Source organism: Eretmochelys imbricata, chromosome 3 (genome assembly GCF_965152235.1).
Source record: "Eretmochelys imbricata isolate rEreImb1 chromosome 3, rEreImb1.hap1, whole genome shotgun sequence".
Taxonomy (NCBI): Eukaryota; Metazoa; Chordata; order Testudines; family Cheloniidae; genus Eretmochelys; species Eretmochelys imbricata.
The window spans coordinates 129,882,914-129,948,857 of NC_135574.1; the positions used below are offsets into that span (position 1 = coordinate 129,882,914).

Below are 65,944 nucleotides of genomic sequence, written 5' to 3' on the forward strand. Positions count from 1 at the left end.
ACATGGCTGTCTTTGTGTCCATCAGTTGTCTCTTGTCTGATACTTAGTCCCTGCCCCCCAAAGTGCTTACAGTCTGTCTTTTTATTCTGTGTTTGTACAGTGCCTACCATAATGGGATCCTGGTCCTTAGTAAGGGCTACTAGGTGCTATGATGATGATAAAGTCAAAGGAAAAAGTTTTTTGAGGTGGGAGGGGGCAGGAACATTTCCCTGGCCTCCTCCACAAACAAATCCTTGCTGTAGGTATTTTTATCTACCATTCTTTCTTCCACTCTTCTGAGTTTATGCGCATCTACCCTTTCTTTCAAAATAAAGACATCTCAAAGAAAAATATTAATTGAAAATGAATAGACAGGTGTGGTTGGTGTGTGACAACTTGTTTCTCTGGATGTGATATACAGAGGCGGATTACTGAAGAGTGAGCTTGAGTCAGCTGCTTCTAAACTAGTTTAACAAATACAATGGGTGGACTAATGGAAGATGAATGGGAGAAGCCTATTGTATGGTAAGAAGTTAACCTTCATCCTTTCCCCCATCAGTCCAGACATGGTGGGTTTTGCGGCAATACCCTTTTCAGCTCCGAGATGGGTACATTTGGATATGACAGCCCACACCCAGGCAGCATCAGAGACTCCTCAGCCTGTAATCTTCAACCATAGGCATGAACCCATATGGATACTGGTTAGAATTCATGTGTTGACCTTGCAATCAGTACCTATAGCAGATAGAGCTCTAGTCATCTGTGCTTCTATCCTGGCAGCTCGTACCTCTCTTATTTTTAATGAAATAGAATTCTTCTTCTGCACTTCTTTTAACCCTTAGGACTTTGTGCTATTGGAAACATTCCTCCTGTACCACACCAACCAGAGCAAAAGTTTTATTTATTGTATTTGTTTATAGAAAAATCAATCGTTTATTCATTGTTCTGGGTACTTTCACCTTAATAGAAATACTACCCAATACTTCTATATATTTATGCAATAAAATGTAATTATTCTAACAGGCTGCCCAGTTACAGTCAAGCTACTGAACTTCCACTTATCTTAAAAAAAAATCCAACCACTACTACTGAGCCTGTTTTAATATGTTGAGGGAACCAACTCCACACAGCATAATTTAGCTAGTAAGAGCTTGCTAAATATCTCTACTGTTGGGGGGACAAAGTGAGAAGGGTAAATTGATTAGGAGTCAGAAAATGTAGATTCTATTTCTTGCTCTGTCACTGACCTGCTGGGTGACCTTAGGCAAGAAATTGCCCCATGCCTCAATTTCCCCATCAGTAATTACCTCCTTTGGAAAGCACTGGGTATTATTAATAATTACTGTGGAAAAAGCAGCAGCAGCAAGACTATCCGATTCAGGATGATACCTCCCTTATGAGTCATGGGGTTTCCTCCAATATGTTTATTACACTGAATAAAATACTGAAATAGAAAGAATCAGGAAAATCACCAAGCCAGCAGTACATACGAGACATGCTCAGAAGTGCCTGACTAAAACCACGCCAAACAAGTCACTGTGGATGAGATAAAGAAGTTAGCTAGCCACATAACCCCCTGAACACGCTGCCAAAATGAAATGTGGAAAACTAATGTAAAGTCCCACTAAATAGAGAAGTAGAGACCATAAATATAAGGGTAAATTCTAAGGGTGGGGGGTGACCAGTGTGACAGAGAAGTCAAAAAAGAAAGACAGTGTATACTCCAAAATTCAAAGGACGTGCAAGAAACATTTCCCCAGATGATCAGAAATGGTCACATTTACTAGTAACAATTTATGAGTGAAAAACTGCATAAAAGAAAGGAAAGAGACCTGCCACTGAACCAACACAAGGGCAATGATGGCAAAGATGAATAGGGGCTCACACCCACACAGGCTGGGAAGCCCTGGGGTAGGGCTCGATGCAACCATGCTCTGCCAGAGAGATGAGACCAGAGATTTCTGCGTTTTATTTTTGCAGGGCTTGTCATGCCGACACAAACCACTTTGCCTTGGCGGCGGCAGCACCAGCAGCTAGGAGGTGAGTGAAGGGAGGAGAAAGGAGGGGTGAGAGAAAGGGGGAGTGTCCGGAGACGGGAGGGTGCGGGGGAAAGGGGGAGTGTTGAGGGAGGAGTGCGGGACGAAGCAGGGGGGAAAGGGCAGCAGAGGGTGTTGAGCAGGAGGAGGGCGCTGCTGGGGCCGGAGGAGGCGGTTCTTCCCGGCGTCGCTCCGGTCTCAGCGTCGTGTGCGGGGCAGGGGCACGATGGCCTCCATGGCTGCGGCGATCGCCGCCTCCCGCACCGCGGTGCTGAACGGGAACCGGCCGCTGGACGAGCGGGAGCGCAAGCGCTTCAGCTACTTCTCCTCGCTGAGCCCGATGGCGCGCAAGATCATGGCGGAGAAGGAGCGGATCCGCGAGCGCTACGGGCCCGACTGGGAGCGGCTGCCGCCCCGCCAGCAGGACGAGATCATCGACAAGTGCCTGGTGGAGCCGCACATCCAGGCCCGCTACGCGGCGCATCGCGGGGCCGCCCGCGCCGCGCCCCCCGCCTGCTACCCCGGCCTGCGCCTCAACACCGGCCAGAAGGTGGTGCGCTTCGGGGACGAGGTAACGGCGTCGGCCCGGGGAGAGCCTGCGGGCGGGATGGCAGCCTGCGGGGGAGGAGTGGGGGTGGTGGCTGGGGGGAGAGGGGCAGGGTGGGGGGCCTGGGGGTGAAGGGTGGGGGGCGGTGGCTGGGGGGAGAGGGGCAGGGAAGGGGGCCTGGGGGTGAAAGGTGAGGGGCAGGGCCTGGGGGGCATGGGGGTGAGGGGCAGGGTCTGGGGGGAGAAGGGCAGGGCCTGGGGGGCTTGGGGGTGAGGAGTGAGGGGCAGGGTGGGGGGCTTGTGGGGAGAAGGGCAGGGTGGGAGCATTGAGAGAATGGGGCAAAGAATGAGGAGCAGGGGCATTACGGGGAGAATGGTGGTATGGAGGGCAAAGAGTGTGGTGAGGTGAGGTATGGTAGAACAGTGGTGTTGGGGGAATGGGGGCAAAGAGTGAGGGCATTGTGGGGGGGAGGGATGGTGTGCAGGTATTGGGAGGTACAGTGGGAGACAAGGTTGGGGACATTGGAAGCTATGGGGGTTGTGGAAAGGGGACTCTAGGGGGAGGGAGCCTAGTGGAGATTATTAATAAAGCAATGTCAGCAGGTAGTGGCCAAAGCTGTGGTGTTGTCAATTTTCAGCATAGTTGTGAGATGGTCTTTCAACACTTCATGCTGTTGCCAAAGCTGAAGACTGTGCTAAATGCAGTTATGAGTGCTCTCCCTATACTTCGGGGACCTTTGGCCTTGTCTGCTCTAAGAGAATGGAGACCTGTGACTCTCCGCTGATGGCAGCAATGGTAGAAGTTGTGGAACTAGCCAGGGCACAGGTGTTCTTACCAATGTGTTCTGCAACACTGCACTGAATAGGGTTAGCCAACATAGTCTTGACAAATTCCTGATCCTTGTCAACACAATGGCTACCATCAGCGGAGCTGCGCTGGTGGTGAGTTATGGATCCCAGTTTCCTAGTGTAGATGCAGAATGGAGGAATGTCAGTTTGTGAATGAATGACAAAATATGTGACCGCAATTAGTAATAACTGGAAAAGTGGAAAAGTTCATCTTTGCAAGTAGCGTGGATTACAAAGAGGATTTTGTGGACACTAATTTTTAAAATAATTGAATGGTAGTGGAGAAATAATCACCAAAAGTAGAATTGAGGCAGTGTTTACATTGCATCAAATCTTTTCCTTTTTCTGCTCATAAGAACAATATTGAAAATATTCCCCAGTTCTGGTCCTTTTTTTAGATACCTTTTTAAAAATTCTTGTTCACTCTTTTCCACACCTAATACGGTGCCAGGAAAAAACAAGGATGTGGAAAGTTAGACAGTTGAAAATATAGGTATTGAAGCTTTTGATGTTCTTGCCTTTAACACTAAAATGTGTTTGGAGAGAATCATAGGTACTTGGATAGTAGAGTATGGAGTATGTGCCTTTCAAATTAAAGTCCCGTAAACAAATATGTGTAAACCTCTGAAGCTCTCCTTTATTTGACTACATTCTTTATCTCTCCTTGCATATGAGGGTCTACTCTATTTAGTTTTTAAATGAATGCAAAAAACCACAGCCATACAATTTTTTAAAAAAGTCTCAGGCTATGAAAGCACACACAATGCACAACATCAATATAATTTGTTATCCTGATTTAAATTCTTAAGGCAAACTACTGTCAAATTATTTTTTTGGTTCTCTAGACACATGACAAATTAATCTGCTTCTGAACTTGTAACCACCAATTTAATTTGAAGTGGCTAGGGCTTGTGTTAACCCCTACTAATATCCATACATAGGATTTGTAAGCACTGCTTGCAGACTTAGATAATCACCATAGTGTTTCAGAGCTGGCTGTATTATAGAAGACCCTCATTCTGCATCTGCTGTGTAAGGGAAATGTCTGGTTAAGCAGCATACATGTTTCATACCTGGAGTTTGATGCAGAAACATAGGGTCAACTTGACTCTTAGACAGTGCTGATGGAAATCCTGAACATTTAGTCTTCATCAGTAAACAGACCATCAGTTTTTGGGGGGCGGTGGAGATGGTTGAAATTGAAATTGAAAACTGTTTATCTTGGGCATTTTAGTCTTCCCCATTCTTAGACTACATGTTTTACTTTCACTGTTTTGAGATTGTGAGGGCTTGCTGTTTTGAATTGTCTTGGGGCCAGAAGAAAAGTGCCAGGGGTTGTTCTGTTGCAGCATATGGACAAAATCTTTTCCCACTTCACAAAGTGACAGGCAAAATGCCTCTGAGGTTTGGCAAATTCGTTCCCTCATTTGGCAAAAAAAGCATCAAATAGGAATGGTACTGTTTTTATCCCTTGTGTATTCTTTAACTGAGGATAAACGCAGTTAATCAAATGACTTGGTATAGAGAGTTAAATTTAGGTTATAAAGCATATGCATCAACTGACTTCCTTTTTCACTTTCCAGCCAAGGTTTATATAAACTATCTTCCTGAAAAAGAGGTCGTGCTCTCTTCTGGCATTCTCCTGTTCCATTTTAGTCTTCCAACTGCACTACCAAGCCTTAGGGGCCTTTCCTGGCTCATCGTTCCTTGGCTCTCTCTCTCTCAGCCTCCCTTTCTGGTGCCAAAGCTGAGTCCTGGACATCTTCCATGGCTCCCTAATTTCTCTTTCTTCTCCTGTTACCACAGAGCCACTTTGTTCTGCTTGGGACAGTCTGTTGCTGTTGCAGTTCAACTTTCTAGGTCTGTGAAAGCCTCACCTACTGGGCTTTCGTGTTATCTCTTGACCTGACACTTGCTCAGCTGTACTACTGCAACTCCGCATTGACAGCACAACAGATCCCTAAGATGCTCCACACCTGGCACCTCTCTTTCCCTTCGTCTCTCTCACTCCCAACAGGCACAAAATGAAGGGATTTTTCCCTTCCATTTGCCAGCTAACATGCATCTGCGAACGCTTGAAAACTGTCATGGAGTGCAGAGAGAATGAACAGTGTGAATTTGCATAGCAGAATTTTTCTAATAAGCCTCTTTTAAAGAAAAGAAAAATGAAACAGGGCTATTGTTTTAATGAGTGCAGCATTCAGTTCTGTTTCTTCCACAGTAGATAGGAAGATTTAATGCAATAATTTGGTCTTGGTGCGGAAGATTTTAATAGTGTACTTATGTGAAAATTATGCTGTCTAGGTAACTGGAAAAAAACAAACCCCATCCTTCTTACCACGTCTAAATTCACTGTCTCCCTTTTAGCTCTAGTACCAGGGTTCCATCTCTATCTATCTACCCAAGCTATCCCTTGTCTGTAGGAAAATAATAGGATAGTGAAATTTTCCTCTCTAGCATTTCATTTGAAGTTTTAATTTTAAATGAAACACAAAACAATTACTTTAGCTGTTTTCATAGTAGTCCTGCAAAAAGACATTGTGCAATTCTACGGGTGAGGAATTCTTTAGAGATTTATAGTGGCCTCAAAGATTTTCAGTGTTTACATTCATTCTGAAACTTGCCCAAGAGTTAAATCATTAGCATTAAATCTCAATTGAACTGCAGAAGTGTTTCTCCAATTATGGAAACTTTCTATTTAAACAGGGCTAATATATTGCAGTAGGTTTTTGTTTAAAAAAGCAAATTGTCCCTAAAAGGAGGCATTTTGTATGAAGAATCTAGTCTTCATCATTCCAGTTCCTTTTGCCTACCATTCACTCCTGCCTCATATAAAACAAATGAAACATATTTTTCCTTTACAAATGCACAGTGGCTCTATATGACCCTTTGTTTTATGCAAATAAAATGAGCTTTTGAATCTGGAACTGGAAATTCTGTAGCATTTTGGGATGCAATTGACATTACAAGGATAAAACATTTCAAAGGGTTACTCCAGGATTTTAGGGAAGGTTGGGGATAAACCAAAAAGTGAAGCAAACAAAGACTGTTTTTGTTGCACAAATTGGGAGTTAGATTCTCTGATTTCTATTCCCTGCATTACCATAAAGTTGCTGTATGATGTAGAACAGCGATCATCAATAGGTGGACTGCGGGCTAAATCCATACTGTCAGACACCTTTGAACAGACCCTGAAATCTTGTTGTTTACTTATTGTCGTTTTTTATTATTTTTCTCTGGAGTCTGGACCTTGAGTATACCTTGACCAAGAAATTTGGACCTTAACGAAAAATAATTGACTTCCCCTGAGAATGTCACTTGTATTCTTTGTGGTTCAGTATCTCCATCTGTAAAATGGGAATAAATAATACCTCTAAGACTGAATTAAGTGAAGCTTAATTCATTAGTCTGGGATTTTCAAAAGAGCCTATCAGTGGAGTTAGATTTCCAAATCACTTAGAATTTTCACAGAAGCTTTAACGTGGATAACACCTTTGTGCTCTTCAAATGGAAATCACTATAGAAGGATATGTTAAACTAGCTCACATTGTACAATATATCACCAAAGAGAAAGTAATTTGGAATTGAAAGTAATGCATCTTGCATTGGTTATTTTGGAATGAATTTAGATCAAATTAAAGGAGAGCTGGTTTTCAGGAACGGCAGTGTGTGGTGGTACTAGCATCCTTTAGGGAAGTCTTGATTTCTGCTAGGGTCATCTTGCACTCTGCCAAATGTTTAGGGCCTGCTCCGACTCCTGTGACATTAGTGGAGTCTTTCCATTTACTTCAATGGGAGTTGGTTCAGGCCTTTTATTATTATGTTTTAGGTGAAAACTTAACTTTTTTTTTTTTAAAAGCTAACAAAAACGTGACTCACATAAGACATGATTTTAAAAGGGGTTGGGCAGCTCCTGGGAACTGAGCACGTTGCTGGATTGGACTCATAATAACCAAACGTATGTTTCAGATATATCATCATCATGTAACTTGGAAAATGTTAAATTGGGGTTAAGGGGAACAGCTGAGATGTCCAGTTGGCTTGGTGATATGATGAGCATTTAACATGCAAGTCTAATTTTTCCAAAGATGCCTGCAATATTTTCTGTTTTGTATCCGCTTCAGCTTGGTGATGTGAAGCAATTGAACACCTGATCCTTTTCTTTTTCACTTACAAGTAACTATTGTAATAAACATTTTCTGCTTTAAAAGCTTTTTAAGTTGAACTGCTATAGATTTCTGTTATCAGGAGCACTGAAAATGCACTGCAGATTTTCACCAGAGTTAACCCCTTCCCGCTGACTCCAACCCTTTCCCCTCAATAATACTTATAAAAGATGTAGTGTTGCTGTTCATTTTTGCTGCAGTAAGATATTCAGTTACCAGCACAGGAGCCCTTTTGTTGTGCGTTTGTGACTGAACAGTTGCTATCAGATGCTCTGAACAATGTTTATATCATGTACAGAGAACAAGGAGCACAGAAGAAAGATACTAGTATGTCTTCCATTTTGAACAGCAGATGCCATTTTGCAACAAGCTGCCTGAATGTAGCAACTTTGTTGCATGCTTCTCTTTTGTCTTTGATATTTTGCAGCTGGCTGCTGAAGACAACTATGTGACTGAGTTCTTGTTTATTTTTAATATTTTTTGTCTTGGGCTGAGAATTTCCACAAGCCAGAGTATTCATCTCTTACATCAGTTATCTAGTAGGAGGAACAAAAGGCTATTTACCTCTTTTTGGGAGAGAGCTCCATTTGTTACCTGTTGAAAACACAAGTTGATCAAATGTGGATCGATGCTAATTGACGTTGATGATGAATAACCTTGAAGCTTTTGTTCTCCTTTAATATTCTTTAAAGCAGTATTATGAGCATAATTTTATTCCCCTTTCCTTTTCCCTTACCGGTGACAGGCATACAAGAATGTAGTGATCATATAGGAAAGACAAGGTTACTTAACTGGGGTATTTCCAGTATAGTAAGTAGCTTGGGGGCTGAGGACATATTTCAGAAAAATAGTTTCAGTTCTGAGATCGTCACAGAGCTTTGAGTTTACCAGTTAGCTTCTAAGCTTTCTTCATTTTAAACCTCTGTTGTGGCTCTTGGCCAAAAATTATGTTGGCCTAGGGTGGGGTGAAAAGGGGATTATGAGAAGAACATAGTGCGGTGAGTTTATAGCATAAAAGTATCTGCCAAACAGGAGAGTTTCCCAGACTTAAAAAGCACAAAATGTGAGGAGCATTATTTGTCTAGTACAAAAGCCATTCACTTTAATGTATTTAATATAAAATGGGACTGATCAGTTGCTAGCACCACATATGCCCAACATAAGCCTTATTTGTCATTAATTCATTATTTGTAAATATTGTTTATTTTCCAAAACATCAAAATGAATGAACAAATTTGGAAAATATTTTGTTTATGGTATAGGAAAAACATACTTTCTCATTTTGCACCTCCTGTCTTGGTGTGTGGTACATGTTTGTGCCAGGTATGCTAGCAATTGCATGTACAAATGTAGATTACGCAGGTAGCAACCCTATTAAAGTGGAGTTATACTCAAAACAGTAATTGTTTAAAAATGGCACGTTACTCAGGAGAGTGTTTCATGTAGCTCACGAAAGCTTATGCTCAAATAAATTGGTTAGTCTCTAAGGTGCCACAAGTACTCCTTTCCTTTTTGCGAATACAGACTAACACGGCTGCTACTCTGAAACCTGTGTTTTGAGTGATCTCAGCTTTCTTTAAATAAATATAAATCTGTCAATATATATAGTGGCAAAGAGTATTCACCCACGAAAGCTTATGCTCCAGTACGTCTGTTAGTCTATAAGGAGCCACAGGACACTCTGCCGCTTTTATAGATCCAGACTAACATGGCTACCCCTCTGATACTTGACTACATATATATAAATATTCCTGTTAGCACTGAAGAGCCACCACAAGTATAGGAAAGGAAGACAGATTCTGCTGCATCAACATCAGAATTAGGGTGACCAGATGTTCCGATTTTATAGGGACAGTTCCTATTTTTGGGTCTTTTTCTTATATAGGCTCCTATTACTCCCCTCCCCTCCCCCCCCCCCCCCCCCAACCCCTGTCCCGATTTTTCACATTTGCTGTTTGGTCACCCTAATCAGAATTGATAACTAACTTCCAAATGGAAAATATTTGTTCTTGTTCATGGAATGTGAGCTGGAAAGAGCCTAGTTTGACTGTCAGACCCCAGGTTGAGTCTGCAGGACTTACAGTTGAAAAAACATTTTTATTTCTAAACTGAGCAAATTAAAAATGGAGTTCCTAAGTAGCAATAACTGTGGAACTCCCCTTGCAGTTTTTGGTGTAATTTTTCAGAATATAATCGCCATTTAACTTTTGACATAATGTGGTTCCCTTACACTGCATAGGATATTGATCTCGGTTTGATCATCATTAAAGTAGATATAAATATTTGGTTATTGTGTCTCAAATAACGTAATTGGTGAAGATCAGACATACAGTACATTTTTAATATTCTTCTTTGTATAGCAATGGCATATAGAGGTCTAGACCAGGTTAATACCCCCATGTTGCTGGGCAGTGTACAAAAATAGAATAAATGACAGTCCTTGTCCCTAAGAATTTACACTCTAAAAGAGAGCTTTCATTCACTCAGTGAGTGCTACTGTTTGTCTCTCTCTCTCTCTCATTCTTTGTCTGGTTCTAATTTAATTTTGTTACTATTTTACTATTTTGTTACACTTCAAGTGATGCAATATAAGTGTACCTCTTTGATATTTTTATTAAATAAGAATGTTTTTTTGATTTTTAGAGAGATTCTTGAATTTCATTTCAGGACATAACTTGGCAAGATGAACACTCGGCCCCTTTCTCTTGGGAAACCAAGGTAAGTTTGCTACTTTTTTATTTAATGTCAGTTTCCCTTGGAGTTGATCCTGCTCCATTTGAGAATTGATACATTAAGGTAAGCAGTGTAAAGTGACCCATAGAATAAATAAAAATTAGACTAAGTATGTTTTCGTTGACTTAAATAGAAGCAGGATCAGGTGCTTCGTTAGCTAATACTTAGTTTCCAAATGTAAGTGTAAAACTGTTGTTATGCAATCAGATTTTCATAGTTTAGAAAATTACTAATCAAATCTGGACAGCAAATCAAATTTCCCTGTTTAGTGAAGAAAAGAAACGAAAGGATTAAATAATTATGAATTACCTACCTCACAGGTAAAGAGGTGGGTCCTATTTAAAATATGTTTCTATGACAAATGTAAGTGGTTTGGGGTGAGGAGAGAAGCATGCAAGTAGTTGGTAACCCAAGTTAATTTTATAAAGCCTGTTTTAGACTTCATCTGGTGTCCTGTGCACCAGGCTGTGGTGAAACCTGTTGAACTTGCTGCTTCTGTGTGAAGCCCAGGTTGTTTCCCTTCTTCCCAAAAAGGAGGAGTGCATAGATAAGTATCTTACACTCTGTTGGATTTGTTCTGCTTATTGAAGATGTCAAAATTGTGGCAAAAGTACTAGCTACAGTGCGTTTCCCACAATACTAAAATAAAGCTAGTGATCAACTTCTCTGTGTAACTGCAGAGTGAGGACACAATTCAGAAATATCATGTTTGTCAGGGTTTTTTGGTTGTAGTTTCTGATGGTGAACTCTTAACAGCAAGCTATTTTAATTTCTCATAATGGAAAATGCAAGTACAAACACATCGACTGTGTATCTCTTTCGTGTTTTTAAAAAAAAAAGTAAAGTTAGTCACAGATTCAGACTTCTGTCCTCTGGCTGCTGGTAGATTGCGGGGGGGTCCACATTTCACAAATGCTGGGGGCCCTGGAGCTACCCAGAGGGAAGACATCATGATAAGCTTAAAATGCAATATTGATCAAGTACTGCAGGAGTTATATGGGGATGGCAGGGAACAGTTGCCTCAGATTAACTTACTCTAGTTGGCCCACTCTAGGAAGAAACCACTAACTTTAGTTTGGATGGGCCTAGATCAGGGGTAGCCAACCTGAGCCTGAGAAGGAGCCAGAATTTACTAATGTACATTGCTAAAGAGCCACAGTAATACATCACCAGCACCCCCCGCTGCCACCTTCAGCGCCTCCTGCCCGCCTGCAGTCCTGCTGATCAGCACCTCCCGCTCCCTCCCCATGCCTCCTGCCCACTGCGATCAGCTGTTTTGCAGTATACAGGAAGCTCTGGGATGGAGGGGGGAGGAGCAAGGGTGCAGCAGGCTCAGGGGAGGGGGCAGGAAGGGGCGGGGGCCTAGGGGTAAGGGATGGAGTGGGGGCAGGGCTTGGGGTTGAGCCGTGGAAAGTTGGCACCTGTAGCTCCAGCCCCGGAGTCAGCACCTATGCAAGGAGCCGCATATTAACTTCTGAAGAGCCGCATGCGGCTCCGGAGCCACAGGTTGGCCGCCCCTGGCCTAGATGGTGGGCATTATGCATAAATTGGGGTGTGGTTGTCAAGAAAAGAGTAGCAGTGATACAGAGAATGCTGAACTCTTCTCCTTACTGATAATCAGTAATAAATTGTACTGCCATTGGCCTTTACCTTTGGTGGTACAATCACAAACAGCAGAAATAAGGAGTGAATGTGGTCTTCATGGAGTTACGTTACATTTACAGTTTCGTAAGATAATGTTTGTAGGTTCTATCTTGATACCTCTTAGTATATCCTTTATATCTATGACCAACCTCCTGGAAAATATTACATCTCGTGGTAGCTGGTCTGCTTTTAAAGTCAAGATAATTAATAAACCATGATGGTTGCACAGTACATCTAGGGAAGAGAATCTCAGTTTAAAAGTTTTTGTTTTGTTCTGACTGTTCCTGTATAGCTAGTGATTAAAGTTTACTCCAGCCCAATCGATTATCCACTGATGAAACTACTAAAATGTCGGGAGGTTGGCAACAATAAACTAGTGAGGCTGCGTGAGTGTGTCAACTTAACTAAAATAAAGTGTTTATCTAAGTTACTGTATCTATTTACAGTGTTGCCTGTTGGCATCCTTCATCTTTTTCTTTAAGAAACTTCTGTCTCTGGCAAAAGGAAGATCCGAGAATGAAGTGAAAATCCCTATTTCTGCGGGATAGGAGTAAGAGAGGAGAGGTTGTCATCTACCAAACTTTAAGGAATATTAGTTTGCTTCAGCTAACCAGAGTGATGGCACATTGGGTGGCCTTTCTTGCAGATTTATATGCAGCAGGTTAAAATGTTAGAATACAGTGTAGATTGTAAGCTCCTTGGGGAAGAGACCATCTTTTTGGTTTGTGTTTATATAGCACCTAGCACAATAGGGCTTGGTCCATGACTAGGGGTCCTAAGCACTATGATAATACAAGTAAAGCAATTACTGGGCTACAAGTTGCTTTGAAAAAATTAATCTGAACTGAATCAAAACTTTCCCCCCACTTTGTAACAGCAGCTCCTAAACTGTTTTTGCTAGCCTGTTTTTTGAGTTTTGTCAAGATTTAGTTAAATTGTTATCAAACAGAGCTGGTTTAGGGAAAAAAAAGAGCAGGGGAAATTCTTTTCATGAAAATTTTCAAGAAAAACTTGTTCTCTCTCTGCCCCACCCCCATCAACATTTTTCTAAATTTAAGATTTTTCGACCTGCTCTATAGCTGATCAAAAATGGATGAATTTTACACAGAAATTTCAAAATCATCACACTTCAAAAAAATCTTTTTATCCACTATATTATCAAATACTACATTTTTATTTTTTAGTTTATGAGGAAAGCAGATTGCTCTTAAGTGAAAAATTGAATGAAGCATCAAATCAGAGTCCCTTTCTTCCAACTCTGGGATTTTTTGTTTTCCCCTCTTATGCTACATTTTCCCCACACGTTGCATTTTGTCAGGTTCCTTCCTTCGGCTGACTCATTAGACTTTTTTGAGTTTCGGCCATTCTGAGGAATATACCATATTTAGTGTTTAGTCTTTCATCTGCAAATAGTTTATATTTAAAAACGGACATAAAAGGGTATTTTTAATTCTGTCAGAAGGATTTACATATAAAATTAAATGAGGACATAGGGATACAGCGATATTCCTATGTACATCTAGAATCAGACACTATATAAAAACAGTATTCTTGTTCCACTAGGAGTAATATATGCAGGAAAATCCAATTAAAATCCACACAAGACTATCTGGCTCCTTCTTAGCCTGTAATATAATATGAAAGATACATATTTCCTTGCCTTTGAATTTTAGGAGGCATGTTGGGGAACCAGCACTCCTACCATGTGTGATGGGTGAAATTCTCCATTATTACCAAATCCTAGTTAAATTCTCCCCCCACGCCCTAGAGTTTCAATTGTATGGAGTCATTTTATTGCCCCTCTAACCAATTCCGTCATTAGTTATTACTGAGATGCAGTTTTCCATTTTACTGTAACTGAAGACGCTGTAAGTGTGTTGCTTATCTGTGCAATAGTGGAAGGTTTATACCTGGAGAGCAGAGTAACAGTGTGAGTTCCACTTCATATATATTTGAATCTAGCTTCTTGTGACTCAGTCCTGCTTTCTTAGCTGGTTTAAACTGTGACTTATTTATGTGATTAGTTCTCTCTCAGTCTGAGTTGCTTGTGTTTAAAAAAAAAAAAATCCATATTTCATCTTGCATTCCTCATTTCTATTCAGTCTTCCCCCTGCCTGCTCATTCCTGTAGCAGTTATTTTTATAGCTTTGTGGTGAATGGTATTCTTAAATCTTTTCTCCTTTATGTGAGTGGGCCTTGGTTTACGTGAGGAGAAAAATGTGATAAACTTAAAGATTGACATTTAAATGTAAGGGGGGAAAGTACTGATCTTTCTTTTAAGCATATACTATAAAAATCATACAAACCATGAGAGAAATTATAAAGTAGCCTTATCAACAGTCATCCATAACCTTTATTAATAAACTTGGAAGGATTAGTTTTTTATCTGTAAATGTTGATAAACTTTGAGTTTGTACACACACAAACTGATGGGAAAAGTACTTCCATCGATGATGATAGAAATTTACAGATTGGTAAAGTAAGAAAAATGCTGCCTGAGAATTTATTAGAGTTAAGGATATTTATTTTGTATATTTTGATATGTGATGTAGACAGTTTGTGTTGTAACAGTTATAAAGCTTTAGCTCTTTAATCTCAACATCTCCTGTCATCAAATAATTAACTGACCCTCACATAATTTCCTGCAACAGTAAAAATTTAAGACCATAAAAAAATTATTAATTGAAATAATATTTTAAAAATGATTTTTTTGAAGCTTGTTTATTATGAAAGATACTAAGAGAGTAGGGAGAAAGTTGGAAAGAATTGCTTTATCTCACAGGGAGTTGGAGTAAATGGTGATTTCCCTCAGGCCTTAGGTTACAGCATGATGTTTCCAAGTGTGAAACATGGTTGAAGGCAAGCAAATACCATAATAGTTCATTTAACTTTGAGGCCAGTGTATATAACGATTTGGAAACTTTTAAAGACCCTTTCTATTTCTAGATCTCTCTATCTAACTGTACCTAGTAATTTAGCAATCATTTTATAGGCTTAGTCCAGGAGGCTATGAGGATACTGTAGGTAGCGTATGGTGGAACAAAAGCTTACCCAGTATCCACGGAAATTTCATTGCTAGCTACGCCCTTGTTTGTGAGGACAGAAAGCTTTTTTCCCTGTCAGTTCTGTGGTCTGAACACAGGCTTGGGAAGTAGAAATTCAACAGATTAAATCCAGGCTCTGACATAGGCTTCCTTTTGTGGTTTTGGGAAAGTCACTAAGCCAGTATTTTCAAGCGTGGGTGCTAAACCAGGTATTTGAATCCATATTTAGGCACTTAAATATGTAGCTTGATTATTTTTTTTCCACGGGCATATGGCACAGCCAGCTGAAGTGCACAAATATGGAGTTGGGTGCCTGTCTTTAGGAATTAACATTTGAAAATCTTGTCCTTCTGTTTTCTCAAAGGTTTTTGTGAGGCTTGACTAACATTTGTAAAGTACTTTGAAAACAAACAAACCCTTCTTAGAGCATGATGATTATTATCAAGGCATTGGAAATGGTGAGGAAGTTTTTAATCATATAATCATCCTTTCCTGTCACTTATATTTTGCCTTTACATGATTTTTCTGGTTTTATTTAATTGTCTTTCAAAACTTCAGTAGAGGGTACCAAAATCGATTAAAAGTTCTCAGCATTTCAGATATGGAAACTTGTGCTCCAAATCAAAGATTTAAACCAGTGAGGACTGGAACACAAGTTTAGTAGGGACTAGGTGGACACCATTTCTGAAGTTATGTAATGTGCATCTCATGTATTTTATTTTGGACATGGACTCAAAGTATTTTTAGTCTTGAATGGCTGGTTGCTTGGTTGTTTTGTTTTTTTCTGTGGAGTCTTTTTAAAACCTGTTGATGGTTCTTTGTTGGTTTAGAGGTTTTAATCCTTATCCTTGTTATATCACTGTTCTTGTGCATGGCTGTGCTATTTTGGAATGTATGTTTGTTCTGTTTCTTTGTTCAGCAAGTTGAGGTCCTTATTTTAATTAATTTTAATATTTTTGTCCTTTGAGTAAACTGGGCTTTATTTTGTTGCTTAATACACTAGGCACTGCTTAAAATGAGCTTTCTTTGACAGTGTTTCTGAAGCCTTTGTCTCAACAACTTAGATATCTTGAGACTGCCAAGCCAAACAGTTTATTTTGGCTGTGTGCGCTCATCTGTTCAGTAAAATCCTATACATTCCTGGTAAGTGAATAAGATGTAAAAAATAGCTCTTAGGTGTCTTTTAGTCTTTCTGTTTTTAGTATAGACTTTATGAACCAAGACCTAGTTTTATACAGTAAGATTATCTCAGGCTCTGAGGGTATGGTGCACTCTTAACATGCACACTATGTGCCTGATAATCTCACCACCAAATCTGGTGTTTATCACCTTGTGCTTATGGCTGCGTTGTGCTTATGTGGATTCTCGCCTTCCTTCCTTCCTTCTTTCCAAAACTCTAACTTAAAATCCATGCATTTTGTACTAATACTGAGCACTTTTATTGCCTTTCATGCAAGGATTAAAAAATGTTTTACAAGTATTAATCTTTGCCATACTCTTGGGAAATAAAAGATGGAATTCAGTTATACCAAGAAAATGAGACCTGGATAGGTTGACTGGTATTAAGTCACATAGTGATTTGGCAGTGGAAATAGGAATAAAGTGAAGGAATCTTGACTTCCAGTCTCCTGCCCTAGCTGCTGTAAAGCCACTGCTTCCCATATGTGGCCATATTTTTTACTTTCCTTTTAATACGAATTAATTGTAACATCTTTGCTTCAGTCCTTTTTCTTTTATTCTTACACTTGTTGACATTAAGCTTTCCATTGTCACATCTATGCATGCATAAGATTATTTATTATTATTATTTGAATGATGATAGCATCCAGAGTCTCCAACTTGAGATTGGGATGCCATTGTGTTAGGCATTGTACAAACAGGTAGCAAGAGACAGTCCCCAGACAGAGGAGCTTACAAAAATAAGCAAAACGGACAAAGGATGGGAGAAAGGAAGGATTTTTTCCATTTTACTGATGAGGAACTGAGACTGACTTGCTCAAGGTCACACAGAATCTGTGGCAGAGCTGGGGAATGAATCCAGGCTTCCTGAGATCTAGTCCTGTGCCTTAAGCATAACACTTTCTTCTCTGAAGCCAGATCTCCTAATATCCTGCATTGTTTACTAGAAGAAAGAAAGATGGCCATTAGCATAATGACTTTACTTATGCCAGTCCTTCATTGTAAAAACATCTTGTTGAGAATAGCTTGGCCTCCAAAGTGTTTAACACAAACCTAAATGCACAGTAGGTCTGTCTTGCAAAACTAAGAAAGGCTTACATACAGTGTCCCCTTTTACAGATTACCTCAATCAAGTTTCCTGTAGTAGATAGGTAAGAGCTATCTGTCATGATTAAGGCTGTGATTCTTTCATGGAGGTTGTGGAAGTCATGGATTCTGTGACTTCCACAACCTCCGTGACTTCGGTAGCAGCTGGTGCGGCTGACTTCAGGACCCCCGGAGCAAATGGCCCTAGGGCCAGCTGTTCGGGTGCCCCACAGCCAGCCACACCGGCCGCTGCTGGAGCAACCCAGGGCCAGCCGCACCAGCTGCTGCTCAGGAGGCCACAGGCAGCTGGCTCTGGGGACTGCCCTAGCAGTGGCTGGTCCTGCGGACTGCCCAAGCAGTGGTCCTGGGGGCGGCTCCGGGGAGCATCTGAGCAGCGGCCCCAGGGCCAGCCACAACAGCCACTGCTGGGTGGCCCCAAGCAGCTGGCTCTGGGGCGCCCAGCTCTGGGGACTGCCCAAGCAGCGGTGTTCCCTGGGGACCACCTGGAGGCTGTCCGGAGAGCGGTCCCTGGGGCAGTCAACCCCCAGCACTGGAGAAGGGCCCCCCCAGTAGGGGTCCCCCTGAGCAGCGGGACCCCAGAGATAGAGTTTTATTCACTGGTGTTTTTGGTAAAAGTCATGGGCAGGTCATGGGCTGTGAATTTTTATTTATTGCCCGTGACCTGTCCATGACTTTTACCAAAAAAACCAATCACTAAATATTAGCCTTAGTCATGATTAGAGCCCTACCAGATTCACAGCTGTGAAGAATGCGTCATGGACCGTAAAAATCTGATCTCCCCCAAGACCAGATTTTACAGAGTTGGGCAGCTTGAGAGCAGTGGCTGCTGGTGAGAAGTCCAGCCCTGAAGGCAGCATTGCTGCCAGGAGCAGCACAGAAGTGAGGGTGGCATGGGATGGGGGGAGGGCAGGGATGGCCTGGCAAGTGGGCGACTGCCAGTGCCCCATGGTCAGTGTGATGCTGTGGTCAATCTCTCTCTCTCTCTCTCTCTCTCATACTCACACTCACACACACAGCCCAAGTCCCCTTTAATTACCAAGCGCTGGGTCTGGAGCCGAGGAGGGGCAGGGCTAAGGGCGCCCCAGCTGGTGGCTCCTACTGCGTGCCGGGCTCCAGCTGCTAGTCCCAGATGGGATGGGGAGGGACAGGACTTCCTCTTCCTCTGCACGGGCTGCTCCCGAGGCTGGTTCAGACCCATTTCTGGGAACCTCCTCGACTGCTAGCTGGGAGCCCAGCTCTGAAGGCAGCTCTGCCACCAGCAGCAGCACAGAAGGAAGGGTGGCAGTACCACAGCCCCTTTACAATAGCCTTGTGACCCCCGCCCAACCCCACTTTGGGTCAGGACCCCCATGGTTACAGTACTATGGAATTTAAGATTTAAATATCTGAAACAGTGAAATTTATTAGTTTTTAAAATCCCATGACCATGAAATTGACCAAAATGGACCCTGAATTTGGTAGGGCCCTAGTCATGATGTTTGCATTACAGGATTGGCAGGGCTAGATTATACTGGCCACCAGTTTAGTTGATGCCTCTGACTCAGTGTTCAGAGATGGCTAAATTGCAAAATGCATAGTTGGAAAATAGTCTTGTTTTTTGTTTTTTTTATCCTTCTATAACCTTTGTTCTGGTTTTCAAAGTGATGGGTTTTGAACCAGAAACCTGATCTCCTGAAACTTGAAAGAAGAAGAGTGTGACAGTTCTTGGGGTATGCAGGACTGTGTGTCATGTTATTACTTCCTGCCTCCAGCATGAGGGGGTCTTGCCTGTGAATCAGCTCCCTAACACCACCATCCTTATAGCCATTCAAGTGCTCTCCTCTGGGCTATGCCAGCCCTGTCTTCACCTTGCAGCTTTACAATAGGTGCAACCCGGTCCCTGAGTCTCATTGAATTGGTCCCCTGTGATATCCAACTCCTGACACAGGTTACTCACTGAAATTGCAGATCCTCTGCCCTCAGTGCAGTGTACCTCAGTTTACTAGTTTTACCTTAAATCACCACTCCTGTAAAGTCTCACAGCACTTGTGAGTACTTATGGCAAAACAAAAGTAGGTTTAATTAAGAAAGAATGGAGAGCTAACTAGAAACAAGAGTATGTGGTGGAAACAAATTATTACTATACAAAACAAAATCATAAAGCATGAACCTGGGATTCAGGATTGTAAAATCTCTCCAGGACAGTATTCCTAAGTGTCTTTGTAGTGGCACACAAGGTGAATATCCTCAGTGCTATAGCAGTAACAATCTGCTTCTGCAGCTTTTACCTTTACTAGTAATGGAGGGAAATCTTTTACTAATAACACACTGATGTGCCTTTTAAAAACACACACACACAAACTTTTGAAGCATTGTAAGTTTTATTTTTTGTTCTTTTGCTTTTTTATTGAAATATTTGTTCAAGTGGCATGATTAGAGCAGTTTATGTCCTTTCACTCTCTCTCACCCATGGTGACTGTTTTATAATTAGTCCCATGTTGGTTGTGTTCTGCATCATTTGATAACACAGATCACTCCATACATTAATCGTGGAACTACAAGACTCAGGCTATCAGTTACGTGTTGCTCTCCTGCATATAAATTATGTAGGATGTGTAAAGCCACTGAATTAATCCAATTCTCTGGAGAGTTCAGATGCTAATCCATGAATCAGTTGTGTAGCAGACTGGTGACCAGTGCAAGGCAAAATGTGCATTATGACAATTAGCTCCAAAGTTAAGATTCACACTTCTAATTTTACGTATATCTGAAAAATGGGAGTTGGGTGTGCAAGAAATGCAAGATCAAGTCTCTCTTGGAACTCCAGGAAAGTTTTGTGTGTACAAGGAGTGCAAAATTGGGTCCCAACACATTTCCAGTGAAAATGAGATCTTATGGGATTATATTTGTGCCTGAGGACACCATCTCATGTATTTAAAAAGATGGACTGACAAGTAAAGTGAAATGGGAATAATGTTAATGCATATAATCTTTAGTGAGCTTTAACTATTTTTAGTTAAATTTAATTGAAATAGCTGCTCAGTGCTGTGGTACACCAAACCTTTAGGTCAGGAGTGGGCAAACTTTTTGGCCTGAGGGCCACATCAGGGTTCCGAAACTGTATGGAGGGCTGGGTAGGGAAGGCTGTGCGTCCCCAAACAGCCTGGCCACTGCCTCCTATCCGGCCACTGCCACTTCCCACCTCCTGACTGCCCCCCTCAGAACCCCCTCAACTCCCCCTTCTCCTTGTCCCCTAACCGACCCCCCCCAGAACCCTCCCCATCCAACCCCCCCTATTGCCTGTCCCCTGACTGCTCTGATCCCTATCCACACCCCTGCCCCCTAGGACTCCCTTCCCCTTATCCAACCCCCCCACTCCCAACGCTGCCAGGCAGTCTCGAGCACCTGGGCAGGCCGGCGGCTCTCACAGCCATGCTGCCTGGCAGGAGCTTGCAGCCAGCCACCCAGAGCGCTGACGGTACGGTGAGCTGAGGCTGCAGGGGAAGGGCTGGGAGCTCAGGGGCCAGGCAGGATGATCCCGTGAGCCAGGTATGGCCCACAGGCCATAGTTTGCCCATCTCTGCTTTAGGTTATCAGTAGTGTGCCAGGTGTAAAGGGCTGAAGGCACTTCAGCTGCTACTCTTGTACCTTGTAGGCACTAGCCCTGATGGATCGCAGTAAGCACTGCAGTTAGTATATCACTCATGCATGTGTATTCTTGGCAGGCTGTGTGGGTGCTGTGTGTATTCACCGGCAGTGCTTGTGTTGATGCACAGTGCGATGTACCATCAGTGTGCAACTCGCCATCATCAAGCACACTGTATTTTGGGAAATGTTGGCAATGTGTGGTGGGGCAGAAACGAGTCATGCAGGTATGACTGGGAGCAAGGGGACAACTTCCTAGCACGTAATAGTTTCCACCCCGTAAGTTTTGTCTTTTTTTAAAATCCCACAAACCTGCATGGCACTGTTTCCTGTCTGCCATCTCTGACAGAAGCATTGAGCCCGCACAACTCTGCACTGTTGTCATGAGTGTTGCAAACACAGGACACACAATCCTCCAGTGTTTGCAAAGCCATAGGAAGAGCCACAGGACAATTTTGTGGAGGACATATTGCTGTGGAACATAGTGAGAACCAGTTCGAGGTGGTTGTCAGTGTTCACAGAGCAGCTGCAGATGATGGAGCATCACTTCTGGGCCTAAGAAAGAAGCACTGACTGGTGGGATCGACTGTAATGCATGGTTGAGATGAAGAGCAGCAGCTCTAGAGCTTTTGGATGCGCAAGGCCACGTTCCTGGATCTGTGCGCTTAGCTCACCCCAGCTGCCCAGGGCAGGGAAAACGAGAATGAGAGCTGCACGGAGGGTTGAAGAGTGGGGGGTGATTACTTTGGGGAACTTGCAGTGTTGGATTGCTACCTGTCAGTGGGAAATCATTTTGGAGTTGGAAAATCCATTGTGTAGTCCATTGTCATGCAATTGTGCAGAGCCTTAACTGTCTCCTGCTATGCAGGACTGTGACTCTCAGCAATGTGCAGGACATGCTGGATGGATTTTCAGCAACTGCAGTGGAGCAGTAGATGCCTTATTACTTGAAACCACTTGAATCCTACTTCTTACACTTAATAAAACCACTTTTGTTTATTAATGAACCCAGAATAAATGATTAATACCTGGGGAGCAAACAGCTGTGCATATCTCTCTCTCAGTGTTATAGAGGGTGGATAATTTATGAGTTTACCCTGTATAAGCATTAGACGGAGTAAAACGGATTTATTTGGGGTTTGGATCCCATTGAGAGCTGGGTTTCTGGGTGCTGGAGTCAGGTCACCTGCAGAGCTGTTTTTATTTAAAGCCTGCAGCTTTGGGGGTGTGGCCCAGACCCTGGGTCTGTATTGCAGCAGGCTAGCGTGTCTGGCTCAACAAGGCAGGGTTCTGGAAGTCCCAAGCTGGCAGGGAAAACGGACTTGGGGGTAATTTCAGCATGCCAGGTGACAGTCTCAAGAGGATCTCTGTGACTGAACCTGTCAGTTACAAATATTCTTATTTTGACACCAGCCCACCTTGCCACAGTACATCAACAAAAAGGGCTACTTTTCTGTGGTTATGCAAGTGTGGCTCACTGGGGACACTTCACCAGCATCAGTGTTGGCTGTGGACACTCACATCTTTAAGAACACAGGACTGTTTAGAAAGCTGCAAGCAGTGACTTACTTTCCCAACTGGTGGATTACTGTTGGGGATGTTGAAATGCCAGTAATGATCCTGGGGCACCTAGGATACCCCTTGCTCACCTGGCTCATGAAGCTGTATGCTTGCCACTTTGACAGCACCAAGGAAAGATTCAACTACCAGCTCACCAGCTGCAGAATAACAGTTGAATACACTTTTGGTAGATTAGATTGAAGGGAAGCTGGTGTTGTTTACTTACAAGATTGGATCTCAGTGAGAAAAATACCCCAGTGGTTATAGCTGCCTGCTGTATCCTACATCAAAGGAGGAAAAGCTGCTGTCAGAGTGTAAGGCAGAGGTCAAATGGCTGTCTGAGTTCAAAAAGCCAGACACAAGGGCGATTAGAAGGGCTCAACATGGAGGTATGTGGCTGAGGGAGGCCTTAAAAGAGAACTTTAACAATCAGAAACAGTGATATGGTGTGATGGACTGTGTTCTATGTGCCCAAAAGTTTTGGGGGCTTTTAGGAATTGTGTGGTGCTTGGTGCACATCTATGAATATAACACTATCAGTGCACCTATTAATTTTTCAGTGCTTGCTGTACATCTATGATGATTACACTGTTTGCCCACAGAACTCATAGGATCAGTGACGCTTTCAGTAGCGCTAGGCATTCTGCACATATGTTTTGAAGTAATAAAGATGAATTGTGTACCAAAACCAGTGCAATAAAAAACAATAAAAACTCAGAAATAAATTAATGAACGGAATTTAAGGGGAAAGAACATTCATGTCCATTTCCGTTCATTTTGGCTGCAGATACAGCAAGTGTGGCTTTCACAGGTCAGTGTAAGTGAAGATGTGGTTGTATCCTTACTATCCTGAATGTGGCGTGGTAGGGGTAGGCATGCTGCCCTGATGCCACATGGTATGTTGGGTGTATAGGGAATGGTAAAATTGAGCTCTCCATTGACTGCAAAGGGAGGTGAGCCCGTGATTGTTAAACCTATAGATCAGCAAGAGTCTGTAGCATCTGTGCTGCTGGAGAAGCTTCATTTACATTTCCCTTTCCTTTTCTTTCAAGGCCTCCTCGGCCTCTCTCTTTTCCACTCTTTTTCCTTCTCCATACTGTCCGTAGTATTCACCCTCCAGGTGAATCTGCTCACTGTCTGATGCAGCACTGGCTTGCACTGAACATATCCTCCCATGTCCTCATCCTTCTCCTTATCTGGCTCAGGTGTTCTGCATGTGAGGAGGGGGAACCCCAGAAAGCCACAGCAGTGGCAGCTACAGATAAAACACACAGAGGTATCGTATTTATAGTCACAACGGAAAGCAAAAGTTAAGATTCGGAACTCCCTTGCCTTGCTCCCCTGAGGTTTTAAACAAGACATGCTTTCTGACATTTCAACTTTGGAGCACCTGTGCACAGTGCAGCTCTCCAGTCCTAGCCATAGTGAATATGGCCTAGCAGGAGGTATTTGGGGGCAGGGCGGGGGGGAGGGAATTGTTCAACTGCATGAAAGAGTCAAATTTCAGCCCCTACTTCCATGGGGTGCAAGTACAGGGCAGTGGCTCTGAATATTGGCACTGTTTTCCACAGGCAGTGCTGATTTTAAGTAACAAAGACACAGAGCACAGCTGCTTGTGGCATCCTGAAGCCAGTCTGGCCCGTATGCTGCTAGTCCATTAGCTTCGTCAGGCACCATTGCAGTTATCGCTGACTGGCATGGGGAAGTGTCCTACCATGGAGGAAGAAAAAAGGCTTTCACCCCTAGAAACCATGATTGCAGAGTTCCTCCATGAAAATTTCATCAAGATCTCTCAAGAGGATTCAAGGGACATCGCTGTGTACATAAACAAACTACTCTGCACGGCCCCCCTCCCTAACTCTACAGGGGAATGAAAAGCAGATACCAACTCTACCTCTTCTAGTACAAGTAAATTAATGAAAAGTTGCTACCAGTGTCCTGCTGTGTTGGGGTCTGGCACCATCTGTACATCTAAACATTGTAATGGGAAATGTATTCACACACTCTCTGAAGTTCCTTCCTGTGCATCGGGCTTGCTCATGCTCAGCTTTTGGGACTGACTGGACTGCAGTGGAGTCTGGAACAGATCCTGGCTCGCAGCATAGCTGGACTCCTCTTTCCCCCGGTCACATGTCACCCATCCTCCTCCACCACTGCCTCACTATTCATGGCAGAATATTTCAAGCTCCACCAAGGTATCCCCATTGGTCTGTAGGGTGCTGGTGGGGGTGTCTGCCAAGTATAGCATGCAGCTCATTGTAGAATCTTCAGGTCTGCAACTTGGCATCAAATTGAATGTTGGCCTCCCTGGCCTTCTGGTATTCCTGTTGTAGTTCCTTTGCTTTTACTTGGCACTGCTGCTGGTCCCTGTCATACCCGTTTGCCTGCGTCCCCCACACAGTCTGCTCATAGACATTCCCATTTCTACAGCTGCTCCGTGACTGTGCCTGTACAACCTCTTCTCCTCACAGGCCCAAGAGATCCAATATCTCTCCTTTCTACTGCAGCAAGAGCATGTATGCAGCATGATAGGTTGGGCAATTGCATGCAACAATGAAGAGCTACTAAGCGTGCTCACCAGTCAGGGAAGGGCATTTCAAAAATTTGTAGGGTTTTTAAAGCAGAGGAGTGGGCCTTCCCATCTCTGTGACCCCCTGGGCAGTGGAGGTCACAATTGTGACCAGAGTGTTCAATGTTGGGCATTATGGGACAGTTGCTGGAGGGCTGTTAGGGTCAATACAGGTCACGCAGTGTCTATCCCTGCACTTTGCCAAGCATGACTCAACATTGTTTGGGGAGGTGATGTTACTACATTGCCATAACTGGGCACTGACAATTGTAGGAGACAAATTTTGGATGCAGACCCATGCACAACTAGATCAATGCAAAGTGACTATGTCAGCCTGTCTTTGTTGTGTAGACCAGGCCTTACTCTGGCTGTAGTTCCCTCTGAGTTTCACCCTGTATGTCTGTTCCCTGCAGCTCATGGATAGCCATGCTGCTGCTGCTTCCCAAAAGTGTCCAGTCACTTCCTGGTTCATGGTCTTTTCATGGAGTTTCTGAATCTGCTTTCTCTACCTATCTGGCCAGAAGGCAGCATATGTGCAGTGGGGCAGGGGTTGGTAGAAATCTTAGTCTAATGCTTAGCAGATTTGTCACAGAAGGTTCGTGTTGGAAGAGGGATACTATCCGTGCTCTTCTAAAAACTCATTTTACAAAACTCCTTACATTTCCCCTTAAGACCATGTAGTGTTAGGTTTGTAATGATTTTATAAATCTAATTTACTTTTCACCATTTTTGCTGTTTGTTTACTGTTTGCATTGGAAAATGTAACTAGACTTGTTTCCCTTTCTGACACTCATTACAGTACTGTTGTGTTCTGGATCATAGCACTGCAAAGAAATATTTAAGTAAAAACATGTTCACTGAAGCATGACATGAAAACATTTTAATGTGTAAGTTTTGTAAAACCAGTTTTCTACAAAATATAAATTGTCTGTCTCAAATTATGTGTGCCCTCTGGAGTACTGTCAGGGTACCAGCAACATATTATAATAATAACAAACTACTCGTAAGTAAAGTAACTAATGCGGTTGTTGCTTTTCAAAGTCAAATCACTACTGACAATCTTTACACTATTTTTGAAAGATCACTGGTCACAACAACTATAGCTGTGTTTTCTTTATCCATTGATACAATGAGATCTTTTGGGAATTAATTACACTGAGGGTAGTAGTACAAAACAATATAACCACAAAGTTACAAAATGTTGTAACTCTGAAAAAAGTGTACATTTATTAGTTTTTTTAAAGCTGTTGCTCTTAATTTTAAAAACAGACAATGAACTGATAGAATGCCTGTTACTAATTAATTAGCATGTATAGTTAAATAAATATGTCCCACTGTTTCTGAATTAGATGAAGTTGTAATGTCTAACCCATTATTGGACCTTCAAAGAAGGTAATGGAAACTTGTTTGCCTGATACACATTATAAAGTTTCTCACCTTAGAAGTCCTATTAAAGGTACTTTCTATGCCTTTCTAAACATATCCATTAGCCACTGTCTATTGTTGGACAGAATCAGATTGCTCAAATATATGTGATTACCTCTCCTCTAGTGTGTGGTCTGCAAAGGAGTTATAAGACTTAATTCTGTCAGATTCTTCATTCAGTAGTTCAGGGGTGTAGAAGCTTGGAAGAAAACTGCCTTTCTGTTGGTTGGTCCTGTCCTAAAAGCCCTTTGGCATAGGTGCAAATGTTAACATATACGCACCATCCTTGTAGTAACTTAAATCACCAATTACACACCTCTGATCTCAATCATAATGTAATTATTTTTGCCTTTGTGAAGAGATTTGAAATGCATTGCTTTTTTCCCTTTAATCCCTACAGAGTCAGATGGAATTCAGTGTTGCATCTCTGTCTATACAAGAACAAGGTTCACAAAATGAACAGAGGCAACTAGTCAAAGCAGTTCCCAGTGTCCAGGCCCCCAAATCTTCTCAGGGTAATAAGGTACCTAGCTCCGATGGGCTAATGTCAGCAAGGAAGGAAGAAGAGTCATCTTTCTGGAAGATACATGCAGAGCGCTCAAAGGTTGAAGGCGAACAGTCTGAGTTCCAGTCGTTGACCCCCAGCCAGATCAAATCCATGGAGAAAGGAGAGAAGTCCCTTCCAGCATATTACAGGCAAGAGTCTGCTCCAAAAGAGACAACTAAAGCTGAGAAGTCCAGCATAGCTAAACAAGAAAAGTTTGTCACCCCAAGCCTTCCTGCCACATCCCTAGAATGGGAGAAACCTCGACCCAGTCAGCCCTCCACTAGCACTCTAGATGACATCTTTCTTCCTGAACAACCGGAGCAACTTGCATCTGCAGGGTCCAAAAATGAAGATGCCAGTGGAACGATGCTTTCAGACCCACAGACATTTGGACAGGTAAGGACCACTATTTAATCCATTATCTTTAATTTTTGAGAGTATGTAACACAAGTCCAACGAGGTCACTCAAGAAGATTAGGGATTCTGTGGAGCACTAAACGCTAGCTAAGCTTGTTGTCTTTTTTTTTTATGCTGCAGATTGAAGAAATCCATTCAACCAAATGCACTAATTTGTCTATTTCTGGAATGTGTATTTTTAATATAGAATACGTAATATCTTATAGTTACATAAAGCCTCTTATCCAGTAAACACTCAAAACCAATTCACCTCTGAAATGGCAATCCTTTCTGAATAGAACACAGCAGCTGATTAAAGACAAACTACACAACAGTTAGGACAGTAAATGAGAGTATACCATACTCAGTTGAAACTAAGGAACATTTAGGGCTATTTTTCACTTGGAATAGCAAGTCTCACGCTCATTTGATACTCCTGTAGTTTAAAGCTTTTCCAATTGAAACTAGAAATTAGAGGTACTTGGGTGAACAAGGGAAGTTCTCTAAACGAAAGGCAGCATAATCGAGAGATGAGTTGAAGCAGCTAGATTTGTTTTTAAAGCTTTCCCCTTCTCGGTGCTGCCCAGCAGTCACTTCCCCAGTGGGGCTGCTTTCAAATGTGTTCTGTTGAAAAGGCTAAAGCAGGAGTAGAGCAAGTTCATAACAGCCTTTTCAACTCAAAAGCCATCTTGAAAGCAACTCAGCTGCCTGATAGGAACTATTTGAAAAGCAGCTGCTCATCTGAGAAAAGGAAAGGCACAACAGGATATGATTTTGGTCAGCATCCAACCTAAGTAATGGGGAGAGGAAGGAAAGAAATATGTAGTTTAAAAACCAAATACTAGGAAAGGCCTCCCCTTTTTCACTGTTACCTCTTCCTGCTTGTGTAGCGTCTCGTGGTGTCTCCTGGAGGTAGCTACTTTATGAACATATATACAAGTTCCACTGTACAGGAATCACTTCAACCACCATTGTAATGGATTTTGAATCCTTTAAGGCAGAAGGCCCTCAGATAAATATTACATACAAAATTTTATATAACAAATACTGTAGCAAATTATTTTGGCACTGAAAAGTTTTCTTTAAAAACCACACTAAGGAAGTATTAGTAACAATTCAGTAATTAAGGTTTCATTGAGATTTGCACTTAAAGCAGGATTAAAACTGCCATTTTGCGTTTATAATTATTGAATGTAGTAGACTCTTAATTTGACACACTAACTTTTTAGAAGACAATTGAATTTTCTGTGTAAAAACCCTCACTTCTTGAAATTTCACCCTGTTTTCTCTTGTTTGTTTAGGGTTTTGGTTTTTTGTTTTTTTGTTTGGCTAAAACAACCACTGTTCCCACAAACTCCAAACTTCATAACCTTGCATTCTGATAATAGCTCAGATGTAGGCCACTTTTGAAGCTTTACATTTAAACAGCTATTTTGGAGAGCCAAAATTAGATAACTGCTCGGGTCTATCAGCTACTACAGTTTTTTGATGCAACCGGCCTGGCTCACTGACTTACAGCAAGTCTGAAAAACGAGATGGGGAAATTCATGAATTTTTGTGGGGGTCTATTTGCCAAATGTGACTCACTTGCTGTGCTCTGCATATGACCCTGGAGAGCCAGGGAGGCAGGCTGGGCAAACAGGAGTTATGGGGGTATGCTCTGGGGAAGAGATGGCGTTTTAAGAGGTCATGGGGGAGGCATGCAGGGAGGCTGGGAGAGAAGAAGCTCATGGGCAAATGCTTGGGTGATGGGAACCAGGGCTGTGCTCAGAAGCTGGTTTGAGAGAGGAGCCTATTGTGTCTGCATCAAGGTATTGGAGGAGCTCCTCTGACACTGCTGCCTTTTCTCCTGGGTGCACAAAGGCAGCAGTGTTGGAAAAGCCAAGTGTCTCTGCTGAGGTGTCTGCATTAAGGGCTCTTCATGGCACTGTTGGTGCAGAGACACTGAGTTCTGAGACCTTTCACATGGCCTAAGTCCACCTCATCCCCATCCCCTGCTCTTCCAGATGGCCATCCACCCATCGGTCTGTAATCCCAAAGATGTGTATGCTATGGGTGGCAGAGGAGACTTACATGAGGTTGAGAAGGCAAACTGGAGTGTAAATGTGGTAATGAATGTCTTAACTGCTTATTTCATTGCTTGCTACAGCTTGCCTCAAGGGGCTATGCACTAATACATTCTAGTATTTGTTTGTGGTGTATCACTATATACCTCAAGTAGTTAAGGTACTTGGTTTACAGTCTCATTCCTTACAACAGATCAGAGATAAGCCATTTTATTTGTGAAATTTGAAGGGAGCTGATGTGAGGCCACTGAAGTCAAAGTTGCACACCCTGCTCAATATTTATCAAACTGTCAAAACTTAAGAAAAATGTTTAGGAAGCTATTTCTTTTTTTGAAAAGGGGGGGTGGGGGAGTTTCTTGGCTTCTCCCTGCAAATAAATACTGGCGGAAGTGTGTATTAATGGCCAGTAATATACCCTGTCATAGTAACTTGTGTTGAATTTTAATGTATTTTTTTCTAATTGGTTCAAATATGATTGTCTTGACCCCAAAGTGATTCTTCTTGGTCCAAATTTCAGTGCGTCAACAGGGAAGTCAGTGTGGGGAATATTGTGTTGCACCTGTTTTGTAAAAAGATGACATCTCCAGGGTAATTGACTTTCATAAACCCTAAATTCATTTTATGATGGCATGCTCCAGCGGTATGAAAGTGTGTAAGATTTCAATTAAATTTCTTAGTAGTGACCTTCTGAACTTGGAAGCATGTGGGTAGATAATGTTGTTCTTACATAATAAGTAATCTGTTTGAATCAGAATGTACAGTTGATGGGTTATGTATGACCCTCCCCTCCCCCCGTCCTGAAAAATAATCATAATGTGAGTTAGCAAGAAGGAATAAAGAAATCCTTTGACCAGTAGAACACACAGTATTACTCTGATAATTGGAAACACCTTTTTGCTCCTCAATCATACGTGGGTTACATATGTCTAGTATTTTCCAGTGCAGATGCTTTTCAAGCATGCAGGAGTACAGGGGAAGAAAGTTAAATGGTGGTAGACTCTCTGCCTTAATTTATGGGCTTTAAAAATTTTATTTACACTCTTTTAGATCTAAGGGCCAGTCAGTTCATTTGATCCTGTTGATTTAAAGAAAATGCTAAAATTATCTAAATTTTGTGTTTCTCTTACAGATTAATACAAGCAATGTTATCTTGAAGACTGGCTTTGATTTTCTAGACAACTGGTAAAGATACTCCAAAATAGTTCAGAGCAATTTTTGGAAAGAAAAAGGGGCATCTTTCTCTTTATATGTTAAGTTACTAGCATCTGTGTTTTTTAATAAAAAGTTTCAAACTCAATGTTGGCTTTGTATAAACATTTTTATAAGACCAGATGCAATTTTGTATTTTAAAATGATCCAGTGATAGAAGTGTGCTCTCATTTTGGATTTTTTTAATGTCTGTTACAAGTTGAATAGTTATTGTATTGGGGGGAATAATTTTCTACCAATTTATGTATTAAGGACCAAAAAAACCCAAACCCCTAATCAAAACCTCTATATTTAAAAAGTGAATCTATGAAGAACAGGTTTCTATTTTCAGTAGCAACCTAGCCAGCATGGCTCAAACAATTCCATAGGTCACTACAAAAATCAAAATGTGGTATTACTCTAAGTAAGCTACCAAAACAACAGTCATGCCTCCTTCAGATAACTGTATAATGAAAAAAGGCATGGAAAAATAAGCATATTAAAAATTGTATTAACTTTGTATATTTAGTTTGTCAGTAATTTCTCTACCACTAGTTTTTGAGAGGGGGCAAGGGTTTTGCCACAAGAATTGGTCTAAAGTAGCAGTGCAGCTGTACTCAAGAGGTGGAATAAAGTCTGTTTTGGGGGAAATATTTGTAAAACATAAGGGAATATTGCTTGTTTTGGGTTATAAAGTAAAAAAAAACAATCTTCAGGGAAATGCAAACCTACAAAGGCCACTGCTTCCCTTGGTACGGTACATAACTCCTGCTAGCAGAAATGCTGGAATAAAACACCAGTATCTCCAGGAGTAGAGACTACCACCTAAGTTTGTTACAGTAAACTGATATAATTTGTGGCAAAGCAGAGCAATAAGGCTGTTTGTACCCTTTTAAAACAGGCATTCCTCTGGAGGACAAATCAATCTTGTTTCTGGTGCTCTTTTCCCTTGTGGATACGTTCTCCGTGATGTCCAACACCCAGATGATGATTGCTCCTAAGATAGAAATAGAATTGGGGTGGGGGGGAGATGGGGCACTTGGAAAGCTGGTTTCCCATTCTGTTTTTGAATGATCCTTAGCTGGTGTTCAGTATAGAAAACTGAGACTATAGCTGTCATTTGAACTGCCATCTCTGAAATGCAGCATGATTTACACACTGACTCCAACTGTGTTTACCTTGCCTTGAAGCCTTAATTCCCCTTACGCACAACCAGTGAATGGTCTCTTTGATGCCGAAGGCTTATGACCTTTCACTTTTACCTCAGTAAGTGGTTCCCAGAATGTTTGTTTGCGATAGCTGGCAAAACGTGACTCATTTTATTTAGAGTCCATGCCAAAGCTATATGAAGGCCAATTGATGGGTAGTCTCTACCAGCTAGATTATAATTCCTCTAGGTCTCCCTTGGGATGACATTTGACAGTTTGTAATCTTTAACTGTGGCAGTTACACTGTGAAATGTGCTGGTTCTTTCTGGGGAATGTTGTCCTATATGATCTAAGTCTGTTTAGGTACTGGAAGAGTTGGAATTTTTTTTAGTCTACAGATTGATGCAGTCCTGTATTGCTTGCTTTGTAGACAGACATAGGCTGGTATCAACAGCAGTAAAAAGTTATTCAGTAGAGCCTAATGGAATACTAATTTCAAAATCTAGCCTCGTTCAAAACAAAAATACCCACTTCTAGTAATAAAATGAACTTAAGCTGAAACCTCATTCAAGTTTGTTTAAATGCTAAATTGCCACACATACTTAGGTTAAGTGTATTTAGTAGCATAGCCTTATAATATTTTAGAATTTTCTTTCTTTCATTCCTCCTTGATATGTACCCCTTCCCCCCCCCCCCCCCAAAAAAAAAAAAAAAGCTATAAAATGGGTCTTGTATTAGTACACTACAGTTCAGGAGAAAACTTGAGAAGTTTGCTCCTTTTATTTTTGCCAGATTTCTATGAGCCTGGATATTTACAACTTTTGCTGTTCAGTTTAATGTTTCTAAATGACTCTTGTTGGAGCTGTTACACTCATCTGGCATTAAAATTATAACTTGAGCACAAATTCTACAGATGTAGTAAATGGTGCAGATTTGTACTTTTTTTTTTGTAGACTAAGTCCTTGGAAAAAAATTTTAAACTGATGAATGACACTAACATGCATTTCACAGGTACTAATAGAACTTCAGGTCTAAGTGCTTTCTATTCGTTGAAATATTTGGCTACGCAATAAATGCTTTAAATCCAAGCAGGAGGCATAAACTTTAACTTTACTTCAATAGTTGTAGCTCCTTAAGAAATTTTCCACAATGTTGGGAGGAGCATTCTTATACATCTCTGCTAAAAAGACTAAAAATGTATAATCTGCTTTGATCTGTGCTCTTTCTTTCCTTCCTCCTTTGGTGTAGTGCATATTGTACACTTTGGGACTAGCTGGTAGAACATGCTGCAAAAAATTTGCTCATCACAATAGGTTTTTCCTTGCTGTGCTCTGATGAGAGTTAGTGCTCCTCCCTTTCTTTGATATGTTTTTTTATTAAAAATTCTTACAGAAAAATTGTACTTGGTCACATTTTCTATTAATAAACCTTTAATAAATCCACTTTAAACAATGTTTTTATTGCTTATTTTACTGTACCTTGCTGGCTCCTTACCTCCCCTCCAGCAGAGTTGTAGACTATATTTGGTAACCATATATTGTATTGTAGGGGGAAGATGACTTGACTTGAACAATTCTGAACTTTCAAAATATAGGTATTTTATCCTGCCATCTTTCTGATCATTGTATGTATTTAACACTACAGAAATGTAATAAAAAATTAGAAAAAGCAGTAAAGTTTTTTATTTTTAACTTTAGAATGATCTCATTTTAGGAACAGCTGTGATGTTATCCAGTAGGATGAGGAAGGAAGAGAATTAAATTCAGAGCTTAGTACAGACCACCATCTAGTTTAATTATAATGTGGACTGAAATACTAATGAAAAGATTAGAATTTGATACTTATGCAGCCTTCCAAAGCAAGTTTAAAAAAAAAAACACCCAAACCTGCAGCTATTCTATCCATTTAAATCAGCAGCCTGAACGAAGATATTGCAGCTGCAATATGGAAAAACAGAAAATATTGAATAAAGATGGATTAAAAAAATAACTTACTTTATCCATAAGCATCAGTATCATGAATGGCTAAATACAGATCTCAGGTATGTCCCATAAAATGGAGGCATCACTTACGCCCCTTAATTGTTTTCATTATGAGCAGTAGCAATGAATTGCAATAAAGCATCTTGGACACAGTTTTGCCTGCAGCTGCTAATTTAACATTTCCGCAAAAACTCCTTTACCAGAAATACGCCTATTCTGAGCTGGATTACTTAACTACAAAACAAATGAATGTCTGAATTTTTACCAACATCAGAAGGGTTCTAGAAATCATTTTAAGGAACTGAATTTTAAGTCAGCAGCAGAAAAAAAAAATCTGAGATGGAGAGACAACATGAACAAGCAGGATCTGTCCTAACTGCATCTGTATTAGGCAGGATGTGGGGAAACCTAGGGAGCTGGCATGTTCTTTCCACAGTTACAGGAGGCAGAGCCTCAGCTGGCATAAATTGTTTTAGGTCCATTGCAGTCAACGGGTCTAGGACAATTTACACCTGCTGAAGATCCAACCTCTGACATAGAAGAGAATAACTTGTTTTTGGTAGGATGGATGTCAGTACATGAGGGCTGTTCCACTTTTTTTTTTTTTTTTAAAGGAAAAAATGGATAAATACTTGTTGGTAACTCATCATAGTCCCTCCAATTCCTAGTTTGCTTTTACAGAGGGCATGATGGCTGTACCAGTCAGAAAGGAGACCAAGATTTGTCAAACAGATCCTTGGCCACATGGAAAAAACACATAGCTTGGACCAGATGCTTTCTACTGTATTATTCTATCAGGGGTAACAAACCCCCTATTTCAAAATACATGGGATTCAGACCTCAATACTCAGATTTGGGGAGATGCATACCAAGGACCAGGGTAGTTTGCATGGAAGTCCTGTGGCTTGGCTCAGTTCATGGTGTCACAGTGGTAGGGCCTCTTAATGCTGTCTCAAAAGGCCACCTTGGGGTTCCAGAGCATGAGGCAGATACTATACAAAAGTGAGTGCTGGGGTGATCTGTATTCATGTGGGGAGGGGAGAGGGATGTGTTGGTTCATTCCTTGTCCATCTCTAGATTTCAAGCCACAAGAGGGGCCCCTGCAGGAGCAGAGAGGACAATGGGCCCTTACTCCACTTAGGCTTTGTCTACAAAACGCCGGCACTTCGTTGGCAAAACTTTTATCGTTCGGGGTGTTTAAAAAAAAAAAACACACGCACAACACCCCCCGCCCCCTCCCGAATGACAAAAAGTGCCTGTGTGAACAGTGCTTTGTCGGCAGGAGAGCTCTCTCCTGACAACAAACAGCAGCTACACTGTGGGCCTTGTTGCGGTACAGTTGTGTCGCTAAAAGCCTTGTAGTGTAGCCATACCCTTAGTGTTTGAGGTTACGCCTCTCTCTTCTCCTGTAGGTTGCCCAGCTGGGATATTTCATGTTCCCTTTTTTCAAAGAGATGCCAGGATCAAGAGTACAAGAGAGGACAGGACAAGTTTAAAAAAAAAACAAAAAACAGGATAAACACAAATGACCCAGCTACATTTCAGTCCTGCACACAATTACCAACTTATTCCCTAACCCTACTTCCCCTTCACAGGGCACAAAGAGGGAGGTGTAGCAGGAATTAGTGGTTACTGATCTCTGCTGTGTGACAGGGGTATTAACTGTTTGTAACCTTGGCCCATGTCATGTGACTGGGGCCAGGAAATCATACGGTTGGAAGGAACCTCAGGAGGTCATCTAGTCCAACCCCCTGCTCAAAGCAGGACCAATCCCCATATCCTTAAATGGCCCCATCAGGAATTGAACTCACAACCCTGGGTTTAGCAGGCCAATGCTCAAACCACTGAGCTATCCCTCTCCCAAGATCAAATGCCCAACATGGGGCTTGAACCCACAACCCTGAGATTAAGACTCTCATGCTCTACCAACTGAGCTAGCCAGCCTGTCTTCAAAGTTTAGTGGCTTACTACTGCATCACCACTTTGTTAGAGAAAGATCAGAGCCCACATTTATCTTGACTTCCCTCTCCTAACCATCTAACGCAACTGGGAACTGTACAAAATAAGACCATTCCTGTGCAACGCCCAGAACAACTGCCCAGTCGGAACAGGCATCACTGAAGCATCTGGCTGAGCGTAAGGTATTGTTGAATGCACATAATTATCTCTGGTCAGTCTGACACAATGCTTTATATAAAGACCTTTGAGATGCCTGCAAAGCAAAAGGTACTAAGCAAAACTTAAAAGTGTTGTAGAACAAACACATGAAAGGATTTACAGAACACATTTAAAATTTAACACTACCACAGCTTAATAGCTGTGAACCCAAGCCATATTTTGGAGCAAAGGTAAATGGAAAAATTCAGCATGGTGAATTTATGTATTTGCAATGACAGTAAGTCAGTAATTGATTGTGGCTGCTATGAAAGTAAGGCAGGGAGCTGTGCAGCCTTGAAACCCCCCTGTCAGGTGGGTCTCCATCCAACAGAAGTGATGGCTGCGAGTTAGAAACCTCAAGTGAATGCCCTCGAGGGATCACGGAGGAGAAATACAGGCGTAGTTGTCCTGAAATAGGCAGAACCTTGAGATTCGGTAAATCTGCACAGCTATACTCAGATGAGGCAAAGAAATCTGTACACGTACACGGTTGGCTTGTAAATTATTTTGACAACAGAAGATCAAAGGTAAAAGCCTGGCCCACTGATGGCAAAGGAAGTTTTGCCATTAACTTCAAGGGGGCTATGATTTCACCCCTTGTAATTCAGAATGCTCACTTAAGAGAAAAACCTCCTTTCTTAACTTCCCCCACTCTGCTTTTTTTTTTTAATTTATTCCCCAGCTTTTCTTTTCATCTTAAATATTTTTGTGCCAAAAGGAAAAAAACTCTTACTATATTTTGTTACAGTATTCATAACATTTTGTATTTTACAGTAGTACAAGTATAAACTTTCAATATTGCTTACAACTACCTGTATTAATACTTTTGGCAGAATTTCAGAGTCTGGTCTCCCTTTTCACATACACAATTCTTTGCAGGCACAGGTGAGATAATTTTCACATCTCAGGCCATGTCTACACTACAAAGTTAAATCGACTTTATGTAAGTCGACATCGAGCCTCCAATTTAAGCAAGTCAGTCTTGCATGTCCACACTATGCTCATTGTGTCGGCGGAGTGCATCCTCACGAGCTGGGCTTGCATCGATGCACGCAGCACTGCACTGTGGGTAGCTTATCCCATAGTGCATATAGCTGAGTGGAATGTTGGGTTGGGCTTGCAATGCCTTATGGGACAAAAACATGGGCACAGGTGGTTATGGGAACATTGCATTAGCCTCCCATGATGCACTTTTCTCCCTGAAATCAAACAAACCAAGCATTTTCCGCACTTTGTTTCATAAACCTGGGTTACCTGTGCGGATGCCACAGCACGATAAGCATGGACCCCGCTCTGCTGTACACTGACCTCACACCTTATCCTGCAGTATTTACGCAGTCAATATAGGAGCTGCCGCACAGCGCAATGTGATGCCATGAGTTGCTGGCGACAGTCACGCATCACCTTGACCGTAACTCGTGCTGAATGAACTTTGTAGTGCAGTCTTTCCCGCTTGCCTCCCCCTACCAGAGCTTCTCTCTCCTGTGTGTAGCTACATGCTGCAGCGTGGGTGCAGCCTGCTTTTCACTATGGCTTGTAGCTACACAAACCTTACACACCATCAGCACTGTCACAGGCGCCGACTTTCCAGAGTGCCGGGAGGTGCTCGACACCTGTCTCTGCCCCAAGTCCCGCCCCCACTCCACCCCTTCCCCCCAAGGCTCCACCCCACCCTGCCCCCGCTCCAACCCCACCTCGCCTCGTCTCGCCCTGTCCCACCCCCGCCCCCTCGAGCATGCAACATCCTCAATCCTCCCCACCTCAGAGCCTCCTGAACACTGTGAAACAGCTGATTGCAGTTGGGGGGAGGCGCTGACCCACGGGTGGGCAGGAAGCGTGCGGGGGAGGGGGAAGTTCTGATGCAGGGGCTGCTAGTGGGGGCTCAGCACCCACCATTTTTTCCTCATAAGTGCTCCAGCCCCAGAGAACTCACAGAATCAGCACCTATAACCACTGTAGCCAAGGCCTTAGTCCAGGCCCTCAGCCACGGCACCCTGTGCATCAACCCTGCTTACCTGGAAGGCCAGACTGAGTTGGATGCCATCATTTCTTCCCTTCAGGAACCTGACCAGTGGTTTTACGCAGGGTTCCAGCTGCCAGCCCCAGCCTCGTCCCCGGAGACATGGCCCCGGTCCCGGCCACAGCTCAGGGAGGTGGGGGGTTACGGACGGGGTAATGGGGCTGGGTTTCAGCACCTCCGCTATTTAACGTGTTCCAGTGTCACTGGATAGGAACAAAGCAGACAGAGGAATAAAAAGGATTTTAAAACAGTCTGTGCATGCCCCTGGATAGTAACCTAAGCAGGCCTAGCTTCATCAGACACCAACAGTGGGTTTCTGGTGTCTCTGTCTGGCTCCCCTAAAACAACTCTCCTTTTTCTTTTTAAACCTTGCTGTAGTTCTTTTGATCTCCCATGTGTACAGGCCTTTTCCCCTGTCCTGGCATTGTCTCTTAACAACCCTCAGGTGTTCGCAGAAAAATGTTTATCTTGAGCCTTTCTTGCTTTTCCCTGACAGCCCCCTATTAAACTCAAACAACCTATTCAGACAGTGAACATCCCAATCATCAGGTCACATACAGTATTAATAAATTATTATAGCACAGTTCTAAATAGATCACTAATAGGTTTGGTTTGATTATAGCTTTCATAAAACCGCTCAGGCGTGCTTGAAAACAAACACTTTAGAATGCTCATGATAAAGGCTGTTCTTTACAGATAAATTGCATTAGTTATTATTTATTATTTTTATAGCTGTCAAACACTTGCTTTTTACAGGACAGATTCTGCTCATATATCACTTTACATAGGGTCCGATTCTGCAATCTCTCTCCATACATAACTCCTATTGACTTTCATGGGAGCGCTGCACAGAGGAAGCTGACAGGATCAGGCACATAATGATTTTGTATAATCTTTGGCCCTAATTCTTTGTTCACTTGCATCAGCATAAATCAGGAGTAAGTCCACTGAAGTGAGTGGATTTATATCATTGTACAGCCAGAATAAGCGAGACAAAAAGGAGGCCATTTTTGGCTACTGTCCTATTAAAGAAATTACTCCATGGCCAACAATTGATTGAAAAGCAATCTCACGTTCTAACTTCACATTTTCCTTTCACCAAATCATTAATGGCTGGAGTCATAAAGGTTTAGTATCATTGACCCTCCCGCAGATATAGCAGTTCATTGAATATTCACGAAAATAATAGCACTGGATCATTAGTTCATTTTCTATCAATTCTGATCTCTGTTGTGTTTTCCTAGAAGTTCCATTAGCATTTATGATTAAGTGCAATGACAAAGTGTTTCCTTTTTTAATCGTATGACCCTCGTAATGCTTCCTCCAGCACTCTCCTAAGAGGGAAAAAAGATGTGTACAGGGTGCTGAATAGCAAAACTATAGGATCCCAACACGAACAGTGCCAGAGTATTACAGTTACCCACAAAAACCACACACGTGCCTTCCCACCCAGTCTAAACAGCTGACTTGGAATGTTATTATTCAGGATTTTGATTTCCACAGGAATGTAATAAACATGACAAGTATATTTGTCTAGGCAAGCTAATTTTAGATGTTGTTAGTTAGCTAGTAGGAATGCTAAAACTATGACTAAACCTTCATTTTAAAAAATATTTTTGTCGGACACAATGCATCTAGGGTTTCATAACTTCAGCACTTCATATACCAGCCACTCAAGAAACTTGGAACCGTCCGCTTCAATGGCTGCATGTTAGCAGCTGTGCATAAGTAGCACAGTGTATTATCCGAGACAGCGTATATTGTTATTTCTATTATGGTAACACCGAGAGACCACAACTGAGATCAGGACCGCAGTGGACTAGGTACTTACAAAAAAAAAATAGTATCCCAGTCCCAAAGAGTTTACAATCTAAATAGTCAAAGAGCATGGGTCGTGGAAACTGAGGCAGAGAGGGGAAGTTGGTGGGAGTCTTAGAAATAGGTCTCTTGATTGCCAGTGCAGTGCCCTGCCTAGTAGGCTAAGTTTCCCCTACTTTAAGGGACTTCTAGCTCATGCTGAACTAATAGCCCTTCCCTCACGTTTTTCCAGTTCCACCAAAAGCAGGATGGTGCTGCCAAGCATGACTGGCTGGATAACAAACTCTCCCCTCTAAAACTGGATGTGACTTCCCCAGTGTCCCTTATAGCAAGACACAGGCCAAGTTAGTGCAATCTACTCAGTTGACTTAAATAGCCAAGAGAACGCCCTCATTGTTTAGGCACCTGTCAAATTCCACAGCCAAGCCTCACCCTTGTAAACTCAAACTTCAGCTTTGTTACGTTTAAAAACCAGGCAGGAAATGAGTTACCTTCTGTCAAGAGGGGTAGGTTTTGCAAGGGTTTTCTTTTTGTACAGTCGGGGTGTACAAGCTCATCTAGGAAACACACTTTTAGTTTACACCATTAAAATCAGTCTAGCAACTCCAGCAATGGCAACCTTACTCCATAGCTTATTCCACAGGAGATGGGGCTTAATAGACATTTTAGATTTGTTGGCATTTGCAGTGTAGCAATCCTAAAGCCAGACTCTCCAAAGCCCTTAGCTGAGTAAATTATGTTATGTAAACACCAAATTACATTCCTTAAGCCTCCCCATAAGGGACTGAATAGGGAATTAGAGAATGTTCTGTTTATCCCAACTGATGAAAGATATTGGCTACACTCCATTATTGCAGCTGAGGAGTATACAGGGCACTCTGGAGGTCATGTTTGTGCTGAGGAGACTTGAAGCCATTTTACCATTCCCTTGAGCCCACACCAGTTGTATGCTGTGCTGCTCCCTGGAATATGTTAGAGGGACTGGAGTGCTGCTCTGATTTACACCTGCTGCCATTGGCCTCAAAAGGCTGTTACCACAGCTAGAGAACACCAGGAGACCGGAAAGTCCTGGCTCTGCCCCCTTTCCACAGCCATGACACTTACCCTGTCCACAGGAAGAGATGGCATAGGAACTGCTATGGTGGTTCTTTGCCACTAGCACAGTTGTTCTCAAACTGTGGGTCAGGACCTCAAAATGGGCTCTCCAGGGCTGACATTAGACTTGCTGGGGCCCAAAGCTGAAGCCAAAGTCTGAGCCCCACCACCCAGGACCAAAGCCACAGCCTGAGGGCATCAGCCCTAGATGGCGGGGCTCAGGTTACAGGCCCCCCGGCTGAAGCCCCTGGGGTTCAGTTTTGGCCCTCCCTCCCCCGACCTGGGGCAATGTGGCTCAGGCCTCCCATCTGGGGCAGAGAGGCTTGGGCAGGCTCAGGCTTCGGTCCCCTCTCCTGGGGTCACGCAGTAATTTTTGTTGTCGGAAGGCGGTCACGGTGCAATGAAGTATGAGCATAGTTTTAGCATTCCTACTAGCCAATTAATTGTTGCTTAGCTGGATCAGCTGGTTCCCAGCACCTGCCTGCTGGGCTCTCCTTAGGCCAGGGCTTGCTGCTCCCTGGCTCTGCAGACACTTAAAGGGGCAGATCGCCCTGCTACATGTTCTCCTCCCTCCCACCCAAAGAGTGGAGTCAGAGATGCACTTTGTCTTCCTAGTCCCCTGCTTCTCATGAAAAACATCCACACAGAAACTGGCTAGATAGTGGACCATAAATGTATTAGGCTGCAGAGCTGAGTACCACTGGCTCAGGCTTGGATTTGTTTCTCTCATGATATGCAGCCATTTTAGAGGGGTCTGGTCTGAGAGGAGAGTAAAAGGTGCCTCTCGTAAATGGTATCTAGGAGCCTCAACGGTCCACTTTATACCAAGTCACCCAAATCAACCGCTGCACATTCTTGTACTCAGGACAGCAACTTCTTACTCAGGTACAAAATGGGGTGCTCTCCATCCTCAAATTCTTGCAAGAAGACAGATCCCAGGCCCCGTTCCAATGTCAGATGAACTCTTTATTAAAGTCTGAGTGCCAGGGCACTGCTGAGGATTTGTTTTATTACACCAAATGCAACTGCACATATGAAAGTCCATCACACTTTTTGGGGTGCCTGGTTTCACAACAGGTCTGTTAGTGGGGCCATAATCATGCAAAAGTGGGGTATGAAGCACTGATAGCACCTGGCCAGCCTGAGGAAAGATTTGATTGCTCCTTTGTGGTGGCGATAGGGCATTCTACCAGGGTTTTTACCTCATCTATCAAGGGTCTGATCCTCCCATTCCCCAGCATAGAGCCTAAGTACTTCATCTCTGTGCAACCAACCTGACACTTGGCTGGGATGGCTGTGAGACCCACTGCCCTAGGGGACTGGAGTACTACTCTGACATGTTGGCGGTACTCCACGTAGGTGGTAGAGTAGACCACTCCATTGTACACTCTGTGGGGCAGGAGTACTTAGTCCAGGAGTCTCTGAAATGTCACAGGAGTGCCATAGAATCCAGACAGAAGGGTCTGGAAGTGATACAGCTCATAGGGCATGGAAAATGCAGTTAACTCCTTAGAATCAGGTGCCAAGAGGATATGCCAGTAGCTCTTCATACGATCGAGAGTGGTGATGTACTCAGCCTCCCCCAGGCCTTCTAGTATCTTGTTGATCGGGGTATAGAGTAGGCAGCAAACCTACCCTTCCCTGCTCAGTGACTATAAAAGATATCTGGCCTTTCAAAATCATATTGGGAAACAAAAACACATTTGCCTACAACCTTTGGGGAGACCAAGTATCAGCTGGATGCAATTTGGAGTTGCTACATTATTTAAAAAAAATTAAAATCCCAGAAATCAGGATTTAGAGTGGAAATGCCAACTCTCTTTTAAGAATACAGCCAAATCTGCTGCCACTTCCACTTTAGAAAAACTCTTAGGGACATGGACAGCTCCATCTGTCACTCACTATTTTCAGAATAGATTGTAGCATTGGTTGCTTGTTTCTGTGGCTGGGGTCAGAGCGTGTGTATTTGTCTCCATGCTAGGTCATGAACAGCTGGGTACCCTTGGATAAAGCACAAGTTCTGTCTTGACTTACATTTACGGCTGGGGGGTGGCAAAGGGTATAAGCAAAGGCAGAATTTAGCCCAGAAAAGAGGAGAGGAAGGATGATAGAGTGGTTAGGGCATTAACCTGGGACTCAGGAGAGCTGTGTTCAGTTCTATATTTTGCCACTGACTTCCCATGTGAACTTAGGCAAATCACTTGGTCTCTCTGTACCTTAGCTCCCCATCTGTTAAAGGGAGGCGATAGTGCTTCCCTTCCTCATAGCAGCGTTATGCAAATAATCACATTAACAATTATGACGTGCTCAGATACTATAGCACCAGGGTCCATAAAAGTATCTATTAGACAGACAAACTACCGGCTGTATACTTCCCGCTGCAGCTTAGTTTAGATAAGGGTTACCTTATTTCTTTAATATTTATATTACACTAGCACCTAAAGGCCCACGTAAGAATTGAGGCCCATTTCATGGTAAGCACTGTACAAACACTCATGAAGAGACACGATCACTACACAGTCTAAGGACTTGATCCTACACCCAGATCAGCATGAGCAGACTTATGCCCATACAGCACTTCACGGAAGTCAATGGGGCTCCTTGCAGTCACAGGGCCATCTGTGTGTGTCATCTGCTTGAAGGATTGAGACTTCGGGTTGAGTAACATAAGCACAGGAAGGAACGGAGGGACACGGTCAAATACAGCACAATATGTATAAATGCATATCAGTTCAGTATTTTGTTATGAATAGAAAAGGTTAACAGGACCCGTTCTCCCCATCTGCCCTGCTAATTTCTTACTGGCATCGTAGGAAGTTGGGTTTCGAGGAGAGATTTGAACTGGTTGGTGGAATCGTGGTGCTGGGAGGGAGAAGTGGCCTTACAGAGGAGTTCAGAGAAGGCGTTCCATGCATAGGGTGCAGCAATACACTCAAGTTTTCATGTAAGTACTCATAGGGTACATCTGTACAGCCAAGAAAAACCCACGCCTGGGCCAGCTGAGTACTATCCAGCTGTAAAATTCACTTCATTTCCACCATGCAGCTCACACTGAGATAATATTTATACAGGAGGGGGGCTTTGCTTTGCACGTGCCATATTTTATCAAATGCAAGTCTTGGTTCCCAGTTCTTTAGTATGCCATTTTTTCCCTCTTAGCATTCATAGCTTGATTTTAACATTTGTAATTAATTGATCTTTTATAACTGAGAGACAATCTCATTCTGATGAACAAGGCTAGCAACAGCAGTGTTTCCCTTTATACTTTTATTTAATACCATAGTATTTATTAACATACATGTGTATTTATGTGGCTTTGCTGTTGAGATGTAACCTATGAAGAATTGAATTGGATGCATGGATGCTTCTCCAAGATAATCTGTCTTGTTTGGTTAAAACGGAAATATCCAGTTGTGATTGTGAGTCTAGTTATTACAAAAGGTTCAGCATCCAAGTGAGAGTGGCAGACTGCTGTCTTGCTATCATAGGACAAAAATCATCCTAGTGCAGAAGGCCTGGATGTAGCTCAATGCATGATTTTAAGTCTCACTTAATCCCTTGAAATGTAGTTTTCCTCTGTGTAAAAAAGCAGCAGCTGGAGTCAGTGGAGACTGACCTTTCCTTGCGTCACTGGTGTGGGAACGGGGCGGGGGGGAGCACAGCCCCCACATTTTAACAAAAGAAACCTCTGCGCCTTCTGCAAGATATTGAAGTATTAATTCCTCCCCCACTTTGGCCCTGTCCCCTGCGCCCCTGCCTTCTACAAAGGTTCTGGTGCTTGAAGGGCCATTGAGCCCCCCTCCCCCTTTTTAAAACCTGGCTGGGAGGGAGCATGCTGTGACCTGGACTGGTTGGCCAGCGTCCGGGTCCCACTCTGCATTGAGCCACATACTGGCAGCTGGGCCCTCACCTGTTGACTATCAACTCTTGGTGCTGGGGACCCACCGGTTCTAGGAAGCATGAAGGAGCTGTCACCCAAGGACTTCAGGGTGGTCAGCAGAGAGAGTAAGATAAGGCGTGTGTGTGAGTGCGCTCCAAAAGGGTGGGGCAGGTCTTGGCCCCCCATTCTTGCAGTCCTTCTCATGCCCATGCCATGTGTGGAAAAAGTATTAGCCTTTTGAAACCTTGACCTATGTCAGGGAGATACAGTTCAGTCTGTTATACCAGCACTCCCATTGATCAGACATTTCACTATATCAGAAGTAAACTAAATCTGCAAAAGAGAGCAAATTAACCAAAAGAGAGCAATTAAACCATTAGTCTGGAAGGGATCTTCACAGAGAACTGGAGCAGATTGTCATAATGCATCCAAATTGTCGTGGAAACAAATGGAGAAATTGGAAAGGTTGAAATCCTGCGTGTGTCAGGGATGCATAGGAGACCTTCAGTATATTCCTTTGGGAGTGTGACTGCAAATTGCTAGACAAAGACATTTGGAACTTTCAAGAATACTTTGTTCCTTGCAAGAATGTCACTTGAGGAAGACACATTTGCTTTACAACAAACAAGTTTGTAGGTGTGACCATTATGTTATAGAACTGCATAGTAAAGCTAAGTCATGGGAGTAAGAACAGCTAATAGATGGACTAGTTAGACACCGCACCATGTGTGGGATAACTGATAACCAAGTTGGAGCAAGTGTAAGCAGTGTCAGGATGAGCTCCACCCTGACATCTGGTGGTGAGGTGTGGCAAGTTGTGGAAAAGAACTTCAGGGGCTGATCTCATTTGCATAGGCACACCCACCCTGCCTAGAATGAGGCCATAGCTGCCCAAATGGTCAATCTGGCTGCTGTGGGATCCCCAGTGTCTCTGTTATTGGGGCAGGAAGAATAAATTGTTATTACCCTGATTATGGGAACTGTGCTTGGAACTGTACTTGGCCTTTTGTTATGCTGGAGGGACTCACCATCAACTAAGTAGCACTCGCTAGTCAAAGGTCATGGGTTCCAAAACTCTGTGAATTGAGAGAGGTTGGGGACAAGTATTAATGCTTGGTGGCATGGGCCTCTTGGTGAGGGCCTTACATGCTAACTGCACTTCCTCTTCTCTCTACTGTAGAATATCAGAGCTAATTTTGATTCCATTAGGAGTCTAGTTACAGGCTGCTGAGCTCACTTTGGGCTAATGGTGCACCAGCACGGAGGCTCCTCTACTACAAGCTGAATTCACCAAAGAGCTGAACTGACTAAGAGCTGAAATCACTGAGCGTTGTGTTAAGTAGTGGGGGAGCCTGAAGATATACTGTGGAGAAGTTTGGGGGATGGCTGGAGTGCCTTGTGGACAGGCTGGTGGAGCAGTTCATGGGATGGTGGGAGCTGCTGGTGGGACGCAGAGTGGAGCAGTTCATGGACCGGCTGGTGGAGTAGTTCGTGGGATGATGGGAGCTGCTTGTGGGCCGTGGAGCGGAGCTGAGCGAAGCAGTTTGTGGGGCGGCTGGTGGAGCGGAGCGGAGCGGAGCGGAGGCCTATGGAGCTGTGGGGCGGTCAGCTTCAGATCATGTAAGGTGCCTTTTACCCCCGCCCTCATCTCTACCCAGGTTGGGAGGTAAAGCTCTGCAGATAAACTTTTGAACTCTGGGGCTGCCCTGACCAGGTCATTGGACTTTTGAGACTTTGGGTGATTTGGGGTTACTGGACTCAAGAACCAAAGGGAAAGGGCATGCCCCAATTTGCTTGGGGTGGGTTTTTTTGCTCATGGGTTGTGTTATGAATTCTTTTGGTGGTGTTTCCCCAACACAATGCCACATTGTTTCTCTCTGTTATTAAAAGGCTTTTTGCTACACTCAGACTATGTGCGAGAGGGGAAGTATTGCCTCTGGGAGGCATCCAGCAGGGGTGGTATATATTTGTCCCAGGTCACTGGGTGGGGGCTTGAGCCGGTTTGCGCTGTGTTATTGGAATGGATCCCCTAGATATTGAACCCGGCCCTTGTTGCTGCCAACTCTGACGGGCAGAAGAGTTACACAAGGTTACTGGGAGAAATAGACTTGACTTTGCAAAGAATGGTCGATATATGCAGGACTAGTGGAAATTGAACTTTCCAAATGAAAGTGTAAGCAGTGAAGGAATTGACATGAATCTTGTTAAAATGCATGGCAAGGCATAAAAGCAGAATGCAAGGGTAACCAAACTGCAAACATCAGTTTCGAGTGAAATAAGCAAGGAAGCAATCACAACATGACACCAAGGTCTCCAGCACAAGGTGTGCAGTGTCATGCATAGAAGAAAAACAAACTGTTAGGCAAAAGTGAGCCACTGGGAGAATACTTTGCAAATAAACATAAGAGCAAAATACATGTATAAACATAGAGGTAGAGGACTAAGTACTAGTTAAATGTCAGATACAGGCCTGGTAAGGAGTTTCCTGTAGTGGACAGTCTTTCAAGGTCAGTGACAGTGAGTTGCAGAAAGAGAAATTAGAATTCACCCTGACTCAAGGTCCACCCATTTCCCAAACAAAACTTGGCAAGAAGAAACATGAAAGTGCTTGAAAACGTAACCTTGAAAAAGTGCTTGAAAAAGATCTCCCCTTCATCTGTCCAGCTGCAAAGCAAATGGGAGGAAGAGAAAGTGGAGGCCTGCAAACAGTTCACTCTCCCTGCCAGAGAGAGGTGGGAGCAGTGGCCATTTTACACCTCTCAGTGACCATGAGCTGGCGAGGATCAGTCTCCTTTCCCTGCCCCACTCACCCAATAAAGATGAGGTGAAAATAGGAAACAAAATCAGGGATAACCAACCAAAATACCCCTTTTCCCACCCCATCCCTCCTGCTTGCAGGCCTAGCCAGTGCCATTTATGGCAGGCCACCCTGGCAGGAGCCTGGAGAAATGCTGAAGGCCGGGAAAGCTCTCCACATGTGGCATGTCCCAGCAACATACTGGATGGCAATTACTTCTCCTGAAAGACAAGCAGAGTGCGAGTCAGTTGGGTGGTGAATAGCTGTTGTGGACAAAGCAAACAAACTATAGCTCTTGTTGATAGCACAAGGGCCAGATAATGGCTTAAAGTCAGAGCTGGTAGTGGAGGGGATTTCCACTCTTATCCAAACTAATCCCTCAGGTGGGGGCTGGGCACAGCAGCAGCAGCTCCACCAGCCTGAGAGAGGGAGGGTGTGTAACACACCGACAGACCCCGGGAGCTTAGTGCATGAGCCTCTACTGCATGAGCTAAAAGCCAATTGGCCCTTAGCTAAGGCTGGAGCAGACTCATTAATCCCTAAGGGGTCTCGGTGCCAGTGGAGGGGACAGAACACCACACCCAGGAGATGTGTGGGTTACAGGCACACAGTGTGCGTTCTGCTCCCTTCCCCACAGACAGCTCCTCATCCCACCCCTCCCCTTTCAGAGAGGCTGACACCCCCGATGCCATATGCACAGCAGCTTCATTCCCTGGCCATGTCCTGGCTCCTTTAGCCATCCCTAGCTCTAATATAGCACTTATCTGTCAAATATTTTGGGGAAGTCCTATGGCCTGTGTTCCACAGGAGGGCAGACTGGATGGTCACAGTGGTCCCTTCTGAGTCTCAAAGTACTTTCCTCAGGAGGTCGGAGAGGGGAAGTGACTTGCCAAGGCCATACACAGACCCGGTGGCAGAGATGTGCCAGGTCTCCTGAAGTCCCAGTGCAGTGCTCTGCCACCCACCAGGCCACACTGTTCTCAAAAAGAAACACAAAGTCAGTGTTACTCAGTGAAATTCACCCTGGGATTCAGAAGTCCCCCCCCCAGAGCAGGAGGAAATGTAAAGTGGCCAGGACTCAAGGTTTCCTGAGAATAATGTTGAAAAATAAAGCAACTGAGAGGTCACACTGCAGCTGGCCAGCAGAGAAGATACACACTTTTGCAAACAAGCTTTTTCTGCCCACACCACAGAAAGCCAATGAGTCACAGTATCTCAGGTCAAAAAAAAAAAAAAAAAAAGAGGGTTCCTTCCCACACAATAGGATACAGATACTGCCAAGTGGAAATCAGTGACTGGGAGGGTGTACAGTTTGTAACTAAATACCACAAGTCCTGTTCCCTTGAACAGGGTAGGTAACAAATGGCACACAGAATGGCACCGTCCCCCGGAAACCCCATTCACAGGAGTCAGGTCAGGCACCTCTGCCCTGTGCAAGGAAACTGTACTCCCGCCATTCCCCTCCCCCAGTCCCTGGTCTTCTCACCTGGGAAACCCGCTAGCCCAAGGCTGTTCACAAGACCACATGGCCGAGGAAGGTGAACCTGGGCATGTACCCTCCAGTTTTACAGCTACACTGCAACGTGAAAGAACATCAGCGCTTTAGTTGCCAGACACAGGAGAGAGCTCTGAGCCACACAGTGCCCTTAAAGGCCCTCTGGATGCAATCACTGCACGGCAGCTTCAGCTTTTCCTATGGGACATTTAATCCTGAGTGCTCATACCTCAATTAGCATCTTTCGCATAAAGTATTCTTTCCTTACCCCCAGCCAGGAAATGATACTTCTGGCCCCAAATAGGCAGGCGAGCTTCCCCGAAGCTGCCAGTGGATAAATATCTGTGCTGTAGTCCAATAAAATCAGAAGCAGATTGCTTGGTATGAAACAGTTAAAGGCAGCACCAAAGGAACCACCCACTACTCGACATAACCTATTGGAGAGGGAAGGGATTGACACCATATCTCCAGCAGAGGGGAGTTTCCCAGGGCTCTGCACCATGAGGATGATATACTTTGCACTCCAAAAGCATATTCTGTCCAAGAATCTCAATGTGCTTTACAAACAATAACGGATTAAAGCCTTTATCCCTGGGGGATTAGGCAAACCACTGTTATTCTCCTTTTGCTGATGGGGAAACCAATGCACAGAGATTTGCTCAAGGTGACACTGCAAGGCCAGGGCAGAGTGAACCCCACCCCCAAAACTGGACATTTGAGGCCTGGCTCATCACTGTGTTTTATGCCAGTGTAACACCATGGATTTCAGTGGAGAGTCAGGCCTTTAATTTCCTGACTCCTATTCCAATGCATTAACCACAAGCTTATCCTTCCTCTTAGCAGTGCAGACACAAAACAAAGAAGAGAGAGGGTGCAGAAACACACGTCTCATATTGTCAAACAGACAAAGGGCATATGGACAAAGGTCCCATTCCCCTGAAGGCAGACACTTGGCTCTTGCAGGAGATAAATTTTAATTCTCCTTCCAGGATTTCCACAAATGACACCTTTCTCCCTTTAGGGCAGGGAATAAAAAGAGTTCATCTTTAGCGAATGTGAGGGCACGTCTACACTTGCCATTTAAAGCGGAAAAAGTCCCTTTTGCACAAAAACCGTGGGAGCGTCTACACTTGCCAATGACTTTTTGTGCTGAAACTCAGAAGTTTCACCACAAAAAGAAAACCACCTCCACGAGAGGCACACAGCTCTTATCGGTGATGTGCAAGTGAAGACACATTCTTCCTGTTTACAGAGCTTTTAGCCTCTGGAGAATATCCCACAGTACCTAGGTGACCGCTCTGGCCAGCAGCTCTGATGCCAGGTAAACAGATGTCCATCCCTCCCCCTGTAAAGCCCGAGGAACTTTGAAACTCCCCTTCCTGTTTTCTTGGCAAGTGTGCACTTATCTGGCCAGGTGACAATGCTCCACGGAGCAAATCATCCCCTGCTTGGAGCAATGCTGAGCTACTGAAGCTGATCAGTGTTTGGGGAGAGGAGGCTGTGCAGGGACCCAGGATGCCCCCGATCACCCTCCTCCCCCAAGACCTATTGTCAAAATGGAAAGAGTTGCACTGTGGGATAGCTGCCCTCGGTGCACTGCTCTCAAATGTGAACATGATCTGACGCCTGTGGAAGCAAGTGAGTACACAAACCAGTGATTTTCTTTCACCGGTTCACTATCACCGGTGAAACTGACAGCGCAAAAACTCTGCAAGTGTAGACATCGCCTGAGGTGAATTCCTGTGCTATGGGAGACAAGGCCCAGTTTGTCTACTCAAGCCAGGTTATGTGAGACAACTCCTCACTCAGCTATGATCCACCCAGCATCGACCATCCTCCAAGATACTTCAGTTTTCAGATCCACCTTTTACCGCACTTGTGCTATGGCCAGATCTCCAGAAAAACAATGGGGGGCATTTCCAAAATTCTTAAGATCGCCACATGCTAGTATCTTTTGGAAATCAGTTTTGGACCCATAAAAGTTACAACTCGCTTTTGATTTTGTAACGTTTTACTCTGAGCCCCCTTCGTTCACTGAGGGTGACTCCACTCCGGTCAAGTCAGCACAAGGACTACGCACTGCTGACATCTCACTTAAGCCCCATTTTGGGGGGCTTGAAAATCATTGTGGGGGCAGATTTCATCCTTCAACAATAAGAAGCTATCTGCCTACCTGAGTCACCCCCTTAAAGCTGAAAGTCTGGGCATGGGGTTCCTGCCCAATAGCAAATCCCAAGTACTGCTAGGTTTCTCTGTTATCCCTGGTCTGTATCAAGGCTATGAGTGAAATCCTGGCCCCATGGAGTAAAATCAATGTAAGTTTTGCTGTTGACTTCAGTGGAGTCAATTTCAGCTACCATATCATTCCTATGCTCTGCCCCTCTGCTCAGAGAGCAGAATTTTTGTATATTTCAGTATCCTTCTTGCTCAACAGCAGTATAAGCCAGGCAGAGCAGAGGAATGGCCCGAAATGCCACATGTGCATTTGCTCCCAAGCCAAAACACAGCTGGTGGCTCTAATTTTAGCCCAAGAGCCTTGAAAGTGCCTCTAAAGCTACTGCATATCTCGATAAATCTTCTAAATTGACGCCGGTGGGCTAACGCTGGTTTTCAAAAGGAAGAGGCCTAGTGCCGAATTTTAAATGTTACTTCGAACAGTGGTGAAGTGCTTTGCCTTCCACATACCGTTACACAATGCACCTGAGGACTATGGCAGCAGATGTTGAGAGGTGCAAGCAAGAGCCAGAATGGAGCCTCCTGTCACTGTAGTTAATCCACATCCCCGAGAGGTGATCGCTAGGTCAGCAAAAGAATTCGTCCATCTACCCAGCACTGACAACACCAGGGGTTAGGTCAGCTTAACTACGTCACTCAAACAACAAGGAATCCAGTGGCACCTTAAAGACTAACAGATTTATTTGGGCATAAGCTTTTGTGGGTAAAAAACCCCACTTCTTACCCACAAAAGCTTATGCCCAAATAAATCCATTAGTCTTTAAGATTCCACCGGACTCCTTGTTGTTTTTGTGGATAAAGACGAACACGGCTACCCCAGGATACATCACTCAGTCTCTGTGCAGATAGTACTAGGTGGATGGAGAATTCTTCCATCAATGTAGCTACTGTCTCTTGGGGAGATGGATTACCCATGCTGATGGGAGAACCCCTCCTGTCGGTGTAGGCAGGGTCTACACTGAAGTGGTCCTATGGCACTGCGGCAGAAGTACAGTTGTGCTGCTGAAGCTTTTTAAGTTTAGACAAGCCCCTAGAAGTGTCACATCCATGCTAGTGGAGCAGTGTGAGAAACTACTGTAAAATCTTTCAGGAAGGGAGTCATAGGTGCAGCCATTGAGGAATGAGGGGGAATCTGCCTGCTAGCTTTTTACTATTCTGTTGATGTCCTCTCTCTCTCAGTGCAGTTGCAGGACTAATGTGTTCTCTCACCTGGTCCTCTGTACGCCTTCTTTTAGCATGTTTTGTATCACACAATGAAGGTTTTTTTTCTTTTGGGGTTTAAACAGGGATTTATGATTATTATTCAGTGGAATTTCCCCTGGAGGACCTGTGTAATTTAAAGCTCCAGGATTATATCAGTTCTGTGGCCTATGTACCTCATTCCCCAGGGCTTTTACTGTACCCACCTTACATGAGCTCTGACTAGCTATTGATTTTTCTTTCATAACAATATGCCACTTCTCCCCAGCATGCACACACACGGGAGAGAAAATGTAGAGATAATGGGGAGAAATTGAATATTGCTCACTGCAATTGGGGTCTGTTACTCACCTCTTAGCAGCACCTCCTCATGGTTCATTTGAGGAATTAGCATGTCACTATCCACACCCCATCATGCGGTCACTCAGCCAGTTGCATCAGTCACTCACTCTGCAGCCCCTTTACTGATAGTCAGGAGCTGTTCCTCCTCTCCTTCATGGCCTAGCCTTCCAGCCAAGTCACAATCATCCTCCCCTTCCAGGGGGTCTCATCAGAGTCTCTTTCCACAAAGGCTCAAGTACTGTAGTCTCCATATCCACCGTTCTAACTGTGCCGCATCCACAGTGGCTGGAAAAGGAATCTGGGCCAGCCCTCTACTCTGGGTTCCAGTCCAGGGACCCTAGAACCAGCAGTTCAGGTCCATACTCTCTCAGACTTCACTGCTCCATCCCTGAACTGCTTCCTAGGCACCTACTCTCCTCCTTGTAACAGGAAGCCCCTACAACCCCTTTCCAGGCTCAGCTCCTAGGCTTTAGAGAAGCCCTGCCTGTTCCTGACCAGGTGATTTTCATTCTCAATTAGTATCATAGCCTTTTAGCTCCCCAGCAGGGTGTCTCTTGCTACCTTAACCCCTTCAGGGCTGGTGTGGGGTGAGCACCCCAACACGTGAATGTAAAAAAGATCCAAACCAATAGCAAATGAGCACTCATGTAGGGTGCTAAGTTAACAGCTCTGGAGACTGAATTGTCCAAAGGAAAGAAATTCAATTTAATGTTATTACTCATGTGGGGGGATAGTCAGCCCTGTGCAGAGGGTCAACAAAGGTCCTATCCCCTCCATAAGCAGTACTGCCAACCCCAGGTGTTCAAAAACCAGGAGTCAGGCTGTCCCAAAATCATGAGAGTGGCTTAAAATCATGATACTTTAAAAATAATAAATTGTGGGTTCTTTCATTTGCATTCTAGTTTTTGAACCTTTAGGGTGCACTCGGGTCACTTTTTCTAGCTTTTTTCCTACAATCGTGAGGGCTCGAAACTTACTTTTTAAAAAAATTAAAATGGAGATTCTCACATCATCACGACTCCAAGATCTGAGGCTTTAAGAAAAACACCAACTATCATGACACTCACGAGACAAGTGCAAGAACTGGCACCACTGCATGACATCCCCAACGAGGGATTTAGTGGGATTTAACTGATGCCTTCTGCACCAGAGTGAATTTCATCCTAGGTGAGCCATTGAAGGTCCATCAAAACTGCATCTGAGAGCAAGTCTCCCAGCCCAAGTCCCCAGACTTACGCTAGTGCGTGAAAAATAGATGTGTAGATGTTATGCCTCAGGCTGGAATTTGGGCTCTGAAAGCTATGGGAGGATATGGGCTTGAAAGCACAAGCTCCAGCCCGAGTCACAATGACAAGGCAAAGTCTACACAGCCATTTTTAGTGCACTAGTTCGAGTCCCGTTAGCACAAGTCCATGGAGCCAGGATGGGAGGCTTGCTGCTGGATGCAGTGTGTACAAAGCCTTTGTGAAAGATCATCTTTCCAGCCTGCAGACTAGTCCCAAGTCCTGGGCAGTGTCTGCTGATAGCAACTAGGGGAGCTCCCAGGCATGGTACGCTTTGGCTTCCAGGCTCTGTGCAGCAGCGGCATGCCCCACTGTAGAATGGGTTTATTGTACATCTCTCAAGACCAGAGCAAGCAAGATTATCTAATCTAACCGATCTATGGTACTTACATAGCTCCTGTTACCATCAGACCTGGGTGCCTTTTTCTCACTTTTGCTGTGAAGGGTAACTCATTTTTCTTGTTATTACTCTATTAAAACCCCTTAGCTAAAGTATGGAAGTTGGGCAGGCGAGGGAACCAGCTGGACCAGGTGTCTGAAAGCCCTGGAGTTCCCAGTTTGGGCCAATCTGCATGGCAGGGATGCCACAGAACTGTGGATCTGGAAGCTCATCCCGGGACTTCCAGGCTCCCAGCTTCCCAGCATGGAGCCTGGCAGCACTGAGAGCCCCAGCTTGAGCCAGGGTTCTCAGGGCTTCCATCTTGCAGCTTGGAAGCACTGAACGCCCCAACCCAGGGGCAGTCCACCTAGGAGGGCAGCCCCAGAGCCTGGAATCCAGGCTCTGCAGCAGGGAAGCCTGAACCCATTGGACCCCTGCCTGTGGTTCAGTGAAGATTTGTCAAACCTTATACATTTCTGCAAAACTCTTCAAGTTCAAGGGATTGACATTTCCTGATGAAACCTGCTATTACCTGCTAGTTAGTTTGTGTTACATGCCCCTCTTTGTGCCCAATCCACAGAGGATGTGGTACAGCCACCAGTTACAAAGCTTCTCTCTCCTTCACTCAAACCGTATTGTTCTATTTTCAGCTCTGTTGGTCCCCAGTGTCTCAGGTCATGTCTACACTACAGACTTAGGTTGACACAAGTTACATTGGCGCACAACTGCTGAAGTTTGTATAACACTGGTGACTGCTTCCGTCGGTGCTGCACGTACTCACCAGGAGTGCTTGTGTTGATGCAAAGTGCTGGGTGTGATGTTACACTCCATATTCTTCATAGAAATATTGTTATGATATGAATATGGCCTAACTAAGATACGTTTTATGCAAGATGGGTCATGTGAGATATCATTGGAAAGGTTATGATTTTCTGAATGTGTTTATCCAATTTGTATGCATGTATCATTTCTGTATCTGAAGTTAGGAATATTGACTATGTAACCATTATAACTGTGCGTGTATTTGGGGGAACACCCACCAGAGAGTAAGCAATCAGCCTTAATGGGCCATTAGGAAAAGACAATGAATCTTTGAAGATGTGGATCTCCCATCTTCGCTGGAGTTCCTTCCTGTGGACATTGCAAATAAACCTTGTTTCATGGTTGCTTTGACACTGCAAGTTCAGGTGATAAGGTCACCTGGTAAAAAATACCACCTTGGACACTGCTGGTATTTTTCCACTGGGAACAAAGGATTCCCACCTTTTGTAGTTAATAAACTTATTTCTTGCTTATATCATAACCCAGTTTGTGCAACTCATATCTGGGGGGCCAGAAGCTGTGCATATCTTTCTTCACATTGAGGGAAAGGGTGATTTTTATAAGCTTGCGCTGTGCAGATTTTTCTATATAGCGCAAAACAACATTATTTTGGGTTTACTCCCCAAAGGAGGTGTGCACATGAGTGCTGAGTAAATCTATGATCTGATTCTTCCCACACAGTGTTGGTTTCAGTCTGTGTCTTCAGCTGAGTGTGGCCATACCTGTGTGTGTGCTGGAGAAGATTTCAGAGCCTGGCACAGCAAGAACAGGGTGAGGGAGCCCAGGCTGGTGGAACGAGCAGAACCAGTGAGACCCCAGCACATCAGCACTCATCCTGCAGGCTTCTCTGAGTAGTTACTACAACACCTGAGGAAGCTCTTAGAAGGAAGGTAATATGGATGGTGAGCATTCAGCTGTTGTCACCTGCACAGGATGTGCCATGTTTGTCTTTCTTCCACAGGACAGAAGCGACTTTGTCTGTACAAAGTGCAAGCTGGTCTCCAATTTGGAAGAGAAGGTCTGGAGAAACAAGTATCGACCCTGCGTTGCATAAGAGAAACTGAAGATTTCCTGGACAGACATCAGGATAGGCTTCTATGGGCACAACATTCTGAAGATTCAGAGCAGGCTGCGCAGCGGGGACAGAAGGATGGTGAAGAAATTTGGCAGCATGTGACCTCCAGAAGAAGAAAGGGGAGCGCCCATGTACCAGCAATGCAGATACAGGTAAGCAACTGTTTTCATGTTCCCTCCACAGGTACGAATGCAGAGAGTGGACTAGATGCCACATCTGAGGGAAGGGAGCAGAAGGAGACTCCGCCGATTGGAAGGCATGAGATGCACTGTCTTAGGGAAGGGATTTCCATGACCACTGCTCCCAAGAGAAGGAGGCGGGTGGTGGTGGGTGGTGGTGGTGGTGGAGTGAGTCATCTATCTGCCACCCTGACCGGGAAAACCGAGAAGTCTGCTGCTTTCCAGGAGCTAGGATTCATGATGTGACGGAGAGACTGCCAAGACTCATCAAGCCATCGGATCACTACCCCTTCCTACTTCTCCATGTGGGCACCAATGATATTGCCAAGAATGACTTTGAGACAATCACTTCAGACTACGTGGCTCTGGGAAGAAGGATAAAGGAGCTTGAGGCGCAAGTGGTGTTCTTGTCCATCCTCCCTGTGGAGGGAAAAGGCCTGGGTAGAGACCATCGAATCATGGAAGTAAACGAATGGCTACGCAGGTGGTGTTGGAGAGAAGGCTTTGGATTCTTTGACCATGGGATGCTGTTCCAAGAAGGAGAAGTGCTAAGCAGAGACGGGCTCCACCTATTGAAGAGAGGGAAGAGCAGCTTCGCAAGCAGGCTGGCTAACCTAGTGAGAAGGGCTTTAAACTATGAAACTTCAGAAAAACCTGAGAGTCTCTGGATTTAGTTTAGAAGTGTGAGCAACAAGAATGATGTCATGGTGGGAGTCTGCTATAGACCACTATAGACCACCAGACCAGGGGGATGAGGTGGACAAGGCTTTCTTCCGGCAACTAACGGAAGTTACTAGATCACAGGCCCTGGTTCTCATGGGAGACTTCAATCACCCCGATATCTGCTGGGAGAGCAATACAGCCGTGTACAGACAATCCAAGAAGTTTTTGGAAAGTGTAGGGGACAATTTCCTGGTGCAAGTGCTGGAGGAACCAACTAGGGGCAGGGCTCTTCTTGACCTGCTGCTCAGAAACCGGGAAGAATTAGTAGCGGAAGCAAAAGTGGATGGGAACCTGGGAGGCAGTGACCATGAGAAGATCGAGTTCAGGATCCTGACACAAGGAAGAAAGGAGAGCAGCAGAATACGGACCCTGGACTTCAGAAAAGCAGACTTTGACTCCCTCAGGGAACTGATAGGCAGGATCCCCTGGGAGAATAACATGAGGGGAAAAGGAGTTCAGGAGAGCTGGCTGTATTTTAAGGAATCCTTATTGAGGTTACAGGAACAATGTGTAGGAACAATCCCGATGTGTAGAAAGAATAGTAAAAAAGAAGCTTACAAGAAATGGAAGATTGGACAAATGACCATGGAGGAGTATAAAAATATTGCTCAGGCATGCAGGAGTGAAATCAGGAAGGCCAAATCACACTTGGAGTTGCAGCTAGCAAGAGATGTTAAGAGTAACAAGAAGGGTTTCTTCAGGTACGTTAGCAACAAGAAGAAAGTCAAGGAAAGAGTGGGCTCCGTACTGAATGAGGGAGGCAACCTAGTGACAGAGGATGTGGAAAAAGCTAATGTACTCAATGCTTTTTTTGCTTCTGTCTTCACGAACAAGGTGAGCTCCCAGACTACTGCACTGGGTAGCACAGCATGGGAAGGAGGTGATCAGCCCTCTGTGGAGAAAAAAGTGGTTCGGGACTATTTAGAAAAGCTGGATGAGCACAAGTCCATGCTTTTGGGGGGATGGGCTTGGATGCGCTGCATCCAAGAGCGCTAAAGGAGTTGGTGGATGTGACTGCAGAGCCATTGGCCATTATCTTTGAAAACTCACGGTGATCGGGGAAGTCCCGGACCACTCGAAAAAGGCTAATGTAGTGCCCATCTTTAAAAAAGGGAAGAAGGAGGATTCAGGGAACTACAGGTCAGTCAGCCTCATCTCAGTCACTGAAAAAATCATGGCTCAGGTCCTCAAAGAATTAATTCTGAAACACTTAGAGGAGAGGAAAGTGATCAGGAACAGTCAGCATGGATTCACCCAGGGCAAGTCATGACTGACTAATCTAATTGCCCTCTATGACGAGATAACTGGCTCTGTGGATGAGGGGAAAGCAGTGGACATGTTATTCCTTGACTTTAGAAAAACTTTGATACGGTCTCCCACAGTATTCTTGCCAGCAAGTTAAAGAAGTATGGGCTGGATGAATGGACTATAAGGTGGATAGAAAGCTGGCTAGATTGTCGGGCTTAACGGGTAGTGATCAATGGCTCCATGTCCAGTTGGCAGCCGGTATCAAGCGGAGTGCCCCAAGGGTCGGTCCTGGGGCCGGTTTTGTTCAATATCTTCATTAATGATCTGGAGGATGGTGTGGATTGCACCCTCAGCAAGTTTGCTGATGACACTAAACTGGGAGGAGAGGTAAATACGCTGGAGGATAGGGATAGGATACAGAGGCCCTAGACAAATTAGAGGACTGGGCCAAAAGAAATCTGATGAGGTTCAACAAGGAGAAGTGCAGAGTCCTGCACTTAGGACCTAAGAATCCCATGCAGTGCTACAGACTAGGGACTGAATGGCTAGGCAGCAGTTCTGTGGAAAAGGACCCAGGGGTTACAGTGGATGAGAAGCTGGATAGGAGTCAAAAGTGTGTCCTTGTTGCCAAGAAGGCTAATGGCATTTTGGGCTGTGTAAGTAGGAGCATAGCCAGCAGATCGAGGGACGTGATCATTCCCTTCTATTTGACATTGGTGAGGCCTCATCTGGAGTACTGTGTCCAGTTTTGGGCCCCACACTACAAGAAGGATGTGGAAAAATTGGAAAGCATCCAGCGGAGGGCAACAAAAATGATTAGGGGACTGGAACACATGACTTAAGAGGAGAGGCTGAGGGAACTGGGATTATTTAGTCTGCAGAAAAGAAGAATGAGTGGGGATTTGACAGCAGCTTTCAAGTACCTGAAAGGGGGTTCCAAAGAGGATGGATCTAGACTGTTCTCAGTGGTAGCAGATGCAGATGACAGAACAAGGAGTAATGGTCTCAAGTTGCAGTGGGGGAGGTTTAGGTTGGATATTAGGAAAAACTTTTTCACTAGGAGGGTGGTGAAGCACTGGAATGCGTTACCTAGGGAGGTGGTAGAATCTCCTTCATATGAGGTTTTTAAGTTCAGGCTTGACAAAGCCCTGGCTGGGATAATTTAGTTGGGGATTGGTCCTGCTTTGAGCAGGGGGTTGGACTATATGACTGCCTGAGGTCCCTTCCAACCCTGATATTCTATGATTCTATGATTCTATGATCAGGTGGCATACCAGATGGGGGGTCCAATCCATCACACAGGGCACCATGGGTAGGTATCCCAGGGTGCCATGCACCACTGCCTGGTGCAATGCCTTTCGGGGAATTTTTGCAATGTGTTGTGGGGTAGAAATGAATCATGCAGGTATCTCTGGGAGCCAGGAGTGAAGTTCCCAGCATGCATCATTCTGCATCCCATAATACCATCCATATCCCATATATTTTTAAAAATCCTACAAACTCCTGTTACACTTTTCGGTCTCTGCCATCTCTGACAGAAGCTTGGAGCCCACAGAGCTCTGGACTATTCGCATGAACGATGCAAATACAGGACACACAAGTCTGTATTGGCAGACCTGCAGGAGGCATTGCTCCAGTGGGGGACATGAGGCTTTCTTCTGGGACAGATTGCTGAGGGACGTAGTGAGAAGCAATTCAAAGCTGGTGCCATTCATGGAGCAGCTGCTGCCCGTGGAGTACTAGTTCTGGGCCCAGAAATGAGCACTGACTGGTGGGATCGCACTGTGATCAGACTTGGGATGACCAGCAGGGGCTGTAGAACCTTTGGATGCAGAAGGGAACATTCCTAGATCTGTGCGCCACGCTTACCCCAGCCCTCCCGCACAGGGATTCCAGAATGAGAGCTGCACGGACAGTGGAGAAGAGAGTGGGGCAACCACATTCTGGAAGCTTGTAGTGCCAGTTTGTTGCCAGTTAATGAGAAATCATTTTAGAGTTGGAAAATGCACAGTGCGGGGGCTGTTAATTCTCTTCTGCTTCTCAGGACTGTGACTCTTGGTAATGTTCAGGACGTAGTGGATAGATTTGAAGCAATGGGGCTCCCGAACTGCGAGGGGACGACAGATGGCACACACATTGCTATTTTGGCACCAGCTCACCTCGCCACAGAGTGCATCACCAGAAAGGGCTGCTTTTCTCTGGTTATGCAAGTGTCGGTGGGTCACTGAAGACACTTCATCAGTAACAGTGTGGGTTGGTCAGGGAAGGTGCATGATGCTCATATCTTTAAGGACACAGGACTGTTCAGAAAGCTTCAAGCAGGAACTTTCTTTCCTGACCAGTGGATTACCATTGGTGATGTTGAAATGCCAATAGTGAAACTGGGGGACCCAGCCTACCCCTTGCTCCCCTGGGTCACAAAGCCATACACTAGCCACCTCAACAGCACTAAGGAAAGATTAAGCTACTGACTCAACAGCTGCAGAATGACATTTGAATGGGCTTTTGGTAGACTGAAAGGGCGCTGGTGATGTTTACTCACTAGATTGGATTTCAATGAAAACAACATCCCAATGGTTATAGCTGTGTGGTGTGTCCTATGTAATATCTGTGAGGAAAAGGGAGGAAAGCTGCCATCAGGGTGAAGGTGAAGTGGCTGTCTGCTGAGCTTGAGCAGCCCGACACAAGGGTTAGCACAAGAGCTCAGTGTGGAGCTATGCAGTTAAGGCACGCTTTGAAAGAGCACTTGAATGGTCAGCCTCAGTCATTTTCTCTGCTGGATGGTTCGCTGGGCCTGAAGCTTTAGTGCTGCTAGAAATGGTGTGATGCTTGCTGTACATTTATGACTGCGTGTTTTACTGAAGCTATGAATTATGCAGTTCTTGTTGTATATTCATAAATATTAGATGGTGTATTTTACTGGAGCTATGATTTATGTGGTGCTTGCTGTACATTTATAAATATTACTGTGTGTGTTACTGAAGCTATGAATTATGTGGTGCTTGCTATACATTGATAAACATTAGCCAAGGCTGTGAATTACATGGTTCTTGCTGTACATTGATAAATATGACTGGGTCCTTTCCTGTAACTGTACAGCACCAGTTCTGTGGTGCTGTACAGTTACAAGTAGTGGGTGCGTTAAGTACTGCTATGCATCTTGCACTATGTGTTGTGAACTAACAAAGATACTTTTATTTTCAAAATATTGAAATGTATTGAGTGGCAAAACCAGTGCAGGAAAACAATGTGCATAAAACAACAGGCAATGCAATATTAACTTTTAATGTAGCTGAACGGAATGGAACTTTAAAATTGGAAAGGCATCAAACATTTATGCCCAGTGCACATTTCAGTGCTCATTTCAGTGCACAAATGTAGGCCGTTGTGGTTACACATACACCAGCCATGGTTCTCATAGGGCAGGGTATGTGAAGGTGTGGTTTTCCTTTCTGTCCCCCAGCATAGCATGGTGGGGGTAAAGGATGCTGCTGGTGATGCCACATACTATCTTGGGAGGTGGCGGGAGCTGCTACCATGGAGTTCTCAGAAGGTGGGACATATGGGATTTTTGGACCTGTAGGTCAGCCAAGGTCTGCAGCCTGAGAAGACCCACTATGTTCTAGCCAATCTCCCTCTCCTTGTCCTGCTGGGCCTCTCTCCTATCAGCTTTCCTTTTCCGTATTGTCTGCCATATTGGCCCTCTAGGCCCTTTTTTACAGTCTGATGCAGCCCTGGCTTGCAGGAGCTCAGAGAACATGTCCTCCCTTGTCCTCTTCTTTCTCCGCCTCTTCAGGGTCAGGTTCTCTGCAGGTGTAGAGGGGGCACCCCTCAAGGCCACACCAGCATCAGCTGCTGATAAAAACAGACAGAGGTACAATTGTATTTACAGTCCCACTGGCAAGGGAAAGATAAGGCTCAAAACGCTTTTCCTTATTCCCATAAACACTTTTAATAAGAAATGCTTATTGAGTCTTCAGTTTAGGAGCACTGCTTCTCAGCACAGCTCTCCTGCCACAGCCATGGTGAGTATGGCCCACCACAGGCAAGGGAGGGAGGAATTTCTGTTGCACGAAACAGTAAAATGTCATGCCCTATTTCCATGGGTACGCGTGCAGGGCAATGGCGCTGAATACTGGCACTGTTTTCCATGGGCGGTGGTCATGTTAGCTGATACCTCACACCTGCTGCTGGTGTCTCAAAGCCACCCAGGCCCATGTGCCCCTAATCTGCTTACTGCAATGGTGCCTGTCACACTCATTGCAGATTAGCTTGGGAAATTCCTCTACCGCAGAGGAAGCAATAAGGCTGCTGTGACGCTGGCAGACCAGGTGCCAGCTCATGCCAAGGTCCCCACGCCTCGGCTGAACACTGACAACTACAGAGCTGGCAGCAGTCTGGCTCACTTGCGTGTTAGTGTTGGTAAAATAGATATTAGGATATGTAAGAATGTGTGTAGACTTTACTGAATGCTTGCGAGTCGCTGCAGGCATTAATCTCACTTCTAGCATCTCTATCCCATGTTATAAGGTAATATCTGAGCATTTGTATTGTAAGCCTCTTTGGCGGTGGGCTTGTCTACACTTGAAATGCTGCAGCTGCACTGCCGTAACACTTCAGTGTAGACTCTCACTACAGTGAGGGGAGGGGTCTCCCAGCGCTGTTGGTAATCCACCTCCCCAAGAGGCGGGAGCTAGGTGAACGGAAGAATTCTTCTGCTGGCCTAGCGCGGTCTACACTGGGGTTTAGGCACAGCTCCAATCCAGCTACAGGAACTTGCTTGGGGCATGGAGGGGAAGGGCTATGACAGGGACACAGGCAGCAGTGCTGTGTCTAACTCGAAGAGCTGCAGTGGGCATAGCAGAAGGCTAGGGAGGCAAATAGTTGCCTCTGGTGAGGAGCCGCAAACATGCCGCTTCTACAAGGAGGGGGCTGGGTCAAGGTGATGGTGAATAGCCTCCCTACCCCCACAGTGAGTTCTTCTTATCAGGGCCGGCTCCAGGCACCAGCTTTCCAAGTAGCTGCTTGGGGCGGCATTCAGAATGGGGCGGCAGTCCGTGTCCCGTGGCGGCTTTTGGGCAGCAGCTCCGCCGCTCTTCTGGGCACGGCGGCAATTCGGCGGCGACTGCTTGGGGGCGGCAAAATTGGTAGAGCCGCCCCTGCTTCTTATAGCCTTGTGTTCAGAACAGAAGAGCAGTGCAGGATCCATGCTTTCGGACAGAGATGGCAGGCTTGCACCTTGCCAGGGCAGTTGAAAAGCAGCTGGAAACTAGTGGGATGCCCATGGAATGATGGGATTGAGAAACCTGCATCATGTGACGCTGAACTTGCCCCCATGAGGCATTGCAACCCTTTCCCAAAACACCCCGCAGCCAGCTGCACAGTGGGATAGCTGCCCACCGCGCACTGCTCTCTGTGTCGCTGCAAGAGCTGCTACTGTGGAGGTGCTCTGCTGACAAAGGAGCATAACGTGGCCATGCAACAGCGATTTAATTACAGCAATGGTTGTATGTCGCCGTAACTCAAGTCAGCTTAACTTTGTAGTGTAGACACAGCCTTAGACAAGTTCAATGTCTTCAAGTCAGCAGGGCCTGATGACATACATCCTAGAATACTTAAGGAAGTGCCCGAAGAGACCTCTGAGTCATTAGTAATTATGTTTGAGAACTCCAGCAGCCCCCCAGGCCAGCTGCTGCTCAGGCGGCCCCGAGCAGCGGCCGGTACGGTTGGCCCTGGGGCTGCTCCAGCTGCTCAGGGTGAATTTCACTCATAGCATCTTCATTAACACACTGTACCTGCTTATGAGGGCCACCTGGGGCTTGGCTATATTACATGATATTATCCTGATCAAACACGACTGTAAAGAGTGGAGTTAGCAGACACGCTGTTCATCACATCTTAATGGTCAGCCTAGACCCAGGCTAATTGTATTCAGTTTTGTGTCAGCTGTTAAACCTCAACCAGAGTCTACATCGATTGCTAGCATTGTGTTAGCTGACTTGACTCTTCACAATCATCATGTTCAAACACAATCAAATATTGTAATGTAGCCAAGTCTTTGGAGATGTCAGCTGGTGCCCACCATCAAAGGGATACTAAGAATTCATTACTGCTTTAAAAGCAACGAAGGCACTATAAAGGTGGGTGAAATTCTAGCTTCATGGACGCCAGCAGCAAAACTCACAATGATTTCAATGGGGATAGAATTTCAAACAAATTATTGTTCATCCAGACATTGATGGACTGGAAAAAACACCCACTCATTGATTTTGCTAACGTTGTCAATGTCCTACACAATTTACATTTAATGTAACTTTTTTCCAGGTAACAGGCCAAGTGTTTAAATGTCTGTGCCTAACAACCATATTTAGGCACGTACATATAAATGCCCAATTTTTCCATAGGTACTTACCATCCACAACTCCCTTTGGCTTCAGTGGGACCTGTGGATGCTCAAGGGCTTGGAAAAATCAGGCCTCATATACTTAGGTGCTTAGATATGCATGTATGTACTTTAGGCACCCAAATTGAACACTTTTTGCTATTGTGGCTATTTATGATTTGCACTTAGTCAATATAACTACATAATAAAGCACAGTGTATGACACTGTCGAGGCTATACTTCCACACAGCCAACCCAGACTTGTAAAGAAATATTTGCGGAGTTTAGGTTGCTGAGGGAACTATAACTCTGAATTGGCCGGTTTCTTATGGGTTTAAAATGTCAGACTTAGCTCTGTACTAATCTGGTTCTGCATTGAACATATATATATATATATACACACTCCCCATCCCCACTCCCACCCGTTCCTGGGGTTTGTGCAAACTGTACAATAACTCTTTTGTTCAGTCAGCCAGTCATGAACCTGTTTTTGATCAGCAATTTTTACCACAGCTCTTGTTGGCTCAGAAAAGGGCTCATATGTGCTTGAAATGTCCTGTATCTGGAAGGAATAATCACATCTCTGTAGTACAGTACAGTAGATTCTGGCTGAGAGATGTTAACGGTTTCATGTCTAAGCCCTTTGGGAAGTTGGACTCCTGACTAAGGAGAGTTATTGGCTATTGTGACAGTATCGAGAATGTTCTATTTCTCCCCTTTCTCAATGGGATTTTCAGCGTCAGTGAAAGATGTGGGTATGGTTTTGGTCACCCTCCTTCTGGATTAATTTTAAGGGAACTTTTAAATCTCCCCCTCTTGTGAGGAAGGGTTTTGCCACACATTTCTATGAATCATTGCAAATCTGCTTTAGTCATTTATTACTTAGCAATCGTCCTCATCTAACTTGTCACACAGCTGGAGACCCTGCAGAGGCAGCAGCCTCTGTCACAGGCTTCAACCATAACCAAATCAGCTGACAAAATACCAAACCAATCAAATCCTGCCTTAAAACCCACTTCTGGGAAG

At 44.2% G+C, this 65,944-nt stretch overlaps 1 protein-coding gene and 1 non-coding gene across 2 annotated transcripts; one reads left to right on the top strand and one right to left on the bottom strand.

Moving 5' to 3' along the window:
* The first annotated feature begins 2,100 nt into the window (after positions 1–2,100).
* On the top strand, positions 2,101–33,249 carry C3H1orf198 (chromosome 3 C1orf198 homolog). Its single transcript, XM_077813383.1, has 4 exons — positions 2,101–2,586; positions 10,244–10,294; positions 26,862–27,404; positions 30,600–33,249. Exons 1-4 carry the CDS (start codon positions 2,242–2,244, stop codon positions 30,654–30,656), a joined length of 996 nt encoding a protein of 331 aa, XP_077669509.1. The 5' UTR covers positions 2,101–2,241; the 3' UTR covers positions 30,657–33,249.
* A 2,410-nt stretch (positions 33,250–35,659) lies between these two features.
* TRNAK-CUU (transfer RNA lysine (anticodon CUU)) lies at positions 35,660–35,732 on the bottom strand. The gene has a single exon. It is a non-coding gene; the product is annotated as a tRNA-Lys (tRNA).
* Between the last annotated feature and the right edge of the window lie 30,212 nt (positions 35,733–65,944).

What these genes read in the sequence shown, in the direction of transcription:
- C3H1orf198 (XM_077813383.1), top strand. Translation starts at nt 2,242, where the DNA reads ATGGCCTCCATGGCTGCGGCGATCGCCGCCTCCCGCACCGCGGTGCTG. An exon ending in TGGTGCGCTTCGGGGACGAG is followed by an intron (nt 2,587 to 10,243) that starts GTAACGGCGTCG and finishes ATTTCATTTCAG; the next exon opens with GACATAACTTGGCAAGATGA. An exon ending in ACCCACAGACATTTGGACAG is followed by an intron (nt 27,405 to 30,599) that starts GTAAGGACCACT and finishes TTTCTCTTACAG; the next exon opens with ATTAATACAAGCAATGTTAT.